The sequence below is a fragment of the Lactuca virosa genome, chromosome 2 (genome assembly GCF_052849685.1).
Source record: "Lactuca virosa cultivar CGN04683 chromosome 2, Lactuca_virosa_CGN04683_v6, whole genome shotgun sequence".
NCBI classification, from domain to species: Eukaryota; Viridiplantae; Streptophyta; class Magnoliopsida; order Asterales; family Asteraceae; genus Lactuca; species Lactuca virosa.
In genome coordinates this window covers 294,185,688-294,257,776 of record NC_136427.1, presented here as the reverse complement: position 1 = coordinate 294,257,776, position 72,089 = coordinate 294,185,688, and the positions used below count along the sequence as shown (strand labels likewise).

General features: G+C 37.7%; 2 protein-coding genes and 2 non-coding genes across 4 annotated transcripts; all 4 read left to right on the top strand.

Annotated features, from left to right (window-relative positions):
- The first annotated feature begins 4,044 nt into the window (after positions 1 to 4,044).
- On the top strand, positions 4,045 to 4,151 carry LOC145162028 (small nucleolar RNA R71). Its single transcript, XR_013738883.1, has one exon. It is a non-coding gene; the product is annotated as a small nucleolar RNA R71 (small nucleolar RNA).
- Positions 4,152 to 33,989: 29,838 nt separating this feature from the next.
- Positions 33,990 to 36,317, top strand: LOC145161441 (Nop53 protein). The gene is made up of 11 exons (XM_079080953.1): positions 33,990 to 34,240; positions 34,472 to 34,632; positions 34,730 to 34,778; positions 34,864 to 34,973; positions 35,081 to 35,191; positions 35,276 to 35,358; positions 35,453 to 35,572; positions 35,660 to 35,782; positions 35,879 to 35,945; positions 36,029 to 36,108; positions 36,209 to 36,317. The coding sequence occupies exons 1-11, from the start codon at positions 34,075 to 34,077 to the stop codon at positions 36,213 to 36,215; spliced, it is 1,077 nt and encodes a 358-aa protein (XP_078937079.1). The 5' UTR covers positions 33,990 to 34,074; the 3' UTR covers positions 36,216 to 36,317.
- Positions 36,318 to 42,708: 6,391 nt separating this feature from the next.
- On the top strand, positions 42,709 to 45,373 carry LOC145161440 (uncharacterized). The gene is made up of 2 exons (XM_079080952.1): positions 42,709 to 42,954; positions 43,515 to 45,373. The coding sequence occupies exon 2, from the start codon at positions 43,618 to 43,620 to the stop codon at positions 45,226 to 45,228; it is 1,611 nt and encodes a 536-aa protein (XP_078937078.1). The 5' UTR covers positions 42,709 to 42,954; positions 43,515 to 43,617; the 3' UTR covers positions 45,229 to 45,373.
- Positions 45,374 to 49,978: 4,605 nt separating this feature from the next.
- On the top strand, positions 49,979 to 50,049 carry TRNAG-GCC (transfer RNA glycine (anticodon GCC)). The gene has a single exon. It is a non-coding gene; the product is annotated as a tRNA-Gly (tRNA).
- Positions 50,050 to 72,089: the final 22,040 nt, after the last annotated feature.

Sequence of the window (72,089 nt, the reverse complement as noted above, 5' to 3'; positions counted from 1 at the left end):
CACCCGAGCATCATTAGTGGGTAATGCTTGTGCCTCCGCCCATTTAGATACGTAATCAACCGCCACCAAGATGTATTTATTTCCTTTAGACATGGGAAAGGGTCCCATGAAGTCAATCCCCCACACATCAAATATTTCACACACTTGGATGCTATGTTGGGGCATTTCATTTTGGGATGATATATTTCCCGCTCTTTGGCATGAGTCACATTCCTTGACATATTGGGCAGCATCCTTGAAAATTGTAGGCCAATAGAACCCAATATCAACAATCTTCTTCGCGGTGTAATGTGCTCCATGATGTCCTCCGGTGGGTCCACTATGGCAGTGTGCCAAAATTTCTTGACTTTCCTTCCCGAATACACATCTTCGTATCATTCCATCCGCGCAGCTTCGGAAAAGGTATGGATCGTCCCAAAAGTAGTATTTAATTTCCGAAAAGAATTTCTTCTTTTGTTGGCGAGTCAAATCTTTTGGGATGTATTTGGTTGCTAAATAATTTGCTATATCCTCAAACCATGGCACTTCTCCCGCTACTACCAAGATATACTCATCGGGAATATCATCCCCAATTTTATCTTCTTCTAACTTCTCCAAAAGTGGGTTCTCTAGTCTTGATAAGTGATCGACAGCTACGTTTTCCATCCCCTTTTTATCGCGTATTTCGATATCAAACTCTTATAGAAGTAGGACCCAACGTATCAATCTGGGCTTCGCATCTTGTTTGGCAAATAGATACTTCAACGCGGAGTGATTGGTAAAAACGATTGTCTTGGATAATACTAAGTATGGCCGGAACTTGTCAAAAGCGTATACCACCGCTAACAGCTCCTTCTCGGTAGTAGTGTAGTTCTCTTGGGTAGGATTCAATGTCTTGCTTGCGTAGTAGATTGGTTGAAAATGTTTATCAATCCTTTGCCCTAAAACAACACCCACAACATAATCACTAGCATCACACATTAGCTCGAAAGGAAAATTCCAATTTGGTGCTATCATGATAGGAGTAGTGGTTAATTTTTCCTTTAGCAAATGAAATGCCTCATGACATTCCTTGGAAAAATCAAATGGGGCGTCCTTCAAGAGTAATTGAGTCAAGGGCCTAGCAATCTTCGAAAAATCTTTAATAAATCGGCGATAAAATCCCGCATGGCCTAGAAAGCTTCTTACTCCCTTGACATTTGTTGGAGGTGGTAAATTGGCTATCGTATCAACCTTTGCTCTATCCACCTCTATCACCTTCTTAGAGATCTTGTGACCCAACACAATGCCTTCCTTCACCATAAAATGACACTTTTCCCAATTGAGAACAAGGTTGGTCTTCTCACATCTTGCTAGCATTAGATCCAAGTTGAACAAGCAATCTTCAAAAGAGGACCCAAAAACCGAGAAGTCATCCATAAAAACCTCCATAAACTTTTCGATCATGTCATGAAATATAGCCATCATGCACCTTTGGAAAGTAGTTGGTGCATTGCATAACCCAAAAGGCATGCGTCTATATGCAAATGTTCCACTCGGGCATGTAAAAGTGGTCTTCTCTTGGTCTTGTGGGTCGATTGGAATTTGAAAGTACCCCGCAAACCCATCGAGAAAACAATAATAAAGATGACCAGAAAGCCTCTCAAGCATTTGATCGATAAAAGGCAATGGAAAGTGATCCTTGCATGTGGCCTCATTTAGCTTCCTATAGTCGATGCAAACTCGCCACCCGGTTACCGTCCTTGTTGGAATTAATTCGTTGTTTTCATTAGCCACTACCGTCATACCTCCTTTTTTCGGAACCACTTAGACCGGACTCACCCATGGACTATCGGAGATTGAATAAATGATTCCGGCATCTAGTAATTTCATCACCTCCTTTTTCACAACTTCTTGCATGTTCGGGTTGAGTCTTCTTTGGCGTTGTACTATAGCTTTTGATCCATCTTCTAAGTTGATTTTGTGGGAACAATAGGCCGGACTAATTCCCTTTATGTCGGTTATCTTCCATGCTATAGCACCTTGCCTCTTCTTTAGTACACCCACAAGGCTCTCCTTCTCATGTTCGGCCAAATCAGCAGTTATAATTACAGGTTTTTGCTGGCCATCTTCAAGAAATGCGTACTCCAAGTGATCTGGTAGTGCCTTGAGCTCAGTTTTTGTGTTCTGAATGCTGAACACGTCGAGTCTAGTAAGGGGACTCGTCGAGTCCAGTGTAATTTTCGGCACTGTTCGGGTTTCTTCGAATGCACTCGCCGAGTCTGTCGAGGCTACTTGGCGATTCGAGCTTTCTGTACTTCTGATCAGATCGTCATACTCAGCTTCCTCGAGCAGTCTTTCTAACTCCATCAGGTCCCTTTCAGCATCAAACTCTTCTTCAAATGAGACGGTGGACTTGCTTGGTTTTTCTTCTTTCCAATCTTCCAACAATTCCTCCAACATGTCAATTGAAAATGTCGTGTCATCACTACTCCTTGCATGCTTCATGGCTTGATCAACTCCGAAAGTGACTCATTCGTTTCCTACCCGAAGGGTAAGTTTAGAATGTCGACGATAGCGCTTGCTGTATTAAGGAAAGGTCTTCCTAATATGATCGGGACTTGGGGATCCGCTTCCATGTCTAGAACTATAAAGTCCACGGGGAACACGAACTTGTCCACCTTCACCAAAAGATCTTCACAAATTCCTCTAGGAAATGTAACCGTTTTGTTTGCTAGGTGGATTGCTATACGAATGGGTCTTGGCTCGGGGAGATCTAACTTTTTGAAAAATGAGTAAGGCATGAGATTTACACTTGCCCCTGAATCAGCTAGTGCGTAAATGGTGGCCAAGTTTCCAAATTGGCAGGGCAATGTTAAACTTCCCGGATCTCCTTTCTTCTTAGGAAGTTTGTTCAACATAGCAGCTGAACAGTTCTCGTTTAGGACCACCTTCTTCACTTCTTCCATCTTCCTTCTATTAGTTAGAAGCTCCTTGAGAAATTTGGCGTATTTTGGCATTTGATCAACCACTTCTATGAATGGTATATTAATTTGAAGAGCCTTTATGTGTTCTAGAAACTTATGGTAATCTTCTTCATTCTTTTCTTGCCTGGCTCGGGTTGGGTATAGCAGTGGAGGCTGATATGGTTTAACAGGAGGTTCATTTTTCTGATCAGGTGTCGTACTCGTCGAGTCCATATCGTGGACTCGGCGAGTAGGGTCTGGGTTCAGCTGGGTCTGATCTTGATTCTGCCCTTCTGCCTCCTTCTCTTGCACCGGTTTCGGATCTTCTTTCTGAATAGGGGCCAGAGGGGTTATAATCTTCCCACTCCTAGCTGTCACAATATTTATATGTGCGCCTTTTGGATTGTTTTCGGTGTTACTAGGAAGTTCTCCCGGTGCTCTTTGATTTATTTGTTGGGCAAGTTGCCCCAGCTGCTTCTCAATGTTGTGAATAGATGTTTGCTGATTCCTTAATATTGTTCTTGTATCTTGTATTGCAGCATCGTGGTCATTGTGTCTTTTCTCGGATGCAGCCACAAATTTAGTGAGCATTTCTTCTAGATTTGGTTTCTTTTCTTGTACCGGCTCCTCCTTTTGGTAAAAACCCCTTGCCATTTGTCTATATTTCTCCTCCCTCGCTTTCTTGTACTCATCATAAGGAAGCCATTCTTTCTTAGGTTTTCTCCAATCGTCATCAAATCTATCACCACTAGAATAGCATACTTGCACTTTATTATTCCCGTTCTCGTCCAAATCACAATCTCTAGTTAGATGAGGCCCATTGCAATTCTCACATCCTACTCGAATAGCGTGGATTGTTTAATCCATTTTATCCATCCTCCTATCCATGGTTTTCAACATTGCCATAACTGCCGACAAATCTTCAGAAGCTGCATAAGCTGATCCCTTGGTCATATCATTCCTTGGATTGTGGTATTCTCTGGAATGCTTAGAGAATTCTTCAATTAGTTCTTTGATCACCGGGGGTGCCTTCTTTGTGAGGGGTCCTTGCGAGTCAAGGAGCTGCCTAGTTGTTACATTGACTCCATCATAGAAAATGGAGACTTCTTGTTGGCTATTAAGATCATGATATGGGCAATTCCTTAGTAGACTTTTGTATCTCTCCCATGCCTCATAAAGGGACTCTCCAGCTTGTTGTTCAAAGTTGGCAATAGCTTTCTTCAACTTGGCTATTTTCGAAGGTGGGCAAAACTGGTCAATAAATTCTTCCTTCATCTTAGCCCATGTAGTGATGGATCCGGGAGGGAGTGACTTGAGCCAATCCTTTGCAGCACCTTTGAATGTAACTGGAAGCATACGAAGCAGCTGGGTTTCGCAAGGCACATTTGGAACATTAAAATAATCAGCTACATCATTGACTTCATCCAAGTGTTTATAGGCATCTTCGTGGTCTTTTCCGTAGAAGGGGATCTCCTTGAGTTGAGCAAGTATATGACCCTTAAGCTCAAATGTGGCAGTCGCGGGAATTGCGGGTTGCACAAGTCCCGGGCCGGTATCATCCCGTATCCTCTTCTTCCATTCGCCCATGGGAACTTCATCGATGTTTGCCATGGTGTTGTCAAAGTCACATTCTAGATCGCTACTTTCTTCAAATTCGCTTTCTTCTCTTTCGGACTCGTTCACAATGTCTTCCTTGATTGGGTCTTCATTTGCCAAGGAAGAGGTGCTGGATGCTCCTAATTTGCTGCTCTTTTTCTTGCTAAAAACGGATTTGAGATTCTTCAAAGGTGAGTTCTTTGAAGAAGCGGATTCTCCAACAACTTTTCCTTTGTTCTTCCTTAGAGCGGACTCCGGGTCTTCAAGTGGAGGAACCAAAGACGTATTGGATCCTCGGGTCATGTAACAACTGCAACCAAAGTAAGAAAAACGCGTAAAAAGAACAAAAAGAAAATAAAAATAAAAACTGTGAAACAGCGCTGGACTCGCCGAGTAGCGTCGATTGCACTCGGCGAGTTCAAGGCAGAAACAGAAAAAATTCTAATTAAATTTCTAAAACAGAAAACTATGAAAACTAATCCTAATAACTAAATTACCTAAAAATAACTTTGTGCAAGATAAATCTCACACAAAGGATCGATAAAACTAGAAATTAGTGCTAATTTTTTTGAACCGTTCCCCGGCAACGGCGCCAAAAACTTGATGTGTGTTAACTCAACTAGTTTTAATCCTACTTTTAATTATAAAATTGACACACAAAGGCAGTGGACCTATCAATTGTGGTGTAGTTAAATAAATAGGGTATCGAACTCAGGGAACGGAAAATTAAAACTAAAAACTAGAATTAACTAAAAACAAGTAATAGAAAATAGGGGTTTCTCTAATTTTTGCAAGACTATGAACTTAACTAAAACTTAACTACTCAATTAAAAGCTGAAAACACGTAAAAACAAACTAAATTCAATGATCAAAAAGGGTTTTTGTTTAGGTTCAACTTATTTACTCCTATGGTTAATTTTATGATAATATAATAGATTAATTGTTATTGGTTACCGACTCTAGTGATTAGATTCGCATTCGCTATTACTAATCCTTAGAAAACATACCAATTCAAACAATGGCCAGTTGATTAAACTAATAGATTTCCTAGGTTGATTATTCGGGTTAAATAAGACTTGTAGCTAGCTAATTAAGTTTGGTGATTCAATTAACCTCTTGTTGATGGTGTATCATAGAAGCTCACACATTAATTTACCCATTCTATAATTAATCCTAGTTTCATGTTCATTATTCCTAGGCATATAGTATTGTGTTCACATAAATTATATGAGATAAGCAATTAAGAGATGTTCATGCAGCTTAATCACTTAGCAATTAACAGAAAATAGTTATGGGCAATGCATAAGGGTCTTTAACAAGCTTAATTTAACAATATCACCAACTAACAATTAATCAAAATAGTAAATTAAACCATAGGAGCAAAATTGTCTTCCCCAAACAGAAACTAACGAAATTAGTTCATGATTTCAGTGTATGGAAGCTTAAAAACGAATTCAAATAAACCTAACATAATTCTATTCAAAGGTAGAGTGGAAAATTAAACCTAAAGTGCCCTAATCTCTTAAGAATAAAGGATTAGGGTTCTTCACACATTCTTCTGATCTCCAGCAAGTTCCTTAGTCGCCAAGTAAGTTCTCCAAAAAACCAGAGAGTCCTCAATTCGGATTTGTGAAGTCTATTTATAGTTTTCTCAAAACAGGGGCTACTCGTCGAGTAGATAACTGACTCGACGAGTCCCTTTGTTGAATCCGTATGCGGCAAGGACTTCTCGTATTTCTTCGCGAACCTTCGTGTCTACTCGTCGAGTAGACGACCCTACTCGCCGAGTAGCTTCAGAATTAAGCCTTTTCCTTCTTTCTTCCATTCCCGAGCTTTCGATCGTGACTCCTGCTTCCTTTTGCTTCCGAGCACGACTTCTGGACTGAAAATATAATTCAACATTATTAAGTACCTTTTGTCCATAATATGTGAATAATTAGCTAATAATTGATAAAAATCTATACTAAAAATATGGCTAAATATGCAAATATCAGACTAAGGCCCATGTGAAAGGATTGGGCCCAATTGGAAATTGGGCCATATGTTGGACTCCATGGGATTGTTTATTTTATTGGGCCTTGAGGTGCAATTTTGAGTATGGACTATCTTTTGAGCTTGCATTGTTAAGGTCTAGTTAGTCTAGCTATGATCATGTGTTTTGGTTCAAGAAAAGGTAATGGGCTTTAGCTATGATCATGTGCCATTTCGAGTATGGACTATCTTTTGAGCTTGCATTGTTAAGGAATGTGGAATTGTTTCACAATTGACACCACATAGGACATCGCAGCTTAATGGTATGGCTGAGAGGCGCAATCGAACCTTGTTGGACATTATTCGTTCCATGATGAGTCGAGCTTCGTTACCTTTCTCATTCTGGGGGTATGCCTTAAAGATTGCCGCCCATATCCTTAATCTAGTCCCAACTAAGAAGGTTGCCAAAACACCTCACGAAATGTGGATAGGGAAGGTTCCCTCATTGGCACATATCAAGGTTTAGGATTGCGAGGCTTTCGTAAGACGAGAGACTCACGACAAGCTCGAACCTCGTAGTGAGCGTTGTATTTTCATCGGCTACCCACAAAAGTCCTTTGGATATCTCTTCTATAGACTGAGTGACAATGTTGTCTTCGTTGCGAGGAGAGGGGTTTTCTGCGAAAGAGAACTCATATGTCAAGAGGACAGTGGTTAAGTGATGAGGGAACATCAAACACTAGCACTCAACCCGAGGAGGAAACTCATGTTGAACCAGTTGATGAGTCCTTACCTCTGAGACGTTCCAGTAAAGTTAGAATGACACCTGAGTTTTATGGTTTCCATATTACTACAGATGGTGATACTGTGACATCCCCAATTTCACGGCCAGAAAAGACCGATTTGTTGATGCTTTATTTTTAAAATCAGAGTAATCTTTTAAAGAAAACAGTTGCGGAATTTGTTCCCGAAACAAAAATATGATAAGAATTTATCAAAGCATTCCCTTAAAGAAATGTATTTTCATTATATAACAAAATCTCGGGATGTCATGTTCCGATACAGACACATAAGCATAAACAGAACTTACATTTATTTACACTAATGATTTACATCTCCTTTAATCTCTCAGTGAAATATGTCTCCGTATTAATACTTGTGATACAAAGAAAACTGAGTGGGTCAGGCTTGAGAGCCTGGTGAGCATATAGGGTTTTCAACACACAATAATACATTTATTATATTCAATCATCAAACAATCAACCCAAATACCCATCCCCATTATCTGTTTTATTTCTTAAGGTTTTACCCTAAGAACCAAATATCCTTCATTCATTCATTACTAAGGATTTACCTAAGGAATTGGCACGAAGTCCATTGCTGCCACAGTTTATCTATCAGGTACTAAATCCATAGCTATCAGGCGCTAACTCCATAGTCACCAAGGTTTACTCAACAGGCACGAAGTCACATCGTCACCAAGGTTTATCAAATAGGCGCTAACTCCATAGTCACCAAGGTTTATATAATAGGCGCTAACTCCATAGTTACCAAGGTTTATACAATAGGCGCTAACTCCATAGTCACCAAGGTTTATACAATAGGCGCTAACTCCATAGTCACCAAGGTTTATACAATAGGCGCTACGTCTCATAGTCGCCACTATTTCATCTACCCATGTTCTACCCAACATATTTGTAGATATAAAATACATATATAGTTTAAATCATTTAACACCCGTATAAAAACATCAATTTCAAGCCCATCTCAAATAGACAAATAATATATAACACATAGCACGTATTTCATAGCCAATACTTTATATTTATGTGTTAGAAGAAAGTAACTACACACTCACTTGATCAGAAGATGATCGGACAGCACTACGACTTGTAGAAGTAGTATTCTTCGGCAGATCTGGAAGATCTTCACAAAAACCGGGCTCCTCGCGGGCAGAGCTTCGGCTCGGGAATTTTACTTCTCGGGATCTTCGGGGCTTCGGGACTTGCTTCGGGAATCGGGAATGATATCGGGGCTTCGGGACTTGCTTCGGGAATCGGGAATGATATCGGGGCTTCGGGATAATTCTTGCACGAAAAACGAGGTAAAAACGCGAGAGAAGGAAAGAAAATGAGCAAAGAAACTCGGCAGCCTCGACTTCCTTTTATAGGGGCTGGAACCTTCGAATTACGTTGGGCGTAATTAGAGTTACGCTGGGCGTAATGTGGATAATGCCGCTGACTCCCCCCCCCCCCCCTTCGGATAATATCGAAATTTATAATTAAATTTAATATCTTAATTATTTAATAAACTTCAAAAATTCATATCTTTCTCATACGAACTCCGTTTTCGACGTTCTTTATATCCACGCGTAGGTGCGACTACGCTCTACAACTTTCGTTTAGACTCCGTCGGCTAATTTTGAGTTTATTTTTATTATTTATTTTTAGTAGGCCGGGGCAAGAAAACTCCGTTATAAATTCATAACTTCTTCATCCGACGTCCGTTTTCGTCTGTCTTTTTACCGTTGGACTACTATCGACGAGATCTTCAATTCTCGTTTAGATTGTTTTGGCTAAAAACCGCTCGATCTCAAATCGAGTATTCGGGCTGCATACCGCTAAGTCGAAACTTAGAAAAATCATAACTTCCTCATATGAAGTCAGATTTGGACGTTCTTTTTATGTACGCTCTCGGTTTAACGTATTCTACGACTTTCGTTCAGATCGCTAAGGCCAAATATCACTCTAACGTAAATTCACTATTTACGTCGCGTTGTGTCGTGCCGGTTCTGTCGCGAAACTTCGACAGGTCATAACTTCTTCGTTATAACTCGGATTTCGGCGTTCTTTATATATTCGGAAACCTTGTAACATATACTACAGCTTAGTTAAGATTACTCCTTCTAAATAATCTTCCATCAAAAAGTCATTTTTGATGCTTATCGTCTCTAAATTGACTAGCCCTGATCTACGGGCGTTACAATTATCACCCCCTTAGGATGATTACGTCCCGGAATCATCAACGAAATAGGGCTTGCAAAATGATTCCAATCTTCTGACTTAAGTCAGATGTTACATCGAACTTGGTTCTCCGAACCACGTAACAAACTCATCGTAGTCGGACTCAATTTGATATGACCACTATGGTCGGAATAACCATCATCCTACTAGTCATTACCGAAACAAGGGTAATGACATACTTGAATAAAACGGAATCAATTACTAGCTTCTTGGTAACCTTGTGACTTTCCCTGATCCAAGTGCGAGTCCTGTGCTTCCGGTAGTATAGATCTCTACTACCATTCACACCTACTCATACTCGTCCCAAGTATTGTCTCACAGTCAACCAAGTCACCATACTTAAATCATATAATCATTCAACACATCAGATAACAAAACCAGGGTTTATATTATTTCTTGAAACTATTACACAAAAGTTCAAGTTCACCCTATACTATGCCTCTAACAGGCTATGCTTCCCGACACAGACTTTATATACTAATATGAAGTCTTCATCTTTTAATCCTCCCATCGTTTTCTGCTTCGTCGAGGAGCATGTGGAATGCCCTCGGCTGTGGCGGTGTGTCTTTCTTTGGGCAGTCTTTAGAAATATGCCCTTCTTCGTTACATCTGTAGCACACCTTCTTGATAGGCGCACACTTGTTGGCGTAATGCCCTGTCTTCCCACATTTGTAGCAAGTCGTCTCCTCACTACATTTCCCGAAGTGTTTCTTTTTACACTTCTCACACCACTTATCTTCATCTCTTCCCCCAGATTTCGAGAATTTGCTTTCTTTGTTGATCGCTGAAGATCCTTCATGTTTCCTTTTCTCTCCAACTTCAGCTCTTTCCAGACCCTTTTCCCTTATTTGGGTCTCAACATTCTTGGCTGCCCAGATGGCGGCTTTCAGAGTGGTTGCTTGCTTGACTATCGGACCAAAGTCCGTTGGTAATCCATTGGCAAACTTGTTGACCTTGGAAAGTTCAGTTGGAATTAGGTATGGAATAAGCTTCATCTTCTTTGTAAAGCTTGTAGCGTATTCAGTGACGCTTAATTTTCCCTTCTTTAGATTCTGGAACTCATTGTTGATTTCCAGAAGATCCTGCTCAGAGCAGTATTGCATTTTCAGTTGCACCACAAACTCTTCCCAAGACATCTTGCTAGCTTCCCCCTTGGGCATCGAACCGGCCAGTAACTTCCACCAGCTCAGTACTCCAGATTTTAACAGAGGAATTGCAAGAGCGGTCTTCTGTCTGTTGCTACACTCGCAACTTTCAAACATTGTCTCCATCTCGGAGATCCAGTCCATGACTTGCACCGGTGTCGGGCTCCCAGAAAGACACGGTGGTTTGGATGCCATAAAATCCTTGTACTTGCATCCACGTCCATCATTTCTTCCATCCTGGTTGTTTCGGCAAAATATTGGTGGGTTGGCTTGACCAACGGTCCCACTGGAGTTCCCTCCTTCCGAATGCCCTCCATTCACTTTGGGCTCTTCAACTTGAATTGAAAGTTCTTCACGATTTTGTTGAAGCAGACGTCTAGTTTCTTCCATCTGACGATCCAACATCGTCTGCATCATTGCTTGTACACCAGCATTCGTCATTGCCTCAGGTGCTGCAGCTACAACAGGTATTTGCTCAATCAATGGTTGTTGAGGCTGTTGATTCCTGTTTTCGTTTGCGTTTCCAGCGCCACTTCTTGTTCTTGCCATCGTTGATCTATACACCGAACAAGGTGAATTTAGATCCTTCTTCACGATAGATAATTATCCAAATCACTCCGAAACGTTTATATGCTAGTTCTAATATCGTCGACGCACGCTTAGAATCCTAAACACATAAGGTTTCCAGATCCGGTCGGCAACAGACCATAGATCCGAACAAACAATATCATATATAGCAAACATATAGCATTTAGCACATAAAAGCATTTTAGGCATCTTTCCTAAAATATACTAGTGCTCGTGTCTAAAATATGGTAGACACTCATCTCACAATCATCGCTTACCATTCTAAGTTTAAGTCTAGAAATCCTACAAATTTCTAGTTCGCTTAAACTAATGCTCTGATACGAACTATGACATCCTCAATTTCACGGCCAGAAAAGACCGATTTGTTTATGCTTTATTTTTAAAATCAGAGTAATCTTTTAAAGAAAACAGTTGCGGAATTTGTTCCCAAAACAAAAATATGATAAGAATTTATCAAAGCATTCCCTTGAAGAAATGTATTTTCATTATATAACAAAATCTCGGGATGTCATGTTCCGATACAGACACATAAGCATAAACAGAACTTACATTTATTTACACTAATGATTTACATCTCCTTTAATCTCTTAGTGAAATATGTCTCCGTATTAATACTTGTGATACAAAGAAAACTGAGTGGGTCAGGCTTGGGAGCCTGGTGAGCATATAGGGTTTTCAACCCACAATAATACATTTATTATATTCAATCATCAAACAATCAACCCAAATACCCATCCCCATTATCTGTTTTATTTCTTAAGGTTTTACCCTAAGAACCAAATATCCTTCATTCATTCATTACTAAGGATTTACCTAAGGAATTGGCACGAAGTCCATTGCTGCCAAAGTTTATCTATCAGGTACTAAATCCATAGCTATCAGGCGCTAACTCCATAGTCACCAAGGTTTACTCAACAGGCACGAAGTCACATCGTCACCAAGGTTTATCAAATAGGCGCTAACTCCATAGTCACCAAGGTTTATACAATAGGCGCTAACTCCATAGTCACCAAGGTTTATACAATAGGCGCTAACTCCATAGTCACCAAGGTTTATACAATAGGCGCTACGTCTCATAGTCGCCACTATTTCATCTACCCATGTTCTACCCAACATATTTGTAGATATAAAATACATATATAGTTTAAATCATTTAACACCCGTATAAAAACATCAATTTCAAGCCCATCTCAAATAGACAAATAATATATAACACATAGCACGTATTTCATAGCCAATACTTTATATTTATGTGTTAGAAGAAAGTAACTACACACTCACTTGATCAGAAGATGATCGAACAGCACTACGACTTGTAGAAGTAGTATTCTTCGGCAGATCTGGAAGATCTTCACAAAAACCGGGCTCCTCGCGGGCAGAGCTTCGGCTCGGGAATTTTACTTCTCGGGATCTTCAGGGCTTCGGGACTTGCTTCGGGACTCGGGAATGATACCGGGGCTTCGGGATAATTCTTGCACGAAAAACGAGGTAAAAACGCGAGAGAAGGAAAGAAAATGAGCAAAGAAACTCGGCAGCCTCGACTTCCTTTTATAGGGGCTGGAACCTTCGAATTACGCTGGGCGTAATTAGAGTTACGCTGGGCGTAATGTGGATAATGCCGCTGACTCCCCCCCCCCCCCCTTCGGATAATATCGAAATTTATAATTAAATTTAATATCTTAATTATTTAATAAACTTCAAAAATTCATATCTTTCTCATACGAACTCCGTTTTCGACGTTCTTTATATCCACGCGTAGGTGAGACTACGCTCTACAACTTTCGTTTAGACTCCGTCGGCTAATTTTGAGTTTATTTTTATTATTTATTTTTAGTAGGCCGGGGCAAGAAAACTTCGTTATAAATTCATAACTTCTTCATCCGAAGTCCGTTTTCGTCTGTCTTTTTACCGTTGGACTACTATCGACGAGATATTCAATTCTCGTTTAGATTGTTTTGGCTAAAAACCGCTCGATCTCAAATCGAGTATTCGAGCTGCATACCGCTAAGTCGAAACTTAGAAAAATCATAACTTCCTCATATGAAGTCAGATTTGGACGTTCTTTTTATGTACGCTCTCGGTTTAACGTATTCTACGACTTTCGTTCAGATCGCTAAGGCCAAATATCACTCTAACGTAAATTCACTATTTACGTCGCGTTGTGTCGTGCCGGTTCTGTCGCGAAACTTCGACAGGTCATAACTTCTTCGTTATAACTCGGATTTCGGCGTTCTTTATATATTCGGAAACCTTGTACATTTACTACAGCTTAGTTAAGATTACTCCTTCTAAATAATCTTCCATAAAAACTCATTTTTGATGCTTATCGTCTCTAAATTGACTAGCCCTGATCTGCGGGCGTTACAGATACGTTTATCAATGATAGTACACTGGTAAATTTGGATGAGCCTAATAACTACAAAAGCCATGGCGGGCCCCGAGTACGCAAAATGGAAAGAGGCTTGAGAGTGACAGGGTATAGTGACGCCAACTTTCAGATCGACAGAGATAATTTCCGCTTTCAGTCGGGCTGGGTATTTACCCTAAATGGAGGAGCAGTAACTTGGAAAAGTTCTAAACAGGAGACTGTAGCTGATTCAATGTGTGAATCAGAGTACATAGCAGCAAGTGAAGCGTTGAAGGAGGCAATATGGCTAAAGAACTTCATCGGAGACCTTGGAGTTGTACCAACTGTAAAGGAGCCTATGGAGATTTTATATGATAGCGAGAGTGCGGTCGCCTTAACCAAGGAACCAAGGGACCATGGCAGATACAGACACATCGACATAAAATATTACTTCATAAGACATCGGATAAAGAGAAGGACTCCTCGTAGTAAAGAGGGTATCGTCAGAGGAGAACCCAACAGATCCCCTTAAGAAGGGACTGAGTAGGGTTAAGCACTTGCAGCATGCTAGGAGTTTTTGGATGAAGGACGATATTAGTTTTAGTGATTAGATAGTTGTTTAGAAACTTGTAATAGATAAAAAGTAATTGACATTTGATGATTAAATAAAAGGATTTTTATTTATGAGTAAAGTTACTATCTTGTGTCAATTGTTTACTATTGTTTCAATTTGCATGTTTTGACTTCCAGAACAATAAGATTATTCAAACCATCTACATTCGATCATACTTTGGAAGTAGGCTATGAGGTTAGACTGTCATGAATTGGATTGTAGATTGTCTAAGGTGTTTAGACATAGCAAAAGTTTGCTACAACGTTCATGAGTGCTCCTTAAATAAGATTTGAGTATTGGATTAAACCCACGCTCACATGAATCACTTCATGGAATTTTATCACGAGTGATTGTGAGACGATAATATCATATAATCTTCAAACCAAGATATATGAGTTGTTGATTACGATTTGGTTGTATATTGATAGTGCGTAAACGCATCAGTAACTTGATGTTATAAAACGTGTTGTTGTGTATAATTTAACAAGTAGTTAGTACAAGCATATAAGCTGAAATTTATCTGTTCCTTTTATCCTAAGAGGAATAAAAGCGATATCTTGGGCCCCTCGATGATTTTGTTTTGACTTATGTGTCGGGCCCGGTTAGGACTCAATTGATGTGTTCAATTAAGTTCTATGTCAAACAAATCAGATCGGGAAACAAACTGTTGGACAATGACTATGACTTCATTGCATGTCTTTGTCCACATGATATCTTGAAGAACAGAGGATTATATGATCCCTTATCTAAAGGACGCGTTATTGATTAGAATTGACAGCGGCTTTTGAGAGCTACTATTGCTAGTCGGTTTTTAAAGTCGTACTTGCAGTTATAGTTATTAGACTTATCCAAGTGAGAGACTTTTGTATTAGGTGTCTAAGCCCATAACTATAATTGGTATGTACTTGACCCGATAGTAGCATGGTTCATTTGGGTTGCATTCACCGGAGCAATTTGATAGGAAGTATATTTGAGAAAGAGGTTATTTGTGACTTATTAATACATTATAAGAATGATATATTAATTGAGAAATTATATTATTTAATTGGTATTGATCAAAAATTAATTTGGAATTAATTTAATGATCAAAAGAAACTGATCAAATTAACAGGGGTTGATTATGTAAATCAGTGATACATATAGTTTGGGTGAATGATCCATGATTGATTAGTGATGGACTAAGCTTATGTGAGAGTCCATGAAGTGTTAGTCCAAATGAATTATTGGATCAAAAGCCTAGGTGAATGGATTAGGGTTTACAAGTGACCCTTGGAATTCTACACTATATATGTAACCCCTAAGCCCCTAAAATCGACACACAGGTATTCTAAGAAGAGTATAGACGATTTTGGTGCCTCCTAAACCTCTCTCATAATCCTCCATTTGTTCTTGGTGTTTTGTGACTTACTTGAGGCATCACATTTGAGGTGCTAAGCTCTTGTAAGGCCAAGTTCTACAAGCTACAACCAAGAGGTAATCATCTAACTCGTTTTTATGTTTCAAATATCAATGTTGTATGCTAGTTAGGCTTCATTCTTTGAAAAATGAAAATTGCATGTATAACTAGAGAAAACTTAGATACAAAGCATTAGGGTTTTATGTGCACCATATGGATGTTATAATGCTCAAAACCCATCAAAAAGTTCATAAATTGATCACTATATATTATAGATCTAGCCATTTCTTCCTTTAGGGCACTTTTGGTCCCATATATGGTGATTCTTGAGCATGGCATGTTCTTGACCAAATAAGTCGTCCTTTCAAATCTTATGGGGGGTCTTGAGTCATAAAAATGTGGTCTTGATGGTTAATTTTACTCCATGCATGCTATAGAAGGTCTTAAGGCATTAAGATGTTGATATTTTATGTATTAAGCACTTAATGGACATGCAAAGTCATAAAGTTGGAAACTTTATGACTCTTGATGGTATTTTAGCCTTGGATATGCAATTGGACGTGTTAAGTTGGAGAAATAAGCACTTAATGGGTTAAGTGAGGGACAATTGTGTATGTTGGGCGTACTGAAGGGTACACTGCGCGTACACAAATTTGGCCCCAACGTCTCGGAAAGCTAGTATGGCCCGCATACCTCAGGAGTACTCCCCGCGTATAGCCTGAGTTGACTCGGCTGAGTTGGCTCGATTGTGTTGATTCTGTTGACTTGTTGATTTTGACAAGTTTTGAACAAAGGTATTTTTGGAGAAATGTTATTATTTTAGAATTGAAATGTTTTGACATTTAGGATTTGGGTTGAGTCGGTATTTGGGAGCAGAGTATTGATCAGCTATTGTTAGACTGTGAGGTGAGTTTTCCTCATTATACTTACAGGTCGAAGGCACCAAGGCCGGCCCATTGGATTGATATCATGGTTTATCGTATGTTACTATGTTGTAGTGATATGTTAGATTTGTATCCTGGTATATAGGATGTTGCTATGTTGTAGCGATCTGTTAGATCTGTATCCTGATATATAGGATGTTGCTATGTTGCAGTGATCTGTTAGATCTGTATCCTAGTAGATAGGATGTTGTTGTGTTATAGTGATCTGTTAGATCTGAATGACCATCTGTATATGCTAACTATTGATTTTTATGGTATATGTTGATATGTGATGGTGTACCGGGTTGAGGCGGTCCTACTTTGTGTTGGGTCCAGATAGACTGAAGGCCTGCGAGGTGGACCAGTTAGGTCGATGGCCCGGAGAGCAGTCCAAATAGGCTGAAGGCCCAGTGAGGCGGCCCAGTCATGCTGAAGGCTCTGTATGCATGCTATTGTTTATTATGTTTATGTGTTGGTACTTTGGGGGAACTCATTAAGCGTTGGCTTACAGTTTTAGTTTTGTTTCAGTTACTTCAGAGGACTATGGGAAGGCGAAGGCGTTACCATACACATCCTGAGCTTTATGTTATTGATCTTGGGAGACTCTATTTTTGAATAATGTTTTGAAAACAATGGTTATGTAAACACTTCATTTTAGTAAATGGGTTGTTTTGAAAAGTTTAAATTTGTTGTGATTTTTGAGACGTTACATTTGTGCTGAAGGACAAGATACCCGGGCAGGCCAACGGTGTGTTGTAGGCCAGGTGCATACCAGTTGTATACTGTAGGAACGAGAGGAGTACCAGTCATGGACTGGAGGCCCAGGTGTAATGTAGGCCTCACAAAGCGGTCCATTTGGACTGAAGGCTCGTATGTGTACATGCGTTGTATGTGTATTGTGGCGTGTGGTATTTTGGGGGGACTCAATAAGCATTGGCTTACAGTTGTGGTGTAATGTCCCAAAATTCATAGTAAAAATTTCCTTTTTAAAATAATAAACCATACAAACGAGTTGTTCCAAAAACCAATCAAAGTGAATATATCATTTAAACATCAGAGTAAAAATCACAAATAGCCAATGCGTAAAACTCTGGGGGATGCTTTGCAGTGATGCCCGACATAGAAAATCGAATGTTATATGCCAACCATAGTCTTACAGTTACTATGATGCAATGAGCCGTATCATGGTATTTCCTTGCCATGCCGGGGACCAAAACCTATGTCTTACAAACAAGTGCCAAGAGCCACCTCCTGGTCTTCCATGCAAGCATCACAAATACAACTAGCATCCTGCATATAATTGCCTGGGTCGAGATTATGGTCTTGCATATAATTTTTCGGGAGCCATATCCAGGTCTTTCATACAATTGGCAGGGGCCACTGTCCGATCTTCCTACATAACATAATCCAGTGGGCTGACATTGGTACCTTTGACTCACAAGTACAGTGAGGAGACTCGCCTCGATCGGTAAACGGATAGAGCTCAGATACGATCCACTGGTGCTGAAGTCTCTCCTACTAAGCATATCCAAAACCAAACCCTAATTAGCAATTAAGGTAATACCCTACTTAATAGGTCCAAATATTAAGAATAATCCCTAATTGGTCAAAAGACCATTTTGCCCTTTTAAGTCCTCAACCCCTCACAGTTGACTAATGGTCAAACTGGTCAAAAAGTCAACGATCAGCGCCCAGTTGACTTACGCCATGCGTAATCAATCTACACCCTATGTAGTAGTACACCATGTGTACTTAGAGTACGCCCTGTGTACCATGTTGTTAAGACATTTCCATTTTCAGCTCTTAATCCATAAATACCAACCATCTATTGCTCATATATGGTCCTAATAAATGTCTAGAGTGATAAAGTTCTTTCATGAATGAATAAAGACAACCAAGATCCCATTTTTATGACTCCTTAATCTCAAAAATCACAAGGAATGACAACCACAAGGTCTGGAGTAGCTTATACTCATAAGACTCAAGATTATGGGACCAAAGGACATGAAAATCAAGAATCTAAAGAGTTTTAGCATATAGACCAACAAGATTCAAGCTTTATACCTCCTGGAGGATGTTGAAGAAGAGTAGAGTATGGATCTACAAGACTTGGACTCCCCAAGCACACCTTCAATGATATCCTTCTTCACAAAACAGTGAAACACACAATGAAACACTCAAATGCTTCCAAATACTCCCACTATGGCTACGGTTTCGAGTTATATGCTCAAGAGGGTGGAGGTTGATGATAAAAAGGGCATCAAGGGGTTAGAGTCCTTAAGTAGGGCTCAAAACCCCTAAATTAGGGTTTTTACTCTGTGTAGTTACCCCTTACGTAACATAAGGTACGCCCTATGTAGCTCACTAAAAACACATCCCTCAGCAGCCACTACACCCTACGTACTTAGAGTACGCCCTGCGTAGTGCAAAACTCCCATCTTCCAGCTTAACTTCAAACAACCATAACTTCTTCGTTTTCGGTATTCTTTATATGCACAAAAAGGTATTGAACAGCCCCACAATCCTATCTAGTTACTTTGTTCTTATCACATACTAAACTAAAACCATAACCAATGCAAGAAGCCCGATCTATAACTTTTCCCCTTTCTTCCCTTTGGTTCTAGCATACGAATCAAGGGCTTAGACCTCACAACCAATATTATTAACCTTTAACAAGGTCAAACTTTACTTTCTCAAATTCCAAAGCCTTTACATGATCAAATTATGACCCATAATCTTTGAGTTAAGGAATGTATGAAATAGGGTGTTACATATAGATTAAATGTTTTTAGATACCAGTGGTGATCGTGAGAAGGCGAAGGCGTGACCGTAGACACTCATCAACAACATTGGAGATTCTGCATTTATTATATTACTCTCATTTTCAAACAATTGTATTTTGGTACAAATGAGTTTTCTTAATTTGGGACTATGAAAATGGTGTTTTATCTTAATTAAAAATGAAAAATTTGTTTGTGAAAATGGGACGTTACATAGATCATAGGTAATAACCTTAAATTGTGGATTATGACGAAAATAATGAAAGTATAATACGCCCGTGAATTCTAACTTTTTATTTGGACTTGCTTGTTATTTTTAAGCTTGGATTATGATGAAATAAGTTTCATTGACATGATTGATTATAACATTAACATTATTCAAGCTTGCATTAATGATTTATGGATTTGGGTTAATGACCATGATTTGAGAATTTTGCTTGTATGTTAAAGTTGTTGTTTAATAATGATAAACTAAACTCTATTATCATTAAATCATCATGAATGAAAATTGAATTATGAAATTTGATAAAAGGGTAATTATGATATAAACTCAAATTTGGAAAATTGTTTGGAATGTTGGAATTTGAAATACATAGTGATGCGTTAGGAAAAAACATGTTATACATGGTTTAAACATTTTAGAAGTTGTATTTGATGTCCAATCAAATGAAATGGGATAAGGTGATTGATAAATGGGATTTAAACTTGAAACATGTATTGAATTGAATGCTTATTAAATTATTATAACATGAATTGAAGTGTTAGGGCGTGTCAGACCCAACAAATAAAGGGGTACAATATACTCCAAAAGAATCCCACTATATTGCACTAAAAGGTAGTACAAGGCAAGCATGGTCGATCCACAGAGACACGGGATAATTAGTCTATACCTCTTTGCGCAAGGTACTATGGTCACCAACAGTAAAGAGGGGGGGTTTTGAATGCAATAATTAAAACAAACAATTAAAAACACAAGTAATCAACTAAAAGAGTGAATTAAATTCAGAAATGGTAAGGACTCCAACCTCATGTATGACAACTTAGCAATGTAATTCCAAGATAACATGATATTTGCTCAATTCTATCTAAGTTGGTACTTGAAAGTGTTAACAAGCTCTAACACTTCCCATTCACCACATTAATTAACCAAAACAAGCTCTTTGATTAACCCTAACCTTACTAACCTAATCTAAACACGCTCTTAGAATTAGATTGAAAGATTGCATTAAACTTTATGTGAATGTCCCCAACAACACCCAATACTCCTCACAAGCTCGGGAGCATAAGAGTGTGTGAATAAGATTTACACTAAATTCATTCAATGGAAATCAGTTTAGTGCTTGTTACTTGTTCAATTTCACAAAACAATTACGGATTTTGTAAAAGAGATAACTTGAATGACCTAACCCTAATTCAAATGGCCAATAAGAATCACAATTAGAATCAAACATTCGATTAAATAAAAATCAAATTCACTAGATAGAAATTAAAAGCAAACATCGAGTCATATGATTGAAATCACAACTAAGAAGTCAAGACATGAAGTTGGAGAAACTAGGGTTCTAGCCACACATGGCTAGAACTAGATCACAAGTTTAAAAGATGAAAATGTATGTAATTACAACTTACAAATACTAGAAATAATGTTTCCAAATGATTGCTAATCAAACCCTTGCAAAAACCTTCGAAAATCCTTCTCAAAATGTGCTCTGATATGTTGTGTGTGTGTAAAAAATGGCCCTTAACCCGTAATATGAAAGATAGGAAAAACTGGCAAAAGTTGGTTTCTGGGTCGAACACGGCCCGTGTTGGACATAGAGTAAATCTGACACGGCCCGTATTCAGCATGGTCAACAGCTCACATTTTGGTCAACACGGCCCGTGTTGGACATAGAGTAAATCTGACACGGCCCGTGTTCAGCTCTGACTCCGAATCCAAACTTGATTTTTCCAACTTTTTCGTTCTTCGCCCGATCATCCCGAAATCTTCACCAATGCTTCCCGACACTTCCTAAAGCGCCTTCCAACCTCCGGTTTACCTAAAAAAGACATGAAAATGTGCAAATAAGGTTGTTCTAGAGACTAACATGAAATATGATGAAATGCAAGACAAATGAAGGACAATTATGCTAAATAGATGCATGAAATGGGAATAAAAGGTGTGCAAAAAGGTGCACAAATTGCACCTAACAAATCTCTCCAAGCTTAGACCTTTCTTGTCCCCAAGAAAGAACAAGAATCAAACAAAACAGGACGATTTCTAGATGGCAAAAAGAAACATAAAGCAAAAAGGGACAGAAGGATCCTAAAGGCTAGGAATGAATGCATGCAATGAAAACCATGAGAAAGAAACATATGTACAAAGGATACTTAAGGACAAAAATGAACCAAGGAAAAAAATTAAGAACACAAGTAATTTTTTTTATTTTTTTTATTTATTTATTATTATTATTATTATTATAAATATGGACATATAGGATCAGACCTTACATCAGTGGGGCTCCAATGATTAATACCTCAGCGACCATCCTGCTACCTTCCACATATCACAGACTCCCAAAGTGAGGAAGACCCTAAACGGTGTAACCCAATAATCCAACCATAGTTTTATTTAAACTTCATACCTTAATTAGCTTTATGGGCGAAAATAACACAGTCCGGATCTCATTTCTTTAAGACTAGATGGCCAAGAATCAAAATATTCGCATCCTTAAGAACCCTTCACGGCGAATCAGCTTTCGCTGAAACAGTGAGCCCACCCGAAGGGGCCCAGCTCATATGCTTTCACTTTTTCGAGAGCCACAAGTATCATATCACACAGTTCTTCATTCGCCAGATTTGACTTTGAGGCGGCTTTTGATTTTGATTGAACTTGGATTTGTGTCTTCATTTTGAGCTTTGAATTCTTCAATCAACTTTTGACTTTTTGAAAGTTTCTTCGTTTTGGCACTTGAATTTATGATTGGGGTACTGGATGTGACAGTTGTACCCTTTCTTCTTTCTTGACTGTGTGGATCTGATACTTAAGCTCTCTGTTACCGCGAGGGTAACGCGTGTCAACAAATAGGTCCGCGTTCTGTGGGTCCAGAGTTGCCGATAAAGATTCTTTTTAAACATTCAGAAGCAAATCATCCTAAAGCTATTATTACCGCCCACAAAAACGTTTCAGTATTTCATTTTTTTTATTATCTAAGGCTGGGGTCTCGAATTACGGTGTTTGGGTCCCCTAGTTATGATAGCTGATTCTACACTTCCGGCAACTATCCGGTCACTTCAGTATTTTTTATTTTTATTTTTATTTTTATTTTATTATTATTATTATTATTTTTAAACAATGCATGCATGAATATGAAATATGAAAATGCACCTAATGTACAACTCTACCCCTCCCCAAGCTTAAAGATAAGCATCGTCCCCGATGCTCGGAGAGGGCGGGACAACCTGTTACGGAGGAGGAGACGGGTGGTGCCCGGTTGGGTAAGAGTCCAAACAATCACAAGTGCACACAAATTGAATTTTTAAGCAAAATATGGACGATTAAAGATATGGAAAGAATTTACCGAATCGTTCTTGGAACCTATGCAATTGTGGTGAGAACCTCCTCTTCAACCTCCCCAAGCTTGCCTACATGAAGTATCAAGCCTAAAAGCACAAAACAAATTGTGAAAATTTCGGGCCTAGGGGTTCTTGGAAGAGAGCAATTGTTTTGGGGATGAGTTATGGGTGTATTGGATGATAAAAACAGATTTTTAGACTTAAAACACATTTGTTCTGCAGCACGAACACGGCCCGTGTTCTTTTAGTGTAAAATCACACGGCCCGTGTTGGGGGTTTAAAATTCTGAAAATGGCTGAACACGGCCCGTGTTAGGCATAAGGGAAAAATGACACGGGCCGTGTACCCCTCTGACTGCGAAAATGTTTTCCTCGCTTGAACACGACCCGTGTTCAACATAAGGCAAAAATGAACACGGGCCGTGTACGGCTCTGTTTGTCACTTCCCACTTTTTGAACCCAAAAAATCCCCTATTATTCAAACGAAATGGTTTTGCATCCCGAGGTCCGCTTGGTGATTTAAAAACATGCTTAAATGCATTTGCAACATTAAAACCCAAAAACTCAAAGAAATGGAAATGTTTTTAAAGAAAAAGACAAAAATACCCCCGGGTTGCCTCCGGTTAGCCGCCCTTGTTTTAAGTCGTTGGCTCGACTTGGCCCCTGAGTATGCTTCATTCTAAGTATGTGGGGCTCTCCAATACATCAACCTTCTCGCCACTTCCTTCAATGGAACACTTATCTTGTACTTGACTTTCTTTTTGTGTGGGAACCATGCTGGACTTAGACCCTTAATGACAAAAATCGTCCAGTCGACCCCTTTCTTGTACTTGTCCAGTAAGGTGGTCAAATCTTCCTTCTTTGATAAGGTGGTTGATTTGATGACCGGTTGGGTGTCTTCCTTCTCAGGGTACATATCCCTTGAAGGGTCCAACAAATTTGTCGTTTTCGGCTCTTGTGGTTGGTCTACCGGTGAAAGGAGTTTCTCATTGGTAGTGGGTGGCTCAACCTCTTTTTTGTCAACCTCCAACACCTCCTCTACAACTTCCATGTCAACATTCTTAATTTCTACTTCTTCCTTGACAACCTTCTCCACTTCTACTTCTTCCTCCTCTTCCCCATCTTCTAATTGCAATCTTGGGTCATCAACATTTTTCCCATCGTTCAAGGTGATGGAATAAACGGTATGCCTTGGGTCCTCCTCCGTCTGCGATGGTAGTTTTCCCCGAGTTTCCAATATACTCACAGATTGAGTAAGTTGTGAAATTTGTTGCTCTAAGATTTTGAGGCTAGCTTTGGTTGTTTCTTGGAAGATCTGGGTAGTAGTGGCAATGCTTTTGACAATGTCTTCCAAGGACATGCTCGATGTTTCAGGTTGTTGGGGAGGTGGAGAATATAGTTGTTGGAACTGTGGAGTTAGTTGGTATTGGTCATTTCCCCAAGCTTGGTATGGGTTTTGGCATTGGTTGTTTCCCCAAGCTTGGTTGTTTTCCCACCATTTATCATGTTGAGGTTGATCATAACTCCATTGGTTTGGCCAGTAGTAGCTTCCCATTTCTTGCACTTCTTCCCATTCTCCTTGTAGATATCGACACATATCGGAATGATGTCCATTTTGAGTGCAAAAATCGCAAGGAATAGGTGTGGGTTGCGTACTTTGGTCATTTCCAATCATCATAACTAACTGAGCTAGCTCAGAAAGTTGGTCTTCTATGTAAGGAGTATTCATTTATGAGCGACACTTTTTTTTTCTGTTTTTTCTGTTTTTTATTTTTTTTTGTTTTTTTTATAGAGATGTACCTGCTCACAAAAATCTAGGCATAAACAATTAGTAACACCGTGTCCCCGACAACGGCGCCAATTTGTTAGGGCGTGTCAGACCCAACAAATAAAGGGGTACAATATACTCCAAAAGAATCCCACTATATTGCACTAAAAGGTAGTACAAGGCAAGCATGGTCGATCCACAGAGACACGGGATAATTAGTCTATACCTCTTTGCGCAAGGTACTATGGTCACCAACAGTAAAGAGGGGGGGTTTTGAATGCAATAATTAAAACAAACAATTAAAAACACAAGTAATCAACTAAAAGAGTGAATTAAATTCAGAAATGGTAAGGACTCCAACCTCATGTATGACAACTTAGCAATGTAATTCCAAGATAACATGATATTTGCTCAATTCTATCTAAGTTGGTACTTGAAAGTGTTAACAAGCTCTAACACTTCCCATTCACCACATTAATTAACCAAAACAAGCTCTTTGATTAACCCTAACCTTACTAACCTAATCTAAACACGCTCTTAGAATTAGATTGAAAGATTGCATTAAACTTTATGTGAATGTTCCCAACAACACCCAATACTCCTCACAAGCTCGGGAGCGTAAGAGTGTGTGAATAAGATTTACACTAAATTCATTCAATGGAAATCAGTTTAGTGCTTGTTACTTGTTCAATTTCACAAAACAATTACGGATTTTGTAAAAGAGATAACTTGAATGACCTAACCCTAATTCAAATGGCCAATAAGAATCACAATTAGAATCAAACATTCGATTAAATAAAAATCAAATTCACTAGATAGAAATTAAAAGCAAACATCGAGTCATATGATTGAAATCACAACTAAGAAGTCAAGACATGAAGTTGGAGAAACTAGGGTTCTAGCCACACATGGCTAGAACTAGATCACAAGTTTAAAAGATGAAAATGTATGTAATTACAACTTACAAATACTAGAAATAATGTTTCCAAATGATTGCTAATCAAACCCTTGCAAAAACCTTCGAAAATCCTTCTCAAAATGTGCTCTGATATGTTGTGTGTGTGTAAAAAATGGCCCTTAACCCGTAATATGAAAGATAGGAAAAACTGGCAAAAGTTGGTTTCTGGGTCGAACACGGCCCGTGTTGGACATAGAGTAAATCTGACACGGCCCGTGTTCAGCATGGTCAACAGCTCACATTTTGGTCAACACGGCCCGTGTTGGACATAGAGTAAATCTGACACGGCCCGTGTTCAGCTCTGACTCCGAATCCAAACTTGATTTTTCCAACTTTTTCGTTCTTCGCCCGATCATCCCGAAATCTTCACCAATGCTTCCCGACACTTCCTAAAGCGCCTTCCAACCTCCGGTTTACCTAAAAAAGACATGAAAATGTGCAACTAAGGTTGTTCTAGAGACTAACATGAAATATGATGAAATGCAAGACAAATGAAGGACAATTATGCTAAATAGATGCATGAAATGGGAATAAAAGGTGTGCAAAAAGGTGCACAAATTGCACCTAACATGAAGGTTATTATCATTGTTGCCTACTAAACAATGAGTTTTAGCCTTATTTAGTCAATGAAGTTATTTTCTCGTATCGTTGACCCCCACACAATAAATTTACCAACTAAATAAGAGAACCTTCTAAATAGTAACCAATTTCATCGGCCAAAAGTAAATGATAGGGTCAAGAAAAATTACACCTCACATCTTCCACATGGTTTTATAATTTTTAAAACATAAAAATTCTTATATAATATTTAATATATTTATGTTTATGCAATTTTGAAACCTAATCAATATTGATTTCAAGTTAATTTGTCATATATCTCTATGTTTATAATGTCTGTTTTCCTGATTTGACCATTTGAAGACTTAAAGATTTAAAAGACAAGGATTTTGGGAAAAACCTTATGTCACGATGTGGTAGGATGATGAACACGACGTGGCCATGACACATAATGAAGAAACATATTTGGTTGGCTGCCATGACCTAGTGAGATGATAGCCACAACGTGGTACCTGTTGCAACCCAAACTCAAGATTTTAGGGTTTCTCCCATATTTAAAGACCTTAAATCTTTGATTAGGGCATTCTCTGCAGCCTCCATTCCCCCTTTTCGAAACTCTAGCCTCCATTCTATGGTTATGAGCTTGGTGGCTTGGTTTTGAGCTTTCTTTCATAGTTTTGTGAAACTTAAGGACGAAGGAACTCCATCTTGGTCTAAGGAAGAAAAGAGCTAACTTAGATCCATCATCTTTTACACCTTCCTATGTTATCGGAGGTATAAAGGTTGTATCTTAACATTTGTTCTCCTTGATTCAAGATTATGCTCTTTATGGATGGTTTTGGTCCCTTTCATGAATGCTATTGGAGTTTGGGGAACTCCATAGCTTATTGTGGAGCTTTTAAGGCTCTTGGACTACTGTGGAGTAAGAAAAAACTCCAAAGTTTATCTTAAGTCCATGCACAAGGACTTAGACTTTGAAGGACTCAACAGGCTTAGGGTTGTAGATCTTGGTTTGTGGCGATGTCTTAATGGGTAAAGTTGGAAATTGATGTGTATTTTTAATGCACTAGGTTTTTATTTATAATTCCTAGTCTATCGTATCTAAACCACACCTAACAGACAATAAACCTGATCGAGTATAATATAGTTTTGATAAGAAAATGTGTCGAACTCAAGGGGATCGATAGCAAATTAACATTATAATTTTTGATTATAGATTATACGAAATAAAAGAAAGTAATAAAAAGAGGTTTTGATTATTAAAACTCAATTAAATCAACAACTAAACTAACTAGATAAACTGATAAACTAATTGGAAACAAATCACTTCGGGTACTTTGGTTCAAACTGAATTTCATCTCCAAGTAATGGTTAACTACCAAGTGCAATGGATATTTATTCATTATTCATCGATTCATAATATGACTTAGCATAGACAACTAATTCAAATGAATCTAAAGACTCTTAATTTCATCGTCATGCCATTAATTATCCATAAGTTCATTGTTGAGTTTGTATTAAGCAAGATTTGATCTTTATTAATCCTAACGATCATGTAACGCCCGGAAGTCATCAGGTATTATGATTCTAGTCAATTGTATTTTTGTTTCTTTAAAATGGAAGATTTAAGGTGTACGCGCGGCGTACATGGGAGAGGCGCGCATCGGGGAGGCTCCATGAGTACGCTGGGCGTACCTATGCGTACGCGGGGCGTAGGGTGCTCAGATGCAAACCATAAAATTTTAGGGTTTGCACCCTATTTAAACAAGTTATAGCCCCCAACACCATTATCCTCTCAGCCTCCCTTGCCCTCTCAGTGTCCATCTCAAACCCTAACCCTCTTATTTGTATCTTGAGCTCATTTTGGAGTTTTTGGTGGTTTTATAGAGATAGAAGTTTGAACAAGGAGCAAGAAGTTGGAGAAAGTTTGTAGATCCAGGGGATTAGCATCATTTCTGACTCATTTGAGGTATCAAGCTCCAAACCTGATTATTGTTGCTTAGATTTGATTTTGGGGTTGTTTTGTGTCACTTTTGGACTCCATTATTGGGGCTCCTTGTATCTTGATGGTTTCAGACCTTAAGAATTGTCCTTTTGAGCCATTAGAAGCACTTAGGGTCATAAAAATCAGATTTGGTTGGTTGAGACCCAACCATGCAAGTGTTTGATGGTCTCAAAGTTTACTATATAACCAAAATCATGTTTTGGCCCCCACCCATGCATGCAAGCACATAAAGTTTGTAACTTTATGGACTATGATGTCTTTAAGGACCTAGATCTGCGTTCTGGACGTGAGGACTTAATGGATTAAGTCACAAATCGAGCCCCAAGGAAACTGGTATGTACGCTGGGCGTAATCCTTATACGTTGCGCGTACTGGGTAAGTTTCCCGCTTCTAGTCAAGGCCAGCAAGTATGTCGCGCGTACGCATGCAGAGTGGCGAACTTGGGCTTTTGGGCCTTAGAATTTGGGCTTGAATAGTTGGGCCCCATAGCCCACGGTGGAACAGAGTTTGGGCCTAGGATTGAGAATTATAGTATTTGGGCCATAATGGTCCACTCGAAACTAATTATTTTGGGGATAAAGATTTATTGGGCTTGGGGCAAGGCCAATTTGGAGGATTGGGCCCAATTTGGAAAATTGGGCCATTAGGGGCCTTTATTGGGTCATTGGCGGACTGAGAAGGATAAGATGGGCTTGGGCCGTGGGTATGGTCCAATTTTAGACCAAGGGGTAAAATGGTCATTTTACCATAGGAAGTATTATGGAATTTTGATTAAGTGTTGTTATGATATTGATAGCCTGGAGTCACCGGAGCAGCTGTTAGAGGTTTCTTCCCGCGACGTTCGACGTTTAGCAATACGAGGTGAGTTTTTCTCCAGTAGGAACGAGTCTACGACCACAATGCCGGCTCGTATAGATATTAGTAGTTCCGGACCTCGGTCCGATGCCGGGGTAAGCCCGAGGAATGTTTGTATGCTTCATGTTTTTGTGATTCTTGCATTTTTGCTTATGTGTTTCCGAACTTCGGTTCGATGTCGGGGCAAGCCCGATGTATGTTATGTGTTATGTTATGTGTTTATGTTGATATGCTTGTATATCGGACTTCGGTCCGATGCCGGGCGGGGCCCGATGCCGGACCTCGGTCCGATGCCGGCGGGGCCCGATGCCAGATTTGTCCGATGCCAGGCGAGGCTCGATGTAGTGGGCTAGGCCCAATATGTGCTTTTATGTGATTATGTGTATGGTATGTGGTAGATTGGGGAGCTCACTAAGCTTCAAGCTTACAGTTTTTAGTTTTGGTTTTAGGTACTTCCACTAGCAAGGGGAAGGGCTCGGGATGATCGCACGGCACACATCGCAGTTTCCTTAGCCTGGGATATTACTCTGATATTTGATATGTGATTTGGATACATTGACACTTATTTTGTTATGATGTTTTGAGTATCGTAACTTATGTTTTATATAACGAATGGTAATTATGGTTTTATTAATGTTTATAAAATAAAATTTTGGGTCATGATTTTTGGGTCGTTTCAGATCATAGGAATTAAATCACACATAGAATGATCATATACTTATGCACACACATTAAAGATCAAAACTTTATTAACCAACCCCTAGATTATGATCAAACTCTAGTCATAATTACTAATGATCATGGACAACTACGATTCAAATTAACACAGTAAGAATGGTCATCTAAACTTTATTGATTCAACAATACACAATAAAGTAGGGATCTTTAATATATATGGATCTTTCAATCAAACTTGACAAAATAAATTAAATAAGAACAAACAATCCAAATAGCAATTTAATCAAAAATCTCAAGATTCATCTAATCTAACACAAAGCAATAGGGTTTTGAAGCCATAAATAAGAAAGTAAAACAAAAATAAAAACGATTGGAATGCTAATCATGGTCAGAACATCAAACCGAATGATTCCTGACATGAATCAACTCTCGAATTCTTCAGATCTTTGCTCTAAATCAGGTTAACGACCATCCGACCACCTTCCAGACCCTCAAAACGACACTTCTGGGGTTTATTTTCGTAGGGAACGAATTAAGTCTGAAGATATATCATTATGGCTAATTTTCGGCTCTATTTATAGCTTATAGAGATGCCACGTCATGTAAAAATATTTGTCACGTCATGGAAGATGGAATCTTCATGTCCACAAAATTTTCTGATTTTTCCACTCTATGGGAATGGATTTTCCACGGTATGGGAACTAGGAATCAAAATTTTGCACAAACATGAAAGTCGTCCAAAATTTTGTCTAGTTTTCAAAACATCTTGATTCTTGTCATTCGGAGTTACGAGTCATGAGATATGGCCAAAAAACTGAAGAGAGGTCAAGCTACTAACAACATTATTTTTGCGTCTTTTTCAGCTCGTTTCTTCTCCTTTTGCATCACAACTTTGATTCTAATTGTAATTCAACATTTGAAAGCATATTAAGTATCATAGATCTCAAAATATAACATTTTTAATCAAATATATTAGGATAATGACCTAAAATACATAGTTAAATAAGACCTTATCAGAAACTTTATCCATTAATCTATTGAAAATAACCAAATATGAAGTTATGGGCTTTAATATGTAAGGATTAAACTTTTAATTAAGATAAAGGCATTCTGCCAAAGACTACGACGTGAACAAGGAAGGCCCACGCCCCACGACGTTGTGGTGTTCGACATCTTGACTATTTTGTCCTGACTAGAAGGGTCTTGCCTGTTGATTGTATGATATTGTTAGGTGTCATGTTGGACTATGGTAATGATAGTATTGACTGATCGTTGAATGGATACCCTATGGGTTGTATGTAGTTTAAGTTGGATAGCCTGAGAACTCTTGGTCTAGGTTTTCCTTCATATTCCTTGTTTGGTTGTGGTTTTAGAGTATGATCATATGTTTGACTGTCTATCTGACTCCTGACTACATATGGTTACTTGTTCATGAGTCGATTGTCAATATTCACATTGGCTCGGTGTGGATGTGATTTCGGTGAGAAGTCGATGATTGCATGGCGGTTGAGGGCCGGTAGTAATGGGCTGTTGAGAGCCGGTAGTAATGGGCTGTTGAGAGCTGGTAACGGTAGTGGCAGAGTGTCGGTGACTGACATGTATGTTTGTTATGTACGTTGTATGCATGTGGATATGAGAGTTGGCAGATCGACGCTAAAGCCCAAAACGTTGCTTGTATGCAATGCATGTATGGTGGAATATGTGGTATACTGGGGAACTCACTAAGCTTTATGCTTACAATTGTGGATTAAATATTTTGCAATTTATTCGTGAGAATAGCTCGTCGAGACTGTACACACGCATCGAAGATATTGGTTTCCGTTGTTTTTGTAACTCAACTTTGTTTACATTATTATTTTCAAACAAATGAATGTCACTTAATGATTTTAAGTATCAGGTTTTTTAACTAGTTAATCTATTTTAAATGAAAAATCTCTTTGTAATTTTAAAGACATTACAATCTTTTCTAGAAAAGTTGATTCAATATTTTTTTAAAACGACAATCATCACAAACATCAACTTTGTGTAATAATGAAGTGTTTTGATTAACTGGAGATATAATTTGATTGTGTTACTAAATATATTGGTGGTGGTATTCATGACTAATGGTGGCGGAATAAAGGGGTATTGCATCATCACAAACTTCGAGTCTTCGACCGATGGTCTTAGCATTGACATTTGTGATTTTTACAGTGATCGACTTTGTTATATATAGACAGTTGTGGCATGCTTCAATCAAATGTATTTTTGACCCCAATACACATTCGATTTAAACCAAAGTCAACCCTTATGAAGCTTTAGTGACCCCCTCCCCCACAACTCGGGTATCAATGGTTTGGGTGTTTTTTACTATGATTAACCAGAGTTTGATTTTAGACATGCATGTTTTGTTATACTTTTGGGTTCGTTTTATGGATTTTCTTTAAAAAAAAATTTTGTTATGTTTTTGTATTTTTTACCTGAAGCTTTGAACTTCTTCATCCATGGATATTGATTTTATGGACAATAAAATGTTGGTTTTTATGGTGAGATTTGTAATGAAAGTCTATTGCTTTTCTGCATCATAATCTTAACTTGTAAGTTTCTTATTTTATACTAGTCAAATGAACCAAGAAATCTTGTTTCTGATGCATAAAATTGATGAATGTTGATTGACGGTGATGGTAGGATCTAGATGATGATGGTGGGAGGGGAATGGTGGTTAGAGATAATATGTTCTCGCATCGCATTTAAATGAAAAATGATTTCATAATAATAATAATAATAATAATAGTTTTAATATTAATTAAAAAGTAAAACTACATGAAATGCCATGTCAGTGCCATGTAGGTATATTCTGGTGACAAAATGACACATGAAATGCCATGTGTATGCGGTAACCGACTGACATGTCACATATACCAACATGACTTTTATGTCACCAATTTTAAACGTATAGGGAGTTATAATGCACAAGAAACTACTGATGATTAAATTGGATCGAAAACTAAAGTTGATTGAACAATGACACTAACCATATGGATACCCTTTATCAAAAGTCAATCCAGATTAATTACTTATAACTATTTTTTGGAAAATGATACAATTTCAACCGATACAAATAATTGAATAAATGAGCAGGTGTCTATATCGTAAAAATAAATATCTTTTTAGCCGACCTCAATTAGTTTTATGGTCCCACTCCCCACTACAAAATTGAGCTTCATAAGAAATTGTTCATATTTTTTTGCAAAAATCTTAACTTTTTAACAAAGAATATTTTTTGAAGGATTTTCCTTGTATGGATCTTTAAACAATTTTTGCGGTAAAACCAAGCTTCATATTACAAAAATGATGAACAATCTAAAAATGTATTAAATACCAATACCGGTTTACCAACAAATAGTGTGTTTTATAGTGGACATTACGAAATTGGTAACTATATTGACAAAGACATGTAGAATAAAAATTTGAAATACAAAGTCTCATAAAAAACGTTGTCGAGATAACACGAGTCACCAAGCAGGACATGGATACTTAGAGAGTAAAAGCAAACAATATCTAGTATAAATTATATATATTTTAACCATTAGTTCTAATTTCAACTATTTAAAAAGATTTGATGTTCGATCAAACGTTAGTAACCAATGATATATAAAATACGTAGTTGTTTACCCATATATGTGATTAACTATTTGTTATATCGGCGTAAGACAACCAATTACCCGGTAATTATCTGGAAGAAACTTAAAAGAAGGGCTTTTGACCATGGGGAGATACCATCTGTGATCCATGAATGTCCAACCGTTTTTTTTTGGCACTCGGTTCCTTCGTCTCAAGTAAATTTTTGTTGACTTTTTTGATTCAGAACTCAACGTGGAACCCTTTCTTACCAATTCCTACCTACCATATGTATTCAGGGAGGGGGGCTATTTGGCAAGCTTAACCCGAGGTCACTATTCCCGGATAAGCGAACAAGCTAAGCAGGAGTTGCCCTTCTTGTTCATGAGTTCATCAATCGGAAATCAAGACAAACCGACAAAATTTAACAAATAAAAGAGAATGCTCGCTCCTGCCGGAAGACTCGACTGGTTTTTCCATCGTGTTCACATCCACTTTAAGGTTTAGGTCGAAGCAAAACATTTGTTTTACATGCCTAACGAAAAATGTTTTAGGACTTTTGGCAGAATTGTGAGAATTTGATGGTTCATAGACTAAACTTGACCATGTCATATATTTAAGGGACACATATTGTTATTGGGCCTTAAACATGCGCGTCACAAACCGGGTTAATAGGGATCCGAACTTGTCCGAGACATAAAACCTTAAGACCCGCCTCCAATCAGAAAACTTCACCAGTTCGGTTAAATTAGGGTTTTACAGGTTCTTCTTGGCGGCAACACATCCTTTGCGATGGCGAAATCGAAGGGATCAAGGAAAGGGAAGAAAGCATGGAGAGCCAATATAAGCACAGAAGATATCGAGGATTTCTATGAGAAATCTAGCAAAGACGCTCTTTCCGGTGGTTCTCTAACCGAAGTCCCTAGCGATTCTCTGTTCTTCGTGGATAAGTCCAGAGGTTAACATCTTCATGCTCCTATAATATGTTAATGACGTGCCCTTACTCTTCCTTTCTGAATTCATATGTATTTGTTAGTAATTAGTATTCAATTTCTGTTCACCGCATTAGATGCTTCGTTGCAACCTAGCAACTCTGTTCATGTAAAATGTGAAAAAGTAAGAATAAACATTATGACAATTTCAATTGTAAAAATAACTGGTGAACATGTTTGTGGTTTTGCCTATTCAGATCTTTCCGTCAAGCGTAAAATCGATAAACACAGAGAGAAGATCCTTCGTGTTGATAGCATACTACAGAAAAACTCGTTTGTACAACCTGTACCCTCTTCAAATCAGAAAAACTTCTTTAAAAAACGGAAAATGATTCAGAGGTCAGACGATTCTTCTCAGGTCCGTTTAAGTGGAAAAAGTTTGGGGTTTGGGTTCTTCTTAATGATTGTACTGGAATATTTGTGTGATTGATATGATCTAAATTGTAATTGAACAGAAAGATGGCACCACAGATACCGGCATAGTTGATATCTGGGATGATAAAGGTTTATCTCTTACTTATTTCTTCGCAGATGCCTCTTCTTTTTGGTCTTAAATGAGAGATTTCTTAATGGATGTGTGATTTTTCAGATGAGCGAACTTTTAAGGCAAGAAAGGTCTCTAATAAGATTATTGTGATTCCTGCTGTGGAAGTAGAACCACCTGGATGCTCATACAATCCATCATCTGAAAGTCATCAGGTCCTTTTCTTATACATGATTTTTACCGAATAGTCTGTTGAAACTATAAATGAATAATGACTTCCATTTATTTACTACTTCTTCTTCATGTTTTAAACTTTTTGCAGGATTCATTAGCTCATGCAGTTGCAGATGAAATGCAGAAGATTTACACTAAAGAACTACGCCCTACACCTGTTCCATTAACTGTTCCTGGAGAAGCCATTGATGAGGAAGATGTGTGTAGCCTTAATCTTTTGGAATTATAGCCTTGTAGATACTTATGTTAATTCGTGTAGCTAATGATTTAGAGATTTTAACAGATGTATTTTCTTGATGCGGACAAAGAGAGTGATGGTGATGATGATGATGATGAGCAAAATGTTGATGAAGATCTTGAAAAAAGGTATGTAGTTTATGTACATCTCCTTTTTATCCATCTATAAAGTTTATGTACGATTTATATTAAACTTATACTTTGAAAATTATGAAAAATGCAGGCCATTTAAAACTAAAAGGGTAACACGAGTAGTTTTGAATAAGAGGATTAGAAATAAAGAAAAATTGAAGAAGCAAGCAGAAGCTAAAAAGACAAAGGAGTTCACTAAAGAGCTTGACAGGTGATTTTTTTTTTTAATGTATTTGGTTTTATGTCTATTTTTATTTTCATTATGTTTATTTGTTTTGGTTTTAAATATATAATGCAGCTTACCAGATATAATTGATGAAATTGCCAAAGAGGATGAAGAAAAAAGCAAGAGACATGAAAGGCGTGCAATTGCCAAAAAAGAAAGACTAAAATCATGTCCACCACGTCTAGGGAGACACAAGTAAGTTTAGGGTTGAATTTGTAAAATACCAATTTTCTTGTTTATAGCAATGTAAGTTTAGGGTTGAATGTGTAAAATTGGGGTAATGTTTTTCAGATTTGAGCCTGCGCCTGTTCAAGTGCTGTTATCTGAAGAAATCACTGGTTCTTTAAGGAAACTCAAGGTTTGCATTTCCTACAATTAGAGTTTGTGTTTTTTAATAATAATAAGTATATATTTGTGAATGTCATAAATATTATTTTGTAGGCATGTTGCACGCTTGCTAGAGACAGATACAAGAGCCTTGAGAAAAGAGGAATAATTGTGCCTACTGCTAAGAGTGGCAGGTACTATTACTGGATCATTTTTTTTTAATTGATGAGACTTTCATTAATGTTTTTAGATGCTGGGATTTGCTGACAAGTGTCCAATTTATCTGTTGTGCAGGAAATAAAAGGAAGTCTTGTTTTTTATTTTAATTTGTTCCTCAATCAGAATCCTCATTACATTGTTGATTATAGCTCTTTATAACAAATATGGAGTTGTGTTTTTCGTTTTTGGTTTTCTTCAAAACCATAGGATGTATTTATAGGATGGATTTTTGCTATACTTTATTCCTCCTAAACATACAACACTTTTTTTTCAAACATGCATATCTTTTTTTAACAGAATTCTTGACCCTTTATAAAATCACAAAATTTGAATTTCTTAGCAGAAGACACTTCATGAATAAAGTGTGTCTAGTAGTATTACATAGGTCCCTAAGTATCTGGTCCTTTATATTGTTTTCTACATTCGATTAAACTTATTTATTGAAAAAATCACTAACATTTTACTCCAATCAATTAACTAAGTATCGGGCTTCTTCACCAGTTATGAAACCGTGCTTTTTGTGCATATCTACAGTGTCAATTTTCCTTTGCATAAGTGATATTTCCATTTAATAAATTGTTTCATCCATTTAAAATGTTTGTTTTACTAACTTGTATGATACCTTCAATGGTGTTGTATCTCATGTCAAAAGTCAAATTATGAAGTGGAAATATCATGTCAAAGGTCAAATTATTAAGTGGAAATATCCCTTCCCAAATATAAACCCCACTGATTTGTAAATAAATATCCATAATGTTAATGAGGTATAGAACCTTGTTGACTTTGAATATCAATAATGTTACTATTAATGAGATATAAATATCAATAATGGACCGGACCAAACCGACTTTTGGACCGGACCGGTTTCAGAGAATATTTTGGACCGTGGACCGGACCGGATGAGACTTACAGGGTCCAGGTCCGGTTTTTCCTGTTCTTAGACACGGTTGGACCGGTACAATTTTACATGCATATAATACAAGTAGTTAAAACAAATTTTTGGGTTTGATACAACTCGTTAAAACGAATATGTTGTAGGGTTTGATATGTTACACTCGTTAAAAATGAATACGTTTTTGGGTTTGATATGATACAACTTGTAAAAATGAATATGTTTTCGTTTCTTGTATCTGTTGGACCAGTCAAACTTTGATCGTTTATACCATTTGCTTGAACTTTGAATCAAATAAGTTAATGACTTTATCATATTTCATGCATAACCAATCTAACTTTATCTATAATATTATAACTTGCAAAATTAAATTTTCAAATTAAAGCACCTAAACAAAAGTTAACAATCTTAACTCAAACATACATAAGTAATTACCGTAACACCAAAAATCATAGTTTAAAACTTAAAATTAATCCAACTACCAAATGTCATAATCTAATCTTCCATTTGCTTCTTCCCTATATCACTCTCATCTAAATCTAACATGTTTAAGGCTTGTGAAATTTCTACATAAACACCAAATGAAAATGTTGTTAGTATTTACCAAGGTTCTAAAAAGCTCGCCATGGCTCCGCCATGGCGCGCCACGGCTCCAAGGCTTGCACTTGCAGCCAAACTTTGCTAAAACGCCGCCTTAACTCATATATGTGTATAAAAATGAATAATAGTTGAAAATACATATAAAAATATTAATTATATAGAAGATTGCCGCCTTAAGTCACGCCTTACAAACGCCATGACTCGCCAAGGCTCGGAAAAGCTTGAGGCTTGACATTGCCGTCAAGTGACGCCTTACGTTATTTAGAACCTTGGTATTTACTAAAAAGTAATAATTGAAAAACTGAAATATTTCAGCTTTTATATCTCATCTTTGAAGGATTATAACTCATTGAATATAATACCAAAAACAGTAAAATTATAATCTAAATTCATCTACGAACTTTAAATTACATGTTTGAAAAAAATGCATGTCAATCTAACTTAAAGCGAATGAGATATGTCTGTTTAAAAAATTTAACAGAATACAAAATTAAAATTTCTTGCTAAAAAACTAAAATATTTCAGCTTTAATATCTCATCTTTGAAGGATTGTAATTCATAGAACATAACACCAAAAACAATAAAATGATAGTTTAAAACTATCTACAAACTCTAAATTATAAGTTGGAAAAAAACCGCATGTCAATCCGACTTAAAACGAATGAGATATGCTTGTTTAAATAATTTCACAGAATACAAAAGTGAAAATTTCTTGCTGAAAAGCTGAAATATTTCAACTTTGATATCTCATCTTTGAACGATTGTAACTCATTGAATATAATACCAAAAACAATAAAATTATAGTAAAAAATCATCTACAAGTTCTAAATTACATGTTATAAAAAACCGCATCTCATCTTTGAACAATTTTTTTTTTAAATAAGCTGGTCCAAAACCGGTTTACCCGGAACCGGCCGGACCGGACCGATAAAAAAACCGGACCGGTTTGCTCAAATCTTAGAACCGAGAACCGGTCTGGAAGTCCAAAAAAACGGTCTGGTCCAGTCCACAGGTTCAAATGGTCACCCCTAGCCCGATAGCTACACCATCTCTGTTTTATGGAGTTTTAGACTCTAACCATTAAGCTTCCATTGTAAGTTCAGTTAAGAAAAGCTTCCATCGTAAGTTCAGTTAAGAAATAAAGGAGACGTCAATTTAGATATTTATGATACTTGATCAAAATTCACATGTAAAATATCAGCTTTGTATGGTTTTTGTTTCAAAAGCCCAAATTTTTGATATGTTGTTTCCACGAAACAGAAAAGAAAAGGTCAAGGAAATCCATAGAGTTGCTTCCATCATATGTCAATATTTGAAGGGGCGCACATGTAAATGTACTCAAATAGAAAAAATCTGGTCTGTTTTGGAGGAATTTTGCAAAACCGTCATTTTTACATTTGCCACGTGTTGCCAAATTGTACAAAAAAGCCGACAATCTTTACAAACTTGGCAAATCTTGTAGGTTTTCTTCATTATTAAAGGTAAACCCCACCCTATAATATATATTGATTTGTAAATAAATATCAATAATGTTATTGTTAATGAGATATAGAACCTTGTGGACTTTATAAAGCAATAATGTTATTATTAATGAGATATAAATATCGATAATGTTATTGTTTAATAATGAGATGTAGAACGCTGCACACTTTCAGTTAGACTATTAAAAAGGGAAAGTGCCCAATAGCTACACCCGTCCGAACTGAACACCATCTCTGTTTTATGTGACTTGATCAAAATTCACATGTAAAATATCAGCGTTGTATGGTTTTTGTTTCAAAAGCCTGAAGTTACCCAAAGGAAAGTAAGTTAGAAATAGAATGGGTCCCGAGATAAATAGTAAATTCTATTTTACACTCTAAAAATAGTGTAAAAATAGAATGTGGTTGGAGATTCTCCAAGTTCTCTAATATTGGGCAGAATTTGGGTAATGACTGGGTTTTATAATCCTTTTAGTTGAACGGTTAGGGTTATGAATTTGATGCACTTGGATTGGTGACGATCAACCTGAAAAGCATGTAGGCAGTCTCCTCCTTGGATGACCTCTGACTCCGAGTCTTTTGTCTCCTCCTAAATAATAAAGCAACCACCAACACCAAACCAGAGCTCCTCGCTTGACTTCTGTTACTGCATTGTCTGCTTTGTCTCATCCTTGGATGGCCCCTGCCTCTGAGTCTTCTGTCTCCTTTCTGGTTGACCTATTCTTCTTTGAATCTTTTTTTAGAGTCGGCCTCTTCCGATGTTGCTGCCGCCTCCTTCCGATGACACCTTCTCCACCGGGTAGCCTCTGATCTACAATTATCTCTCTCTCTCTCTCTCTCTCTCTCTCTCTCTCTCTCTTTGGGCGCCTCTACTGGTGGTTCCATGATCATTGTCACCGATCTTTTCTTTTACAACGAAATTGCTTCTGACCCCCGCTTCTTTTCTCTCTTCTTCGACGAGTAATCGTTTTAGACACAATCATCAGAGCTTTGCCACTCTCGTTGCCACTACCTTCATCTATGCTTTCATGTTTTGTTCTTTTGTTTATTTTTCCGGTTTAATCGATGCTAGTGATTAGGGCTTGGACCAAGACTCCAAGAGTCTATTCTATATTCCTATTTATGTAAGATTAAATTTTCATTATGAATCAAACAATCTATTCTATAAAGCAAATGTGAAATAGTTCCGGAGAAGAAGTACTACTGTTTTAATGAAAGGCACTTTTCCATAAGAAGCAATTAAAGAAATTTGCAAGTTTCATTGTTCTAGGACCAACACTTATTAACTTTTCAATTATATTATTTTCTTAAGAGTGTTTCTATTAAATATTGTTTCAAATATAAATAAACTAATGTGTCATGCGTAGGTGAATATTGTAGATCGTACTTTAAAGGAGCCAACACTCTCGTCGAGAGGAGAAAGGGCAAACAACCGTTTCTATTTGCAATTTAGTTGGTGTGGATTTCATTTAACTTTCAATATTGTTGAACATAACAACTATATATAATTACATACATGGGTAAATTTGACCCCTTTTATTTATTTTTTAAATTATCTCACCTTGACTAAGTTAAATGACTCCACTATATATACGAGTAAAATATGTCGAACGAGTCGAAAATCGTCCGATATAATATTATTTAAAAACAAGATTATGATTTGTAACTAATTAATTATATATCTTTTGTCATTATGTTTGGCATATTGATTATTTTATTAAAAATAGATTTAATAAAAATATCTAACTAATTTTGACTTGTTACTTGGAAACATTACACCTTCCTGTTTAAAACAATTACTTGTTTTAGTATTACAAACTGTTAGTAGTTCTGTGATAAAATTTAATTTTTGAAAAGGTAATGTATTTTTTGATTTGTATACATTTGTTATCTGAGTTTTTTTTGTTTACATTTGTCCATTCAATTTGTTTAACTGTACACATTCAGTCTTTATAACCAACGACTTTAGGTAAGTCGGAAAAAATGACTTAATATGATATATATTTATCACTTTGTACATATTTAGTCCTTAATATATTTTTTTGCACATTTAGTCATTTTTTTTGTTGCAAAATAAATCATTGTTGTTTTTGTACATATTCAATACTTATAAACATTTTATTTAAGTTTTTCTTACGATATCCTATGTGAGACAATCATTAATAAGGTGTTTAGGGTTGTTGATGATTATGGCCACCGTGGCCTTGGCTGCTTGATTGCTTAGGTATTGTGTTCTAAACATCGTAACTTCTTCATACGATCTCGAATTTTAACAATCTTTATATCCATATGTTCGTATTTGAGTCTACTATTTCGTTTAGATTATTTCCATTAAAAAGCAATATATTTTTACTTACGATTTTATAAAAAAAAACGTTCATACATACATTTATAAAGAACGCATGCATATAAATATCATAAGTAAAAATATATCATTTTTTAATGGGAGTAATCTAAACGAAAATTGTAGTAGACTCAAATAAGAACGAGTGGATATAAAGATTGTTAAAAGCAGAGATCGCATGAAGAAGTTACAACGTTCAAAACACAAGACCTAAGCAACTAAGCAGCCGATGACGCGGTGACTATAAGCATCAACAACCCCGAACACATCATTAATGATTGTCCCACGTAGAATACCGTGAGAAAAACTTAAAGAAACCGGTCATAAGTACTGAATATGTACAAAAATAACAAGGACTTATTTTGCAACATAAAAAATATTAAGGATTAAACGTGAAAAAAAATTTAAGTACTAAATGTGTACAAAGTAAGATATATATTACCCTATTAAGTCATTTTTTCCGGTTTACTTGGAGTAGCCGGTCATAAAGACTGAATGTATACAAATCGAAAAAAAAACAGTGACCATATATACAAATCGAAAAGTATATTACATTTTAAAGTCATTATCCCTAAAATTTATGCATAACATTAAGATATAATGACATAAATGCTCTTAAGTTTGACAAATACATATGGATTTATCATTTTGCGGAATTTAGGTTCACAAAAATCGGATGTGTGATTTTTTTTTTTTTTAATTTTATCCTTTTTGTGTGGTAAAACCAAACATTTTTAAGGACTTTAATGAACCATAAAACCAAACTTAAGAGATTTTATGAACAAGAAAAAAAAGTAAAACTGAATATTTCTGCCAAACGTAAGCGCTTTAATGAAGTAGAAATACACAAAAAGGTAAAAAAAATTTTTGGCGAACATCCGGTTTTAATGAACTTAAAATCCGTAAAAGATTAAATTTATACATTTCTGGCAAAATTAAAAACTTTTATATTATTATCTCTGATATTAATAGAATAATCTCTTTACTTTCCAAAAGAGAGAGCAATTTATGAATATCGAAAATATCTTATCGTTTGCTTCTAAAATATTTTGTAGACAAAATAAAACGAGGTGAACAAACTTAAATTCTATTGAAAAAGGGTCTCTGGATCATTTATAACAATAAGAGGGAGTAGTCTGTATATACGAAAAGTCAGAGGACTGCTTCTGTACATTTTTAGTAAAGGAAGGAAAAGAATTGCCGTATTATAAAGCAACGCCGCTGGACAACGGAGAATAGGTTTATTGTTTGTGCCGGTTTTTTGTTTGCGGTCGTTAATCGGTCAAGCTAAGCGGCTTCGCATTGACCGAACCGAATAATTCAATCCACCAGCTGAGCTGCCTGCTATTCGCAGATATTTTTTTCAAGTGGAACACAAAAGAACCTTCTTCCCTTCATTCATCTGCTTTTGAGCCTCTTTTCCTCCGTTTAAGGATTCTCAATAACTCTAAAGTTGTTACCAAAGGGAGGATAAGATGAATTTGAACTAGGTTTTCAGCTACAGGTACATATTTTTCTCAAAAGCATTTTCAGATCTTAGCTTTGTTCGTACGGTTTTAAGATTCTTCAGTTTTCACGCTTTTTGATGATATACGCGTTGACTGCTTTAAGTTTCTCAATTTCACTTTTTTGAACTCTCGAGGTTTTAGGTAGATGTTGTTGATCAGTTCTTATTTTGCAAGTTTAAGTCGTTTAACAACTCGAATTTGGCTTAATTTGACAATTTAGCTTGAGTTTAGGTTTGAGAACAGACGAACATTACAGCTGTACAATGTTCTTACGTTATTGATCTTTTTGCCTTTCGTTTGAAGTTAGCTCTATTATTAATTACAGTTAGATTTGTGTTCGTTTGCTTATCTCGTGCATAGCTGATGCAATTACATTTTGCTTTACCAAAAGGGATGCACTTAGATTTTTCTGGTCAAAAGTAACACTGCTCAATGTCGATAGTCAATTATTCATGTGAAATTCGTTGCAAACTAGATATCTGTATTATTTTAATTGCAGGCGTTTGTTATTTAAGTTACCTTCTGATCAATTTTTTTTTGTCATAAACTTGATTAGTTCTCCTGGATTTGAAGTTGGAAGCTAGTTCTCCATGTTTATTCATCGCTACCACCATTGCTCTTGTTATTAAAGGAAGAAACAACAGTTGAACTACATTACAATGACTTCAAATGATAATGGTGGAGTTGAAGAAGAGAAATCAAACGGATGTAGAGTGAAACCTATAGTCAATCTTCACATTGAAACCTCTCGCAGGGGACTTCTTAGGGATGAAGGTTCTCAAACTCGGGGGGATAGTACTGCTACAACTCCTACTCCTCTAATCAATAGAACCCCAAGTTTTCTTGTATTTGGCAATTTAGGTACTCCAACTGCAAAATTCCAAAGAATTGCCCAAGAAAGAGACGATTTCTCACGCACAGTTCCCTCAAGTGCAAGTCAAGCAATTCGTGATCGCTTCACTCAAGTCTTCTCCAAGAAAATTGACTGGATTTCCCTCCAAAAATTAGCCAAAGAATGGATAAGAAACCCCATGAACATGGTTCTCTTAATCTGGATCATAGTTGTTGCTATCTCAGGTGCAATCCTCTTTCTTGTCATGACAGGTATGTTAAACCACGTCCTTCCAAGAAAGACCCAAAGAGACGCTTGGTTTGAAGTCAACAACCAAATCTTAAATGCCCTTTTTACCCTCATGTGTCTTTACCAACATCCCCACAGGCTTTACCACCTTGTACTCCTCATAAGATGGAAACCAGAAGACATTTCAAAATTAAGAAAATTATACTGCAAGGATGGAACTTATAAACCTCATGAATGGGCCCACATGTTGGTTGTTGTCTTGTTACTTAACCTAAACTGTTTCGCACAATACGCGTTATGTGGTCTCAATGTCGGGTACAGGAGATCAGAAAGACCAGCAATCGGAGTCGGAATCACCATTTCCGTAGCAATCGGCGCTCCCGCAATCGCTGGTGTGTATTCCGTCGTGAGCCCCCTCGGAAAGGAATACGATTCCGCTCCTTCCGATGAAGAATCGCAACTTAAACCGGAAAGCAACCGAGGGAAGTCTTTCCAAAGAAGATTCTCATTCACCCCAAAAGACGAGAGCACAATCGAAACTAGTCCGAAATGGAGCGGGGGTATTTTCGACTTTTGGCAAGATATCTCATTAGCATACCTCTCGTTGTTTTGTAGTTTTTGTGTTTTTGGATGGAATATGGAGCGACTTGGATTTGGAAACATGTATGTTCATATCGCAACATTTCTTTTATTTTGTTTGGCGCCTTTTTGGATTTTTAATTTGGCTGCGATAAATATCGATAATGAGACAGCAAGAGAGGCATTGGGGATTACGGGGATATTTCTGTGTGTGTTTGGGTTGCTTTATGGTGGGTTTTGGAGGATTCAAATGAGAAAAAGATTCAATCTGCCACCTTCTGATTCCTGTTGTGGGAGACCTGCTGTTACTGATTGTGCATTGTGGCTATTCTGTTGCTGGTGTACGCTTGCTCAGGAAGTCCGGACTGGAAACATGTATGACATTAAAGAGGATAAGTTTTATAAGAAACCCGGGGAGGAGGTAGCCGTTCCGATTCCGTTATCAACTCTGCCACGAGAACAGGAATCTGGATTCCATTCCGGTCCCAGTTCTCCACCACAGAATAGCTCTGCCAGGCAGCCATCAGATTTGGAGGATTCGCATTCGAGAGGTAAAGATGTAACTCTGGAACCACCGATTCCATCTTTAATACATAGAGAAGACAATTGAGAATATTAAAATCTTAATATTATTCGAGGTGTATGTATATGAGATCTTTTTTTATCTTTTCTGTTGTGTAAATTTCATCTTTTTTCTAGCATTTTCTTTTGTTTGTTGTACTTTTTAAGTTTTTAATGATGTTTAATTTCCGAAAGTTCTATCTAACCAATAAAATGGTGAAAGTAGAGATTTTTCCTGTAATTTTTTGCTATCATAATTAGTAATTTTTGTTAATATAATTGAGTTCTTAGATGATGATTAGTAGCAAGGAAGTGACAGGAAAAAATTGTAGACTCCATGACTAGCATTGCACATGTATGGGCGTGCTAAATCTACAAGTAGGTGCTTCCATAAACTTCTCCGCACGGTTGTAGCATTAGAAAGTTACTACATTCAACAACCTAAAGGTGATATTGTCCCGAAAGAAATTCTAAAGAAAAAGAGATTTTATTCATACTTCAAGAATTGTGTAGGGGAAATTAACAGGACACACATTCGTGTAAAAGTACACAATAAAGATGCCACTAGATATCGTGGTTGCAAGGGTTGATGGAAGTGTTGTGAATTTTTTTTTTGACATAGACAGATAAGATGGATAATGTTCTCGTTGAAACACCGGTAAAGAAAGATCAAATAGGTTATTGGGTGACTGGTACATTCACTTTGCAAGCTTATGCTAACATGATTACATTGACGAGTAAAGAGTTTAACATGTCTATTACAAAAGATCAATTAAAAAACCGAATGAAAACTTTAAAAGGTAATTTTAGTAAATTGTATGATATCTAAAGGGTTCTTAGTTGAGCGGATTCTCCTGGAATTCTCAAACTTTAAAAGTCTGCGGACCACCTCTGCAACTCTCTGCAACATAAGAGGTGGACAAAACGGCTGCAGCCTGTAATAAAAAGCCTATTTGTTTTTTAACATTTGCAGGTTAGTGCAGTAAACTGAAATTTAAATAAACTGATTTTACAAATTGAAAATAATTCTCAACACCGAAATTTTAATAATTCTAGTCTTAAAACATTGAAAGAATACTAAAATGAACATGTAAAAAAACAAAAATAAAAAATTTCGAAAAAAAAAATCTTAAAAAATGTAAGAGAATCTATCAGTTTTTTTCTAGAAAAAACTAATTTTAAAGAACATAAAAAAAATAATAGTAAAAGAAATCTTAAAAAATTTAAAAGAATATACCAGTTTTGCAAACAATGTCTACAAAACTCATAGAAGAATCACATATTTTAAAAAAGATACAACAGAAACTGAAAATATTATTCAAAAAACGGTAAAAAAATAAAAAAATCAAAGTTTTTTCTTTCTTTTTTTTTAAAAAAAAATCAACCTATAAACAATTGTGGAAACTATAAGAAGAAATTGTATCAAATCCGTAAATCAAAGTTAAAAAAAAAATCAAAGTTTTTAAAAAAAATCAAGTTATACCAAATTTCTAAAAAAATCACTTGGAAAAAAAAGTTGAAGAGGTTTGAAAAGACAAGTTAAGTGTTGCGCCGCGCAGAACATGCACAAATGTTTTGTAGTCTTCTAAAAAAACAAACTGCTGCGAGAGGGCAAGTTTTGCACGTATGCTGTGCCGCACATCAAAAAGTGGTATGAAGATGGTTTTTTTTTAAACAACCTTTTCGTGTCATTTCAGGTTGTTCTTGGAGGTTAGAGATGATTGAGGATGGTGAAAAAGGGCTAGGAGCGTAGATTTTTCAGAGCTAAAATGAAGAAAATGAAGTTTCATCACAGAAAATGAAGTTGATCACATAAGAAGCTTTCCTGAGTTCTTTCATGTCAAAATGACACGAAAGTAATCGCTTTGACTCATACACAAAATTTAGATTGTTACTTGCAAAATAATGTCATCAAAGTTTCACAAAGTTGCACCCACTCATTTTAAGGGAGTATACTGATCCATTCGATTCTTATTGAAGCCATTTTTTTTTTCACGACTTCATCATATTTCAAATACCATTGTGGGATGCTTATTTTAACCCATATATTTACTTCTTTAGTTTACATATCAAATGCTCTTTACCCTTAGGTTTAAAACTTTTCGGTTGGGTCATGAACACATCTTCGTATAGATGTCATTTGACTTTTGTTTTCTTGGATTTTGAGCGATTGTTTAAGCAATCGACCATATCATGATGGAATTGAGAAATAGAGTGTGGTTTCTCAAGATTTTTTAAGTTAATAGTTGATATGATTTTGGTTAATATGTTTCCTTTTAGTTGAATTTATTAATTTGTGAATTAAATTACAATTATGTGTTCTTTAAAATTGTTTTTGTTAGAAAGGTAAAATGGTAATTTTTTTCCAAATAACATTGAATGATTCATGTCTCCTAATCATTCAACAGTGAATTATTCACTTTCTACCAAACAACTCTTAAAAATTATATGGCAGAATTACAACACAACAAACAACAAAATTCATAACCGAACCAGGACATAAAACCAATTTGGGGTCAAAAACACGACCCGAGCATGCCAAAATCCTACATAAGCATACAAAAGCCTACGTAGACATATACAATCCTACCTATGCACAAAAAAAATCCTACCTAAGCACACAAAAATCCGGCTACTTAAGGAAATAATTTAAAGAAAAATAAAAAGTTAAGATATTACAAATGCAGATTTTTTTTTTAATTTTAAATATATAAAATTAACCATCTCTAAAATTGATTGATTCTGATAACCATATAATTTGGGTTACTCTCGCTATCATTAAATTGTGACTACTGACTACATCTATTAGTGGGGAAATATGATAAGATGATGCATGATGATTAATAACCAATTCAGTATGCATTACATCCCTCTTTACAAGGTGTTTAAATCACCTCTGCTTCTGCTAATGACTCAATAGTAGTGGAAATCTTTGTCATTGCAATTCCTTGGTATTAATCTTTCACTTACTTCTCATTATTCAATACCTCCACACATCATTTTTTCTCCACAAATTTTAACATTAACAAAGGGCCAAGGGTCAAGAGTCATTTTCTTTCTAGCCATTTCACCCTTTGGTTAAATTTGATAAATAAGTTTTATCTGAATCGACATGTTTATAATTATTAGAACAAATTACTGAAATCGTCCCTGTGGTTTAGTCAAAATTGCGAGTTTGGTCCCTAACTTTTGGTTTGCACTCGGACCGTCCTTACAGTATAATTTTGTTGCGTTTTTAGTCCCTGCCACAGTTGAAAAGACTATATTACCCTTTTTTTTATTTTTCAGTTTTTTTTTTATTTACTAATTAAAGAAAATGATTTATAGAAATGTAGGACCCACTTATATTGCCACTTCCACCGGCAACCACCATCGGTTACCGGCAACACTACCCACCTATTCCGTCACCACCATTATCCACCTATTCCGGAACCACCGCCACCACCCATATCATCGATTTCATCAGGTGACACCCCAAGATCAAATCTCGGAAATCAAACCATACCAAGATCAAATCCCGAAATCAAAACTAAATTTGGAAATCAAAACCCAAAACCTAACCTGAAATCGGAGATGAAAGAAAAATCTGATGGAATCCCCAAAATCAAAGACGATTTTAAGAAGAACCTGGGTTAAAAGGGGAACGACAATCTTCGCGATTTTTGATTTGGCAGTCTAATTTTCAAAGATTTTTGATGGAGATGATGGTGGTCGGGGTTATAGAGAAGGAGACGGCGGTGGCGGTGGAAGGAAATTTCTTTCAAGGCATTGACAGATTTGATTGTCTCATTTTCCGACACAGCGCTCCACTTACGATGGTGGAAGGAAGCAGTCGCCAAGGCGATGGTGGTGGATCGATTTAGGTTCAACAAAAGGAGGTGCTTCTTGCGTTTGATTTATCCCAGATGATGGCAGCGGTGGTGTTTGATTTATGCGTCCGATGACAGCACCGATTATGGAGAAGAATGAGGGAGATGAAGATGAGTTTCAGTCAAAGGGAAGGACGAGATTTAGGGTAACATTGAGGAGATAAAAAGTTTAGGTGGGCCCCACATGTTTTATTAATTTTTTTAATATAATAAATAATAAAAAAACTGAAAAATTAAAAACAAAGGGTAATATAGTCTTTTCAAATGTGACAGGGACTAAAAACGCAACGAAATCATACTGTAAGGACGGTCCGAGTGCAAAACAAAAGTTAGGGACCAAACTCGTAATTTTGACTAAACCATAGGGACGATTTCAATAATTTATTCTAATTATTATATTGATACAAACTCTATCCTAAACAAGAAATAAATTAGAACTTATTGTTTGGTATGTGTATTAAATAAGATACTTTTTGGAGGAATTGGAAAATTTGAAAGGTGTATACTGTACAATTGTATATCACTCACTTAATAAAATACTTAGCATCAAGTACGTCAAGTCATCAAACAAATACATTTGTGTATTAAACGTGACAACTTCAACTTGTTTACTTATACATGAGTCTATTTGAGTTTATTTTTATCACCAACAAATCAAATTAGTAAAAAAATAGCTAAAAGACAATATTGTACTACAATGATTCTTGTAAACATAACTAATACACAAAAATGTAATTAAAAAAAAAAACATATTGAATAACTAGTACGCATAATTTTTTAAATCATTCTAGTTACATAGAGTTTTACAAAGGAAACTTTTAAATTTTATCTGTTTGAAATCATTTTATTTAGCCAACGATTTCCTGTTTTTTATTATAAAATGAAGTTTAGCTACTGATATAAAGCACCTGAGGCAAAGCATAAACAAAAGCACCAGTGGTCTAGTGGTAGAATAGTACCCTGCCACGGTACAGACCCGGGTTCGATTCCCGGCTGGTGCAACTCAAATGCAATGATGAGTTACTTGCGCTACTTGTGATGTTGGTTCATTACAGCATTTCGATAAATCGAATTAAAAGCGCATCTGAGCATTTATTTTTTGTTTTTATTAATTTCCACCATTTAAAAAGTGTATGAAAAATCAGATTAAGAAGATGATGGAAGAAATCAGATTGAGACGATGATGGTATCAGTATACGTTATGTTCTCACCCTAAAAATATACAACCACCACCACTTGTTGATGTATTTGCTCAATTTATGTGAAAGAAATTGTGGATTAAGAGAACTCAAATCGTGGATATCATGGTTAGATTAATTTGAAGAACAATGATTTAGATTAATTTGACTCTCTTAGATTATTTCTAGAATCAAACATAAATGACAACTCCCAAACTACAATCTATGTTTGAACATATAATTTAAGTTTTTATGTTTTACTTGTTAGAAACATTTTTAATCTCATAAGTGACTTGATTAATTATAATCTAACTAAATTTCTTTTAGTATCATTTTCTCCATCAATAGAATGATAACAAAATCAATACATTCCTTAAGCGATACAATATAGTTAGAATTGAACAAACATTGAACATTTAGTTAAAATTGCAAGTTTGCAACTGCATAACCTTCGGTCTCCAAATTAGTAGACATGAAATAGTATGTTTATACGATTCCATCCAAGTTAGCTGATCTAGAACCTTTGGTCTCTAAATTAGTAAATGTGAAACCAATTATGATCCAATTTCATCCAAGTTAGCAGATATATACATAGAATTTTGTGGTCCTTAAATTAACATACATGTAACTATTTTTGATATAATTTCATCCAATTTAGATAAAACAAATGAAATCTAATTTTTAGCTTTCTCTACCAAGAACACCCGAAGCAATTAAGATTAAAGAACATTAAAAAAAATAAGCTAAAACAATATAAACTAAAAAATATATATAATATGAGGGTTTTTTCGAAAAAAATTATCTATTGTCGGTAGATTATTGACAATCTGTTAAAAGGGCAAGAACTAAAAAAATAAAAAATATATGGATTTTTTAAATAAATAAAAGCGTTTAGATTTAAACCATAAATATCTTATTTAAGGTGTTTTATATAATTAACACATAAATTTATGTTTCATATGTTACAAATTTAGATAAACACATTGGACAGAGAAACCTCAAAGTCTTATAAGATACTCATCAAATTGAAAAAAAAAATGTTATAACTTTCTAATATAGAAATAGTATGTTTCTAATGTGGAAATGGTATGTGGCGTGTTGGTGACTTCTTTATAAAATTTGGATATTCTATTCATCCATTCCATCGTGCGAAAAGTAAGTCATCAAATCTGGCTTTCCACAACATGATTGTGGCCGATGACATTATTTAAAAAGCTAAATCTGTTATATGTATGTGCTTATTTCTAAGGTAAATGTCTAAAAAAAAAATACAATTTTCTATGGTAATATCCGAAAAAATCATTATATTAACTTTAGAATTCTTTCATAGCATCTATACATATGAGAAAACCCTCCCATATATTGGAAGACTCCGTATATTAATCTTGTGACTATTTGAAGTCTCCTATTATATAAATCATTCGCAAAATTATTTGAAATGTTCTTAATACCAAATAGCACATAATATTATAGACATTTTTTATTTATAAATCACAACGTATTATAGATTCAAAATTAATATATATATATATATATATATATATATATATATATATATATATATATATATATATATATATTCAAGTATTGTCTGATAATATGCTGTTTTTCTTTTTACATCCACCCTTTTTGTATCTGATAATGTAATTTTAAAATATAAGTTGCATAAAGATAAAAGGAAAGACAACATCAATGTATCTTTGAAAATACTGTATTAGTTGTTTTTAATTTGAATTATTTTACATTATTATCTCTTTAATAATTTTGAGACAAGATTTCACAAATGGTCCTTAAGGTTTTAAAGTTTTCCTTAGACAAAATTGCAAAAATGGTCCTTGTGGTCTGCATTTTTTTTTTTTGGGTTTTGGTCCAAACCACAAGTTCTTTTGGCTTTGTGGTCCTTTTCGACTGGTTTGTTTGTGAAAATGGTCCTTGTAGTTAACTCCCGTTAAAAACAATCTGTTAACCCCCTCATGTGCCTTCCACATGAGGGTATTTTCGTCTTTTTACTTCTAGGGACCATTTTTGCATAAGAATGTCAACGCTTCCTTTTACCTTTTATCCCTCATTTACATTCTCAAACACCCGTCAACTCCCCACCTCCCTCCTTCTTCCTTCTGCTCCATTAAACCTGCAAAAAAAACCTCATTCGTTATCCAAAGTACCTAATCGAAGCAACATAGACAAGGTCATACGTTAAAGTCGACATGATGTACGTAATGTGACAGATCAGACCAAAAAATGAAGTTGTGGACGTATCATCCGTATATGGTAAGTTGCTCTGTTTTCTTTAACTTTCCTATTTTGCATTTTTCCCCTTGATTTATACTAAAATCTGCAAAATTTTGACTTTGTTATCATGTACAATTTTGACTTGTAGCGGGTGCACCCACATGGTTTAGTATTAAGCTTCATCGTGGTGGGAAGTTTACTTAGTTACCTGATATAAAGTACATTGGAGGTGAAGTGCGTTATGTTGATTATGTGGACATAAATGAGTTTTTTGTACATGAAATTGATGTCATAATGCTTGACCTAGGTTACCCAGACCCACGGATGATTGAATTCATTGATGAATCCCCATTGATATACTACCATTTTAGGATACCCAATGGTGACTTTCAGTTTGGTCTTAGAGCTTTAGGGAATGATCAGGATGTTATCAATCTTTCTAAATTTATTCGAAATAACAAGTTGATTGAGGAGTACACAGAACATGGGAAGACAAATCTACTTACTTACTTCATGTCTCCAAATGCAAAGGGTAAAGTTGTCATTGAGGAATTACCAGAAAATGATGATCAAGGGGCTGAAGTTGAGGCTGAAGTTCATGTGAAATCTCCATTGAGAAATATGAGCCATGTAAATGATGAGCCAATTGGTGAGTACATGTCTTTGAATCTTTTTGGGAGTAAAAGTGATGCTTTCTCACAAGAGCATAGAAGGGGTAGAGTTGGGAATTCAAAAAGAGGTGAAGGTTCTTGTAGCAAGAGGCTTAATTTAGAGGATATTGATGATTTTAAAGAGAATGAAAACACTGTTGAGGGTGTTAAGGAGGTTCAAAAGGCTGCAACTGTTTTTGAAGGATGTTCAAATATTGCTAATGTGAGGGATGAGATGACTGGGGTTCAGGATAATGACCATATTGAAGGATGCTACAACACCCCTCCTGTTAATGATGATGAACAATATAATGAGATTTTTGATAACCTTATGGACAATTTACTTGGAAGTGATGAGGATGTTGAAGAGTATGAAGGGGATGATGAATCTCAAGAGAGTGATGAAGAGTATGAAAAGGATGAAGGTGATGTTGCGGATGGGAAACAATATGAAAATGAAAATCAAGTGGATGACATAATGGATGAGGAGAATAATATACAAGATGCTGATGTGGACATGGAAAACTTATGTCTAAATGTTGAAAGTGATGTTGAAGGAGCATGCATTAATGATGTTCGTGGTCATGAACCTGAAGATATGGAGGTGATCAACAATGAGGAGTTCTAATCTTTGGATGAAGGATCATACCAAGATAGAGAAAGAAGAGCTCTTATAAAAAATTTCGGAAAAGAAAAAAGGTGCAACCTTGGGTCAGTACATATACAGTCATTCTCAGTTGGACAAAAGTTTAAAAGTAAAAAAGAATTAAAGGAGCTAATTGATGTGCATGCACTAGAAACAAGAAGGAATCTATTCTTTAAAAAAATGGCAATCTAAGGCTTAGGGCACAGTGCAGAGGAGTTGTACCTGTCATCAATAAAGGCCAAGTGAGGACTCAACCTACCACTTCAAAAAGCAAGGGCAAAGAAGTAAAGACACAAAAAGTAACATGTGGTTGGTATATACATGCATCTAGGTCAAACCCCAAATCTGACTAGTTTATAAGGACCTTAAACCAAACTCATACATGCTTTCAAACAAGGAAACTCAGGGATTGTACTGCTTCTTTAATCTGCAAGAAAATCATAGATCAAGTTGAGGTAGATCCAAAGATTCCTTTGAGAGCCACACAAGATCACTTTCAAAAGACCTACCAGGTAGGTATTTTGATAGACAAGGTGTTCAGGGCAAAAGATATGCCAAGAAAGCATGTAACTGGGGACTACACAAAACAGTTTGAATTGTTGAGGGACTGTGCTCTTGAACTTCAAGCTACAAACCCAGGCACCACAATCAAAATAGATGTGTGTCCTAATGGCAACCCTGCTTCCCCAACAAGGCAGTTTAGAAGGATTTATGTATGCTTGGGTCCACTGAAAAAAGGTTTCAAGGCATGTCTTAGGGACTTAGTAGGTTTGGATGGTGCCTTCATGAAAGACCCATTCCCTGATCAAGCTCTTACACAACAAGCTGGAAGTGGTTTTTAGAAAACCTTAGGGATGACTTGGAGCTTGGAAGCAACTCAAATTATACTTTCATAAGTGACAGGAAAAAGGTAAATTTTAGTTCATCAATTGGTCATTTAGATTGTGTTTTTTTGTTAATTAATTCTAATTATTGTCTTTTGAGTCATGTAGGGTTTACACATTGCATTTGATCAATTGTTTCCCAATGCTGGGCATAGATATTGTATCAGTCATATTCATGACAATATGAGAAAGAAATGGGGGCAAACTGAGTATAGGGACCACTTATGGAGGTGTGCATCAACAACCACCATTCCTGAGTTTGAGCATTTTATGAAGGAGTTTAGTGAGTATGATAAGGAGGCATGTCAATGGTTGAAGCAGATTCCTCTTGTACATTGGGCAAGGAGTCATTTATCAGGTAATTGTATATGTTTCAATATGGTGATTATGTGTTTCCGTTATTTATCAACATTGATTGTATGTTATTATAATGTGCAGGAAGAGCAGTATCTGATGTGTTGATTTCAAACATGTGTGAAGTGTTTAATGGTAAGATAGTGAAAGGCAGGGACAAACCTGTAATTTCATGTTTAGACTTCATTAGAGAGTATCTAATGAAGAGGATATGCAATGTCATGAAGGCAATTAAGAAGGCTAAAGGTCCACTAACACCCACAACAACAGACATCCTAGATGCAAGAAAAAAGGTGTTTCACAATATATTGCTAGGTGGAATGGGGCAGACAAGTATCAGGTCACTGGAGCTTTGCAAGATCAGCATGTGGTGGATGTTAGGAACCAAACTTGCACTTGTAGAAAGTGGGAATAAATGGGAATACCTTGCAGTCATGCAATTTCAACTCCGAATGAAATGAGAAAAGACCCAGAGGCTGAGCTTGACATTTACAAGTGCGTACACAAGGTGTATTGGCTAGAGACATGGAAAAAAAGCTTATTCATTTAAGGTGGAGCCAATTAAGGGGAGACCCATGTGGCCTAAAAGTAATTGCCCAAACAAGCTAATCCCTCCTCCACATCGCACTCAGGTGGGAAGGCCTAAGAAAAAAGAAGAAGATAAAGTGAGGGTGAAAGGTTAAGCAAAAGGCAGAGGGCAAGTCAAGGTGATGGAGACAATGCTACACAAGGAGAAGGTTCCCAAGGACCAACAGATGATGGAGTGCAGAAGCTATCAAGGAAGCATATCAGTGTTACTTGTAGCAAATGCAAGAATAAGGGACACAACTCTAGGACCTGTAAAGGGCAAGGTGAGAATCAGTCCAAGAAGTGATTTTGGTTGTTTTTTGTGGTGCAATGACTGCTTGGTTATTTGTTGTTAAAAACTATTGTTTGTTTTTGAATACTTTTAATTATGGTTTGATGATATGGTTATGTATGGTGCATATACACTTTTAGGTTTATTTAGTAATTGTTTTTGGTTCCACTCATGTGGTTAATGAAATGGGCATTTTGGTCAAATTATGACACATATTTTGGTAATGTAATTTTGTTACATTTTGGTTCTATTTATGTGCTTATATTTGACTATTGATACACATTTTCACACTTGAATATCATTTATATCATTAACAACATTGGAATTCATTACAAACATGATCAAGTCAACTTACAACAAAATGATACCATTTTTATACCAATACATTGGAATTCATTACCCTTCATCACTTGATCAATAAAAAACCCCAAATTTGTCTAACCCTATCCCTTACACAGACCAAATACCAAAGATAACAATCACAAACATAAACCAACTTGCACATAAATACTTCTTCAGCTTGAAACCTTCATCCTTCAATACATCACACATTGCCTCCAACATGTTGTCCCTGCTTAAAAGTCCATTGCACTGTTCCTGTAACATGTGGATGCTTCTTACCAGCCCATTGCACCTTTCCTCCAACGTATTGTTTCTTAGCAGACCAGGTATGATGGTTTTACTCCTAGCACACATTGGCGGGTCAACCCACCCAATAAACCCACAAACAGAATCCTTAGTAGGGCACGCATAAAACCTCCTTCCGGGATTCAGTGGTGTCTAAGATGTTTTCACCAAAGCGAGATTTCCACAAAAACGAACCACCATTGTTCGATTGCAGGTCAGGAAGGAGAAATAGAAAAAAATAGTCGTTGGGGAAGAACGTTGGTGAAGAACATTGAAGAACGTTGGGGTAGAAAAGTCGTTGGGGAAGAAGCTGGAAATAGAAAATGGTATATAAAGGGGGTTTTATTTTTTCTTATGTAAAAATGGTCCCTAAAAGTAAAAAGACGGAAATACCCTCACGTGGAAGGCACATGAGGGGGTTAACGGATTGTTTTCAACGGGAGTTAACTACAAGGACCATTTTCACAAATAAACCAGTTGAAAAGGACCACGAAGCCAAAAAACTCGTGGTTTGGACCAAAACCCCAAAAAAATGCATACCACAGGGACCATTTTTGCAATTTTGTCTTTTCCTTAAAACGGTCTTGATGAAACCTTTTTTTTTGCATGAATGATCCCTATAGAGCAAACATTGCACACAAATGGTCCTTACGATTAATACCATTAGTTTTTCTGTTAAGTTCTATGAAAATAATTTTTTACCCCTCTTTTATTTAACCATCTCTCTCTTTCTAATATTCACCTTCCCCGTCTTTTATTCTTCTTCTTCACCTGATCTTCTTCTTCCAAAAAAACACACAATTATGAAAATTAAAACACACACAGAAATTAAAACACATTCACACACACACACTAACTGGTAAGTTTAAAGCCTACATCGGATTTGGGGATGATTCACCCTTACAACCCCCACTAGATCTTCAGTCTGCAAAATTTGCCAAAATCAGCCAAGGTATAGATTCTTAATTTCTAATTCTCCCTGATTTTTACTCTGTTTTTTATCTTGGTTCTTTATAATTGGAAATACATAATGAATGGGTTATTTGTCGTGTGTTTCATAAGGCTGGTGGGTGTGGTGCCACACTTGCCACAGTCCACGTAGGCGTCACATCACACTTGCCATATTCTTACCAAAACGTGTCATTTGGTAGGTGTGGGTTGCGACACTTCATATGTTATTTTTTTAATATACAAAATAAATAATTTAAACATAACATTTTTTTTAAAACTTAAAATTCATTAAACTTAAAATTAAAATACAACACACCAAAAAAACATAGAAAATCAAATTACAAACCTACAAATTTAAAAAAAAACATAGAACTTGTAATATGTTAGATCCCTCGAGATTTGATGAGTATACTGATGTTTGTTATGGTGTGTTTTCAGTATGGTGGTTCTACGACCTAGGCCGGCGGGCACTTCAGGTGAGGGATCAGGATCGGGCTCTGGATCCGAGCAGATGGATGAGCAAACGAGGGAGTTTCTTTCGTCTGAGGTTACACACAACATTCTAGAGCAGACTCCTATGATATTTGGATCGGTCAAGGAGGGTATTTTAGAGCTTCTGGATGAGAAGTTGAGCGCTTTTCATACTGAGATAGCGGCCATGATGGGGTCGCTCACACTGACCTTACGGGAGTTCAGAGCATGTGGAGCTCCCGACTATCATGGTGCTTGGGACCCCATCTCTAGCAACATATGCTTGGCTGATGTTGCCAACGCGTTCCGCACGAGCAGATGTCCCGAGGGGGACAAGGTTAGGCTTGCGTCCTGTCTTCTGAAGGACAGGGCACGTGACTGGTGGGTGGAGGTTGGGATAGCTATTGGTGATGATGCAGTGTTGGATGCGATGACCTGGAGTGATTTCACGACCAGGTTCAGGGCCGAGTTCGCACCTGTTATTGAGGTGCAGCAGCTTGCTAGGGAGTTCCAGGATCTCCGACAGACGACTGAGACGGTGGCGGAGAATACCGCCAAGTTCAGGGAGAGGGCCCTTCTCGTTCCGCAATACGTGGCGGACGAGGAGATGAAAAAGGCCCGATACCATGAGATGCTGAGGAGTGATATCAGACAGTTTGTGAGCCGGTCCAGCTGCAGGACGCTGGAGGATATGATAGCGAGGACTCGTGAGAGGGAGATTGATTTGGAGATGGGGAGGAAGAGGAAGCCAGAGACAGTGTCTAGCACAGAGGGTTCGGGCAAGAGTCCCAAGGTAGATTCCAGAGGGAAGGGCCAGCAGGGCCGAGGCCGTTGTGGCAAGTGCGGTAGGAGGCATGAGGGGCCGTGTAGGGCGGGTAGTTCAGGCTGCTTTAAGTGCGGCCGAACTGGACATGTCAGCAGGGATTGTACTGCTACTACCACCACCACTACATCATCTGATCTAATTTGCTTTCATTGCAATCAGAGGGGACACAAGAAGTCCCAGTGTCCGAGTTTAGCATCAGCAGGATAGGTGGTGACACCCGCTCCTACCACTTTGAGGATTACAGACGGTCGTCGGGGCCGGGCAGAGGCGCCAGCGGTGAAGAGCAGAGCCTTCCAGTTGACAGCAGAAGAGGCACGTGCATCCCCTGATGTGGTTACGGGTATGTATCTTCTCCATTATCTCTTTATTATTTCTGATTATTACTCATGTTTGTATGTTTGTGTATAGGATCGTTCTTAATGAACGCCATATCAGCTATGGTATTGTTTTACTCGGGGGCTACCCGATCTTTTGTGTCGCTCGCACTTAGCAAGTGATTTAGTAGAGCTCCGGGGGAGCTGGATTGCCCACTTGATGTAGAGATAGCCGACGATAGGACCGTCAGGGTTGCGAGGGTTCATAGAGGATGTACACTGCGATTATTCGATCAACCGTTTTCAGTGGATCTGGTTCTTATTCCCTTGCGTGGGAATAAGGTCATAGTGGGTATGGATTGGTTGAGCTCCAATGGGGCGATGATTGATTGTGAGCAGCAGCTAGTGAGGGTTCGTACTCCTAGTGGGGAAGAGCTAGTGATTCAGGGCGAGAGGCCACAACGCGGACCGATCTTATGTTCAGCAGCGAGGTCGAGGCGCCACCTCCATCAGGGTTGTGCAGGATACGTCGCCTATGTCGTGGATACCCGAGATAAGGGTACGACGACCGTTGATGATGTACCGGTAGTGCGAGAGTACCCGGACGTATTCCCAGAGGATTTACCTGGGGTACCTCCGGAGAGACAGGTTGAGTTTAGGATTGACCTGGTTCCTGGTGCAGCTCCGATAGCCAAGACACCATATCGGTTGGCTCGTCCCGAGATGCAGGAGTTGTCTAAGCAGCTGCAGGAGCTCCTAGACAAGGGTTTCATCCGGCCGAGCAGTTCACCATGGGGACCCCCGATCCTGTTTGTGAAGAAGAAGTACGGGTCACATCGCATGTGTATCGATTACCGAGAGCTGAAAAAGGTAACAGTGAAGAACCGTTACCCACTTCCGAGGATAGATGATTTGTTTGATCAGCTTAGGGTGCATCTTGGTTCTCCAAGATTGATCTACGGTCAGGGTATCACCAGATGCGAGTCAAGGATGATGATGTGCAGAAGACAACTTTTAGAACTCGCTATGGTCATTATGAGTTTGTGGTGATGCCGTTTGGGCTCACCAATGCTCCAGCCGCGTTCATGGACCTCATAAACCGTGTGTGCGGACTGATACTGGATCGGTATGTAATAGTCTTCATTGATGACATCCTGATTTACTCCAAGACGCAGGAGCAGCATGAGGAGCACCTGAGGGAGGTGCTAGAGACACTGAGGAGGGAGAGACTATATGCAAAGTTCTCCAAGTGTGAGTTTTGGATGCGCGAGGTGCAATTCCTTGGGCATATTGTCAACCAGAAGGGTATTTTGGTCGATCCGGCCAAGATAGAGGCCGTGATGCAGTGGGAGATTTCGAGGTCTCCAACCGAGATTCGGAGTTTCCTGGGTTTGGCAGGGTATTATAGGAGATTTATTCAGGACTTCTCCAAGATTGCAGTTCCGTTGACCCGACTAACCAAGAAGTCGGTAGTTTTTCGCTGGGGACCTGAGCAGCAGGCAACCTTCGAGACGCTCAGGCAGCGATTGTACGAGGCACCGATTCTCACTCTGCCAGAGGGTGTGGATGAATTCGTAGTCTACTGTGATGCTTCAATCACAGGCATGGGAGCAGTGTTGATGCAGCAGGGGTCATGTGATAGCTTGTGCCTCGAGACAGTTGAAGCCTCATGAGGCTAACTATTCGACGCATGATTTAGGGCTGGGGGCAGTGGTATTCGCCCTCAAGATTTGGCGGCATTACCTCTATGGGGTCCGATGTACCATATACACGGATCACAAGAGTTTGAGGTATCTCATGGATCAGCCGAATCTGAATATGAGGCAGCGTCGGTGGTTAGATGTGCTGAAGGACTATGATTGTGAGATCCTTTACCACCCGGGCAAGGCCAACGTAGTGGCCGATGCCCTGAGCCGCAAGGCAGTAGCGGCTCCGATCCGAGAAATCTGTCTAAGGATGACAGTGGTTACTCCACTATTGGAGCAGATTAGAGAGGCGCAGGTCGAGGGCATGAAGGAGGAGCGACAGAAGTGTGAGAGGATTATGGGTCGGGTGGCCTCGTTTGATTATGATAGCCGAGGGTTGTTGACCCTACATGGGAGGGTCTGGGTTCCGTACTGGGGCGGAGGACGGTAGGTTTTGATGGATGAGGCCCATAAGTCGAGGTTCTGCATCCATCCCGGGGCGACGAAGATGTACAGAGATCTTCGGCCCGATTACTGGTGGCCCTGCATGAAGCGGAACGTAGCTTGGTACGTGGAGAGATGCCTGACCTGTAGGAAGGTCAAGGCAGAGGACCAGAGACCGCACGGAAAGATGCAGCCGTTAGACATTCCCGTGTGGAAATGGGAGGATATCACCATGGATTTCATTACTAAGCTTTCAAGGACCGCACGTGGGGTCGATTCGATATGGGTCATTGTGGATCGATTGACCAAAAGCGCCCATTTCATACCGATCCAGGAGAGCATCTCGGCCGAGAAGTTAGCCGAGATTTATGTTCGAGAGGTAGTGACACGTCATGGAGTGCCTGTCTTAGTGGTGTCAGACCCAGATGTCCGTTTTACTTCCAGATTTTGGAAGCGGTTTCACGAGGACATGGGTACTCGTCTCCACTTCAGCACCGCTTTCCATCCCCAGACGGACAGGCAGAGTGAGAGGGACTCTCGAGGACATGCTACGCACATGCGTTTTAGATTTCGGTGGCAGTTGGGATATGTATCTTCCGTTAGCGGAATTTTCGTATAACAACAGTTACCATGCCAGCAAAGACCGACCTCCCTTTAAGATGATCTATGGGAGGAAGTGTAGGATCCCAATCTGTTGCGGTGTGTTCGGTCAAAGAGTTATGGGGAGTACGGAAGTAGTCTCCAGACTGATCAGAGTCGGCAAAAGAGCTACTCCGACAAGCGGTGTTCAGACTTGGAGTTCCAGGTGGGCGATATGTTCTTCCTGAAGGTGTCACCTTGGAAGGGTGTTATCAGGTTCCGGAAGCAGGGTAAGTTGGGCCCCAAGTTCATAGGTCCGTTTAAGGTGTTGGACCGGGTGGGTCGGGTTGCTTACCGGTTAGATCTTCCTGTAGAACTCAGCCAGATCCACAGCACATTCCATGTTTCTCAGTTGCGGAAGTTCTTAGTGGATGACTCAGCAGTGGTACCCCTTGAGGACATTCAGGTTGATGACAGCCTATACTACATCGAGAGACCAGTGGCGATTTTAGATCGCAAGACGAAGGAACTGAGGAATAAGAGGGTGGAGTTAGTTAAGGTGCAGTGCCAGCACCGCAAGGGATCAGAGTGGACATGGGAGCCCGAGGAGGAGATGAGGGAGCACTACCCGGAGTTGTTTTCAGACGCAGCATACTTCGAGGATGAAGTCTAGAACAAGTGGGGGAGAATTGTAACGCCCCGTTCCTGGTACGCATTTAATTTATTTAAAATATTCATTTTGTAAGAGCTACTCGACGAGTTGGTAACCCTAACTCGTCGAGTAGATGCCAGCTTGGTCGCGGGATTTAAATGGTCTACTCGACAAGTCAGAGCCTGGACTCGGCGAGTAGGTCCATCATAACGAAACCATAATCTTCAGGGTTTGCACCCTATTTAAGCATCATATCTGGCCTCCACCCCAGCCTCCATCACCTCCAAACCCTATTATCGAAACCCTAATCCACCTTGAGTGACTTGGTGCTAGTTCTTGCCATTTTTGAGTGTTGTTGTGAATTTTGAAGCTTGTGGAACGAGAAGAAGAAAGAAGGCTCAAAGGGGAAGAAGTAGATCCAGGAGCTACACTTCATTCACTGCATTTTCTGGTAATCAAGTTTCCAACTTGATCATTCTTCTCTTAGATCTAATTGTTCCCATTTTATGAAGGTTTTGGTTCTAGAACCTTGGTTCTTGGGGTTATGATGTTCCAAGTGGCTTATATCTCAGATCTTGGATCTAGGAAGGGTTCCATGGCATAAAGGTGCAAACTTTATGACCATGGAAGCCCCATGCAAGTTTATAAGCAAGTTCATGGCCTTTTTAGCCCTAAAATACCATGCATGGAAGGAAAGATCGGAACTTTATGTGTCCATCATATGGTAAAACCCTAGATCTAGGTTTGTATGAGTGGATTTGAGATTCTAAGGCTTTTTGGATATGATCCATGTCCTAAAGGAATTAGGGTTTTGTCCAAACCCTTTAAAAAGAGTTATGAACGGGTAAAGTTGGAAACTTTACCCTTAGAATGGCATTTCTAGTGAGCAAACGAACTAAGGAATATAGATTTGAATGGTAGGAGTTTAATCCTTTGAGATGGATCAATCAGACAGGTGAACTCGCCGAGTCCAGGGAAGGACTCGACGAGTCGAAGCGGGTTGTCCCGATTGTTATGACAGCAAGAACTCGACGAGTCTGTTAAGGGATTCGACGAGTTGACTCAGCTGACCACAGGTTAAGCATTCAGGGACTCGCCGAGTTGGGAGATAACTCGACGAGTTGGGTTGACTGGGAGTTGACCTTGACTTTGACTTTGACTTTGACCATGGTTAAAATGGTCATTTTACCCTAAGAGAGGATTAGCAGATTCTGATTAAGTGTTATTATGGAATTGATAGCCAGAGAGTTGCCGGAGCAGCAGACAGGGATTCCTCGCTCGAGTTTTCAGCAGCCAGTCTTGCGAGGTGAGTTTCCTTCAGTAGGAACGGGTCTACGGCACCAAGGCCGGCCCGTATAAGTGATATGTAGTAGCTTAGAGCGGGCGGGGCCCGATGCTTATATGTAGTAGCTAAGTGTGGGCAGGGCCCGAAGCTCATAGTAGTTTAGAGTGGGCGGGGCCCGATGCTTATATTATTATTTGAGTAGAGATATGTGATTGATTGGTAGATATACTTGTTGTCTGTGTGATACTCGTATGCATGTTAGTAGTAGAGTGTCGGCGGGGCCCGAATATCCTAGACAGCAGAGTGTGGGAGGGGCCCGAATCTCCTAGATAACGGAGTGTGGGCGGGGCCCGAATCTCCTAGAGAGCGGAGTGTGGGCGGGGCCCGAATTTCCTAGACAGCGGAGTGTGGGCGGGGCCCGAATCTCCTTGAGAGTGGGCGGGGCCCGTATCTCCTAGTTGCATGTTATTTGTATGGTATGTGGTAGTTTGGGGAACTCACTAAGCTTCATGCTTACAGTTACCAGTTTTGGTTTCAGGTACTTCCACAAGCAAGGGGAAGGGCTCGGGATGATCGCATGGCACACACCACAGTTACAGCCTGGGATGTGTAGACTCTGATATTTTCATATGATTTGATATAGTATTTTGACATGATGTTTTTGAGATACATGATTATTGTTTTCTTTATGATGATGAATGACGTATGGATTTATTATAAATGATTTAAAACGAAATTTTTGGCCTAGATTTTTGGGATGTTTCAATATATGATTCACTACACATACCCTACTCTCCAATCAAGTCGATATTCAAACAACCTAGAAAAACATGATTAATATTTTCATCAGCACTTCGATTTTCCCATTCGATTCTAGTTCCATTCCATTACTTGAAGGCCAATCTGATCCTCTTATGCACAAATTCCCTTTTGGTCTTCATTTTTTGTTCATGATGAGGCGATATTCAGGGGTTTAATCAAAATTTATAGTAAAGGATTGAAGATATAAAGAGATGTATTTACAGGATCATCACTTTCATTTATTCACCTAAACCTTCACTAAATTAGGGCACCATCCACGACCACAAATGTTGGATCTCTTGTGCCCATATTGATGGGTCTAGCCATGGTGGGAGAATGACGTTGAGCACATAGGGGCAGATCGTAATCTTCGTCTTCTTGTGCTTCATATGCAACTTCACATATTATTTGACAAGGAAATAGAGGATTAGAGGTATATGGAGAGAATGTGTTGGTGACATGTGGGGGAAACCTTGTCCCCAATTATCTTTTTTCATTATATATCATCTTTTAGGAAAAAAATCATTAAGGGTATGTTCGTAATTTTACATAGCCTCAATCCTTATTTTTTAATAGTGTCAAACGGACATCTAACATAGAGAGCATTGGTGTACTAAGTTTTGTCAAAAGGGATTACTCGTGTGAAAGGTTTGGTCCAAAAAGACCATTCATGCAAAAAAAAGTTTCATTAAAACTGTATTAGGGAAAATTTAAAACTTTAAGGACCATTTCTGAAATTTCTAATTTTTATGATTTAGTATAAAGAAAAATCATCAAATAACCAAAAGGAGGGGAGTGTTTGAAGCAAATGACCATGAAAAACACAAATTTATAAAATGACAACGACTTCCGCAGAGAGGACTCTGCGGAAGTCCTTATGCTCTTAAGAACAAGAAAACTCTTTGAGGAAATGACGTGGCAAGGCAAAAAGACAAAAAAAAATTATAAAATTTTAATTCCGCAGAGGGTGCATCGTAGGGGTGAGCATTTGGACCGGTGGACCGGAACGGACCGGTGAACCGGACCGGACCGTTTTTTTGGACCCCCGGGCCGGTTCTCGGTTCTAGGAATCCATCAAAACCGGTCCGGTTTTTTTCCCGGTCCGGTACGGTTTTTACCGGGTTTAGAACCGGTTGGACCCGATTTAATATATATATATATATATATATATATATATATATATATATATATATATATCTAAACTTTAAACAACCATAACTAATTCATTTTAAGTTGGATTGACACACGGTTTTTTCCAACGTTTAATTTACAGTTTGTAGATGAATTTAGACTATAATTTTGTTGATTTTGGTATTATATTCAATGAGTTACAGTCTTTCAAAGTTGAGCTATCAAAGCTGAAAATTTTCAGCTTTTCAGCAAGATTTTTAAAATTTTGTAATCCGTGAAAGTTTTTAAACAACCATAAATCAGTCGTTTTACGTCGGATTGATACACGGTTTTTTCCAACGTTTAATTTACAGTTTGTAGATGAATTTAGACTATAATTTTGCTGATTTTGGTATTATATTCAATGAGTTACAGTCTTTCAAAGTTGAGCTATCAAAGCTGAAAATTTTCAGCTTTTCAGCAAAATTTTTAAAATTTTGTAATCTGTGAAAGTTTCTAAACAATCATAACTCATTCGTTTTAAGTCGGATTGACCTGCGGTTTTTTCCAACATTTAGTTTACAGTTTGTAGATCAATTTAGACTATAATTTTGTTGCTTTTGGTATTATATTCAGTGAGTTACAATCCTTCAAAGTTGAGCTATCAAAACTGAAATATTTCAACTTTTTAACTATTATTTTAGACTATAATTATGAATTTTATGTATCTCTGACAGATAAATCATATAAAAAGGATCTTGGTGAACTTGATTTATATGTTAGTTGCTTTTATTTGAAAGATTAATTTTGTAAGTTATAATATTATAACATCAAGGTAGATTAGTTATGCATGAAACGAAAAGGTAATCGTTTTTACAAGTTGTATCGTATCAAACCCAATAACGTATTCGTTTTAACGAGTTCTATCAAACCCAAAAACTTATTTTAACGACTTGTACTCTATGCAATTAAAGTTGTACCGGTCCAAACGGGTCCAAGAACCGGAAAACCCGGACCTGGACCCGGACCCGGACACGGACACGGACACGACTCATCCGGTCCGGTCCACGGTCCACAATATTCTCCATAACCGGTCCGGTCCAATAGCTGGTCCGGTTCGGTCCAAATGCTCACCCCTAGTGCATCGTTCCACGGAGATGCACTCTGCAGATCTGTTGTTCAGAGGAGTATCTCTGAGGAATTGTTCTTCGCTAAAACATGGCCTAATAACGATTTTGGTATTTGTTTTCTTCTAAATCTAACGAGGTAACAACATTTAGCACATATCATTGATTCAAAATAACAATTTAAACTATAAAAATATGTTTCTAAGAAATAGAGTTAGAATTTAGCGAAGAAATTAGCCATGTTTTAGCGAAGAACAATTCCTCATAGGTACTCATCTGAAGAACAGATCCACTGAGGGTATCTCTGTGGAACGATGCACCCTCTGCGAAATTAATATTTTATAATTTTTTTGTCTTTTTCCCCTGCCACGTCATTTCCTCAGAGAGTTTTCTTGTTCCTCAGAGCATAAGGACTTCCGCAGAGCCCCTCTCTGCGTAAGTCGTGGTCATTTTATAAAAAATTGTGTTTTTCTTGGTCATTTGCTTCAAACACTCCCCTCCTTTTGGTTATTGGTGAATTTTCTCTTTAATATATTATTGCTTTATTTGAAAAAGCATCTCTAAGACCACAAGGTGTTCCATCTTTCATCTTTCATTTTTGAGTAAATTACACGAATCGTCCCTCGTGTAGATGTCAAAATACAAGTTTAATCCCCATTTTCAAAAATTAACTCGAACCGTCCCTATATATATTTTTTTCACTCGGTCCATCCTGATCACATAAAATGACTATTTTGTCATTAATATTTTTTTTTTAATTTTCTATTATTCATTTATTAGTTTCTAGATTAAAAAAAAGAAAAAGAAAAAGTAAATAAACATCTCCACCTCTCCCCATTCTATTCCCCAGTTACTTCTTTGTCTCCCTCTTTCTTCCTTACTTCCGACAACCCCCAAGAACACCCTTCCTCCTTTATTCGGCGAGACCAACCACACCCTCCTCTTTCTCACGCTCTATTTTCTGATCTCCGATCAAACAAAGCATAAAAAAAAAGTTGATTCCACCGAAGAAGATGGCAGAGCTCTAGCGGTGGCAATTGAAAACACCAAGAAGATGATCGGAAACTACCATCGAAAAACACCATAAACCATCGCCTCTCCCTCTCTTCACGTGATAGTTAGGGTTTCAGGCGTCGACATTAGGGTTTCTGCTTAGATCTACGGTGGCGGGGCGGCTCACAGGTGGTGATAGTCGAACGAAGTGCAGATCTGAGAATCATCTTCTTCGATGAAACTACAGATCTTACAATGAGTGATGGTGAAGAAATCTTCAACGAGATCTGCACCTGCGCACCACCATTGTTACACCAAACCCTAACTGCATCTCGTTTTTTCCGACGAGAGGGCAACGAATTTGCACTCCGGCTCCGGGGTAACATATCAACACTCATCCCCAACCTTCTCTTTACCGTTTAGATTTGCACTCCTATGTGGATCCTTTGTCGGAGGAAAGGTCGGAAGCAAAACAAGAGCTTGAAAAGCTTGAGAAGATTAGACTGGAGGTTGGTAAGATTTCTGATGATGTTGTTGTGGAGGTCGTCGGAGTTGCACAAAAAGTGAATGAAAGATTGGTTGAGGTGGTGGTTTGTGGTTATTTTAGTGGAACATGTGAGCTTTGAACTGGGGAGTGGGTGGGTGAGTTAAGGGGTGGTTGTGGTGCTTCATTTTCCGGTGGTGGTGGTGTTTAGTTGATCTTCAAAAAATTAAAAAATAATTAAAATATTTTTTAGTAATTAAAAATAATAAAAAATGTTAAAAGTAAATGAAAATGAAAATGAAAATGGCATTATAGTCCTTTCATATCTCACAAGGGATGAATCGTGCAAAGTTAAACTAACAAGGGATTGATCGTGCAACTTTTAACGACATGAGGGACGGTCCGAGTTAATTTTTAAAAGCAAAGTTAATTTGACTCTTCATTTTTTCTGTGTCACATCAATTTTTCATTCACTCTCCGTTTATTTTTCAAAACCTAGGAAATAGTCACCTTTCATTTCTTTTAAATATATTTTATAGAAATAATATATTTTTTTGTAGGGAATTAAAAACAATAAATTGTAATATATTTTTTATAATTTTTTCTTATATATATATATATATATATATATATATATATATATATATATATATATATATAATTTAATAAAAAATGAAAAAAAAATAAAAATTACATTTAATTGGCTTTAGCTATTCAAGATAGCAAAAAAGGAGCGGTGAGGGGCTACCGCACCCCCAAACTTTCACCCTAAACCGCACCCAGAGTGTGGTGTTCCTGGGTGCGGTTCCGACCACCTTTCACCTAAACCTCATGTACTTTGTAACGACCCAGATTTTCTAACATAATATCTAATGGAATTATCAGAGTTTTTCTTACAAATACGAAATTCTATTAAAATTAAAACACTTTAAATATCAGGTTTAATAACGGGTTTACAATAAAATCTATCTATTATTTGACAAAAAGGAAAATACAATAACTAAATCTATACTAGGTCCTTATGCTCCTATCTTCAATCACGTTGTAACATCCCGATTTTCAGGTATGAGATTTATTCCATTTATGCATGATTTCCCTTTGGAACACGGCGTGGTGAAGCCTCACCACGGCGTGTTGAGGAACTTATGGGCCGTGTGTTTTATGGAACAACACGGCGTGTTCAGGGAAAACACGACGTGTTCGGGGCTGGTTGAGAAAACCCTAATTTTCAGGGTTTTGCACCCTATACAATCTCCTTAAGTCCCAAGGGCTGGTCTTTTATCAGCCTCCAACTCCCCATGTCGACCCTTGAGAACCCTAATCATCTTTCCCTCTCATTTGTGAGCTAGTGTGGTGGTTTTGGAGCCAAAGAAGAAAGAAGTTGGAAAAAGGAAGCAAGGATCCAGCAAGCAAGCCGTCATCTTTCAGTTTGGCACTCTTCTGGACCTTTGTAAGTGTCCAATATCCGATTTTTATTCCTATATGTTGCTAGATCTTGAGTTTTCCCCTTTTACTTGTTCTTCTTGGGTGAGGGAATGGTTGGATCTCATAAAGTTAGCAACTTTATGAATCTCCTGGTTTAGGTGACCTTGTAGAGTCTTGGATCTGGCCTATGGTCGAGTTTTGATGCCATGCATGGAGAGTAGGTCATAAAATCGCCATTTTGACCTATTTTGGGTTCAAGACATGCATTGGGCATGCATGTTTGTAAAGCACCGACCTTTGGGATGGTTTTGGTGCTAGAATCTATTCTGGAAAGGATGGGTTTCAGACTTCAAGGATTTTGTGCTTATTGGTTAAGCCCTTGAATCTTCAAGCCTTGTGGTTGGGTTTTTGGACCCTTGGAGTAGTTCCAATGGATAAAGTTGGAAAATTTATCCTTCTTGATAGCATTTGGGTCTAGATCTGAGCCTTGGAGTCCCTGGAATCGAAGAATACAGCTGAATGTATTAAGCTGTTGGAACTCGGACAAACATGGCGTGTTGGCTGGGGTTTTCCTGACCATGTGAATGCTAGCGAAACACATCATTTTTGCTATTAAACACGACATGTTGGGTCAACATAGACTGTTGACCTTGACTGTTGACTTTGACTTTGACCAAGTTTGACCTTGAGGGTATTTTGGGTATTTCAGAATTCTTATGGAAATTGGCCATTTAATGGAATTAGGTATCGTGTAGAGAGATGAGATTCGGAGTCGGGCCTTATCAGTTCTACTCAGTTTGCGAGGTGAGTTGTCCTCACTGTACTTGTGGGTCGAAGGCACCAATACCGACCCAGTGGATTGTATTGTTTTGATCTGTTAGATCGGTATCCTGGTAGATAGGACGTTCCTATGTTGTTATGATCTGTTAGATCGGTATCCTGGTAGATAAGATGTTTCTATGCTTAGTGATCTGCATATCTGCGTGACTGAATGTAGACTGTTATATAATTATCTATTATATGTGCACATGTTTGGTCGGTGGCTGAGGCTTCACTTCTTTGTGCGTAAGCCAACAGGTCGGGGCATTCCAACCTGATGGTTGAGGGCCTAGGGTATTCCATCCCGAGGATGATAGGACCCATAGTATGTTGGCATTCCAACCCGATGGTTGAGGGCGTGGGGTATTCCAATCCGATGGTTGATTGGACCCATAGTATGTTGGCATTCCAACCCGATGGTTGAGGGGCCTGGGGTATTCCAATCCGATGGTTGATTGGACCCATAGTATGCTGTTATTATATTTGTGCTATTTGTTTGTGTATTGGTACTTTGGGCTTACATTTTTGGGTTATGTTTCAGGTACCTCAGATGATCGTGGGAAGGCAAAGGCTTGATCGTGCACTTCCTCATGTTTTGTTTCATGATTTTGGGGATTACTCTTATAATAAACCTAATTTGAAAACTATTTGTAAACAATGATGACTTTTGAGTTGTTTTAAAAGTTTAATTTTTTCATGATTTTATAGATGTTACACACGTACACAGACTGCTACCTGAACCTGCAAAACATGAAACATATCTACTACATCAGACCATAGGTTTGGTGAGTTATATTCTAATCCATTTTTATGTTTATCTGCTCTTTCTATCTTTTCATGATCTGTCTTTCTTTTCCCTTTTTTTCTTTTACTCTGCACTCTAATCTCTTATTCTCATACTACACAATGCTATTCTTCTCTTTTTATCTATCTCCTCGTCTCTTTTCTTTCTCATACTCTACAATCTATTATTTTCCTTTCACATCTCATCTATCTCTTATTCTATATACTATTCTTATTGTGCCTTAACATTTTATTCTTTCATAATAATACTCTATCTTTTTATATTATTCTCTAATCTTCTCTCATTTATCACTCTTTCTTAGCCTCTTTTAGGCTCATCTCATACTTCATGCATGCTCTTTTAGTATTCTTACTTTGCTTATCACACATCTCTTACTATTAGCATGCTTATCTCATACTCTTCTTACTCTCTATATTTTTATTCTCAAATATGATGTCTCAACACTATATTCTCATCTAGACCCAACGGTCCCATCTCATACTACAATCTTCTTTATCTTCTAAGGGAATCAACATCCCACTACATTACCGGGTACACTTAATCGGATTTACTCCTTATCTTATGATCTCTCGCGAATCCTTAACTACTCTTCTTCTCTTAAATCTCTCACGGATTCCTTATTATTAATCTATCACAGATGATCTCTAAGTTCTTACAAAGAACTCTTTTATCTTGTTCCTCTCAAGGAACCACTATTTGCCTTCTCTAACAATATACTTTCTCATTCTCATTGGAATCATCTATCTACATCCCCAAAAGGGGTCATCATCTCTTTTCCCCGCAGGGACATGATCTCATTCTCGAAGGAATCATTCTCTTATTCTCATAGGAATCATACTC

Excerpts from the sequence above, each read along its gene's own strand:
- LOC145161441 (XM_079080953.1), top strand. The coding sequence starts at position 34,075 with ATGGCGAAATCGAAGGGATCAAGGAAAGGGAAGAAAGCATGGAGAGCC. Across the intron at positions 35,192-35,275 it reads AAGCCATTGATGAGGAAGAT|ATGTATTTTCTTGATGCGGA; the intron begins GTGTGTAGCCTT and ends AGATTTTAACAG. Across the intron at positions 35,359-35,452 it reads GATGAAGATCTTGAAAAAAG|GCCATTTAAAACTAAAAGGG; the intron begins GTATGTAGTTTA and ends TGAAAAATGCAG.
- LOC145161440 (XM_079080952.1), top strand. The coding sequence starts at position 43,618 with ATGACTTCAAATGATAATGGTGGAGTTGAAGAAGAGAAATCAAACGGA.